Below are 72,089 nucleotides of genomic sequence, written 5' to 3' on the forward strand. Positions count from 1 at the left end.
GCGCCTCCGGCCGTCCTTGGTCTCCGGCAGCGTCCGTAGGCGGCCTGAAAAAGAAAACGAGGTCAGTCTCCGAACTCTCTCCGGGCAAGGCATGCTCAGGGAAAGGGGGGGGGGAACTTACGCAGATTTGGGTCTTCAGTATTGCCACCTTGATTCCGGGATCTTGTATTCCGGGCCCGACGGCGTTGGCCCAGAATCCTCCCTCCTCCTCTTCCGCGGGGGGCTCTGCGGGGCCGCCGCGCGGTCTCCGGGTTCCAGACCAAGCCCAAGCAAATCAAGGTCTGGTTCCAGAACCGCAGATGCCGCCCCCATCGCCGGCCCCGCGCTGGACGATTGGCCGTCCCGGCCTCCCTCCTTCTCGCCAGGCGACGACGACGACGAGGACGTCGGCGTAGGAATGAAAGTCCGGGGGCGCTTCCCTTTGTCCCCCGGCGCTATTGCCACCCCACTGCCGGCGGCGCATCCTCCATCGACCTAGCGGCTGCAGCTGCAGCAGCCCCACGGCTGGCTTGCGGCCCGCCCCCCGCGGCGCCCGGGCCACCGGTCTGCGCCGGGCCGCCTGCGGCCTCCTCGCCGCTCGTCTGTGGCCTGCTTCTGGCGCCGTCCCCACCGGGGGCACTCAGAGCGCGGCCGGTCGCCTCGTCCACCCCAGGAATCTGGATAGTCCCGGGGTTCCAGCGCCCTGGCCGGTCGACCAACCCCTGGGCGTCAAACTCCGGCAGCGTCGCTTGCAGCGCCACCCGGTTCGGGTCGGCGCAGAGCGCCAGCTCCTTCCAGGGGAGCTTCGCCTGGTCCAGGTCATCCACACCGGTCACCACCCGGAGTAGGCCCCTCAGAGCCGCCCTGTACAGGTCCCACTCCGCGCCGATCTGAGTCCTGGTGATGTCCTGGGGGCCCGTGTACACCCAGCAGGGCCGGGCCCGCTCCCGCAGAGGCGCCAGGCGACGGCGCAGATAGTCCGCCACCACCATCACCGAAGTGAGCCTGGCCTGGCGCAGGAAGTCGATGCGCTCCAGGACCGGCTCCATCCGCGCGTTCGCTTGTGGCGGCGCCTCCCAGGTCGGCCTCTGGGGCTCCGCCACCCTCTCCGGCAGTGTAAGGTGGTCGTGGGGGCTGACTTCGACGTAGAACCAGTCGCGCCGCCAGTCTTCCCATTTGCTCCGCAGCACCTAGGGAATGTACTGCTCCCCCAGGCCGTCCCGCAGCCGGAAATTGCAGCAGCCGGCGACGTCAGCGGTGGGGAAGCCCCTCTTCTTCCCGGTCGGCCGCAACATGAAGAAATGTCGGAAGAGTGACACCGACGGAGGCACCCCCATGAACATCTCGCAGAGGTGGGCGAAGACCGCCAAGATGACGACGGAGTTCGGGCTGAGATGCACCAACTGTATCCCGAACGTGTCGAGGATCTGGAGGAAGAAGGTCGAGAACGGCGGCACCAGCCCGGCCGCCACAAAGGAAGTGAAGAGGACGATGCGCTCCGGCCGGTCCGACACCGGTGGGAAGCTCGCCGGCATCACCACCGAGGCCTCCCACTGGCCTTCGGGCACCATCAGCTTCCGCACTTTGTCCGCCGCCTCCTCATTCACGAGCCGGGACTCCGGTAGCGCGCTGTCGAGTGTCTTGTCACGGCGGCTTCCTCCCGCTCTTGTCATCTTGTCAGGGTGGGGGATGATTTGGAACAATGGGGGAAGAGTGGTGCTCTGATCGCCTAAGAGAAGATGAGGGCTCAGGAGCGCAAGGAACATGAAGGCTTGTTCGCAAAGATGGCATAAAGAGGGGGGTGGTTCGCTCCCCTCCTCCTTTTATACTCCAGGGAAATTCAAACGTCGCCTGCTGCGACGCACTCGGTGAGACGGTTTCCTCGGCCAGCGCAACCGACAGGCGAATCTCCCTTGGGCCGTGCGGTTGTCAGTGGTTGCCAGGCGCACTTTTCTCGATCTGCGCGGTTGCCACGTGCGCCGCCTGCCTCGTTATCACGTGCCGCCCATCCCGTTATCACGCGCCTCGGGAGTCGGCTGGACGCGCGTCCGTTCGGCTCCCCGTTGGGCCGTACCAGAAGCCCGGACCGGAAGGGCCAGCGTCTAAGAGCGCGCCGTGTGGCGTCGGTACTGGGTTCGGCCTCGTTGACGACGAAGGGCCCATCCGCAGTCTCTAGGCCATCGCCTGCCAATGGGCCCGGGGGCTGCTGTCGGTGAATCAGGAACCAGGGGTCCCCGAATCCCGAGGTCAGGCTAGCAATCCGCCACGTGGCGCCATCCCGCGGGGTTTCCTCCGCAAGGTAAAAAAGACTAAGTCCCGGGAGAGGGCGCTCGGGGCCACAGTCAGTGGTCCCCGAGTACCCAGGGTCCCCGATGATCTGTGAAGACCAAGTATCGGGAGGGGTGTGCCCGGGGCTGCGAGCAGTAGCCCCCCGGGCACTCGAGTACCCCGAGGGCCCACTGAAGGAAGTTCCGGGAGAGAGTGCTCGGGGCTGCGTGCAGCGGCCCCCGAGCACTCGGTTCCCCGAGGATCTGTACGAGCATGCCCGGGAGAGAGTGCTCGGGGAGGTGAACAGTGACCCCCGAGCACCCAGTTCCCCGACGACCCAGGAAGCCCCCTGACGGTGGCACCCCCATGAACATCTCGCAGAGGTGGGCGAAGACCGCCAAGATGACGACGGAGTTCGGGCTGAGATGCACCAACTGTATCCCGAACGTGTCGAGGATCTGGAGGAAGAAGGTCGAGAACGGCGGCACCAGCCCGGCCGCCACAAAGGAAGTGAAGAGGACGATGCGCTCCGGCCGGTCCGACACCGGTGGGAAGCTCGCCGGCATCACCACCGAGGCCTCCCACTGGCCTTCGGGCACCATCAGCTTCCGCACTTTGTCCGCCGCCTCCTCATTCACGAGCCGGGACTCCGGTAGCGCGCTGTCGAGTGTCTTGTCACGGCGGCTTCCTCCCGCTCTTGTCATCTTGTCAGGGTGGGGGATGATTTGGAACAATGGGGGAAGAGTGGTGCTCTGATCGCCTAAGAGAAGATGAGGGCTCAGGAGCGCAAGGAACATGAAGGCTTGTTCGCAAAGATGGCATAAAGAGGGGGGTGGTTCGCTCCCCTCCTCCTTTTATACTCCAGGGAAATTCAAACGTCGCCTGCTGCGACGCACTCGGTGAGACGGTTTCCTCGGCCAGCGCAACCGACAGGCGAATCTCCCTTGGGCCGTGCGGTTGTCAGTGGTTGCCAGGCGCACTTTTCTCGATCTGCGCGGTTGCCACGTGCGCCGCCTGCCTCGTTATCACGTGCCGCCCATCCCGTTATCACGCGCCTCGGGAGTCGGCTGGACGCGCGTCCGTTCGGCTCCCCGTTGGGCCGTACCAGAAGCCCGGACCGGAAGGGCCAGCGTCTAAGAGCGCGCCGTGTGGCGTCGGTACTGGGTTCGGCCTCGTTGACGACGAAGGGCCCATCCGCAGTCTCTAGGCCATCGCCTGCCAATGGGCCCGGGGGCTGCTGTCGGTGAATCAGGAACCAGGGGTCCCCGAATCCCGAGGTCAGGCTAGCAATCCGCCACGTGGCGCCATCCCGCGGGGTTTCCTCCGCAAGGTAAAAAAGACTAAGTCCCGGGAGAGGGCGCTCGGGGCCACAGTCAGTGGTCCCCGAGTACCCAGGGTCCCCGATGATCTGTGAAGACCAAGTATCGGGAGGGGTGTGCCCGGGGCTGCGAGCAGTAGCCCCCCGGGCACTCGAGTACCCCGAGGGCCCACTGAAGGAAGTTCCGGGAGAGAGTGCTCGGGGCTGCGTGCAGCGGCCCCCGAGCACTCGGTTCCCCGAGGATCTGTACGAGCATGCCCGGGAGAGAGTGCTCGGGGAGGTGAACAGTGACCCCCGAGCACCCAGTTCCCCGACGACCCAGGAAGCCCCCTGACGGTGGCCCCCACAGGGGTCCAGCGATGATGTGTCATCCAGTCAAAGGCCCGAGACCGCATTTAAGAGCGCGCGTGGCCTGCCACCTCCAACTGCTCCCGCCACGCTCGGTGTCAGTTTCTGCCATATTCTGGCGGAAGGGCGTGGGGACATTAAATGCATAGGTCCCATCCCGTGCCGTCCGGCGCGCCTCGGGATAACGTCGCAAGGGCCGAGGCATTCCATCTGCCGCGCTGCTGTGGCAGGAGAACAAGACAGGGCGGGCACGCAGGGCCGCTCTGCGGCTGCCTGGTGGGCCCTCTCCACGGCGCCCGTTGCCAGTGCCATTATGGTAACTGATGACCGGGCGCGGGGTGCGTTTTCAACCCCCAGTCACTTCGCACAGAGGCTATGATGACGCCCTTTCCATTTATGGTGCCTTGGAACTCGTGCCCTCCTATTCGGGGCACACTACTGCCGGTGGGTATTTAAAGCAGCCGGCAGTACGGACAAAGACAGGTGAAAAAAAGTTGAAGTGGAGGCGAGACACAAGAGAAGATCGAGAAGTCCAAGAGCACCCAAAGCCAACAGATACACTGTAACATCCTGATTTTCAGATTTCTCAAATTTCTAAAATTTTCCAAGAGTATTGAATAGCTTCACTAGTAGTATAGGTTTAAAACCTATTTTCTTAATCAATCAATCAACATAGGTTATTATTTTCTGTGCATTGCATGCTGAGTTTTGTTAGGAGCCAGGTAAATGCATTAGAGTTCCTTTTATTTCTCTTTGGTGTTTTGAGTGAAAAAGATTTTGAAAAGGTTTTTACAAAACTCAGTAGTGAATAAGTTAAGGATCTTAATGGTTGGAAATCAAAATCTTTGAATTCATCATCTATTCAATTTTTGATCATACATAATCCTTCTCTAGTTAAATTCAAATCTTATTCAAATCCTTGTTTAAATCCAATCTCTTCTCTTTCTCAAATTCTACCCAAATCCAAATTCACATTCCTTATCTACTCCTATTCTTGTTCAACATTATCTTTTCGTTCCTCTCAAATTCACTCCAAACTCAATTCAAATTCAAATCCTATTCAAATTTCTCTGCAAAAGTTTCTTTTCTAAACCCTAGATATGTCTAAAGTGTCTTTGGGCTCAATCTTGCTCAAGTCCAAAGCCTTAGCCAAGTCTTCTAGATGGCCCAACAAAGGATCCACGAAATCTGTAAATTTTCGCGGACTCCTGGACAGTCTCATCTTCGCGTGACGTTTTGGAGTTCAAAACGGCCTCAAATGCAAATCTTGACAATACCAAAGTTGTAGGTCTCGTCGAGAGCTTCGATTTGAACCTATGGAAGTCACCTTTTGGACAAGGGAGCTGGGAGTTATGGCCCCCGAAATCAGTGCTGCGCAGAGAAGTCCGAGTTGAGACAGTTTATCTTGTGGCGCATTTTTGGAAATCAAGATGACGTTTTCAGAAGTTCCAATGACTACCAAAGTTGTAGATCTTTTCAAGTACTACAATTTAGAATCAAGAAACGTCCAATTTGGAGTCCGGACGACGGAGATATCATCCTCGAAATACAGAGCTGCGAAAAAGGAATCGTAACCGACTCGGACTCGAATCCGAATCGTGTTCAGTTTGGACTCTACCTCATCCAGCCGCCCCTAGCCCTATATATATGAGTTGCACGCCCTCTCCTACCTCTATTTCACGTCCCCAAGCCCTAGAAGTCGCTGCTGCTCTGTCCGTGAGTCGCCGGAGCGCCGCCGTTCGCCGGAGTCGCCGCCGCCGCCGCCCGTGATGCGCTACGTCGTCTTCTCCGCGAATTCTTCTTCCTCAACCACCAAAGCAACGTGAGGACCTCTTCTTCTCCTCCCTTACTACTGTTTTAGCATCATACTAAGTCCCTAGTAAAGCCCTAGCCCCGATCAAAGCCCGATCTATGCCGCTATGGTCGTCACCGTCGCGGACAGCAGCAAAACAGCCACGCTATAGCTGATTGGCATTGATGTTCCCGACCGACCAGAGGTCAAATCACCAAGCCCTTTCACCGGTGCATGTCCCATGATGTTCCCCACGCCCTCACCAACCGGTTTGACCATTAGATTAGCCAAACTATCGAAATCAAGGTCGACATACCTGCTGTCCGGTTTCTGGACGTGTTCAGCACGCGCACCGGTTTTGCATTCGCGTCCCCCGTCAATCCGAAAGCCGTATGGATGCACCAACCGCGTCACGGCGTGTCCCATGGAGTCTTCTACGTTACCCTAGGAGCTCATCCCCGTTTGTACAGCGACACGACCAGGACGCCATTGCCAACCACAGCATGTCGCAGCCATCACCCGTTTCATCTATGCTGATTGTTTTTCCTCTCAGTGGATGATCTACCAAAACCCATGCCATAGCATTGTGTTCCCGGGTTATATTAACATCCTTGTTCAAACGGTTCCTCAAATTTCATAGCCAATCTCCTGGAGCGCGAGCATCTTCGTTCGTGCATTTGTTCGCGGTCACCACCAAACCTAGAAGCAGTCATCATTATTTTGCCGCTATCTCGGATGACCCCTTCCAAAACCAACCATACCGTTGAGTTAGTCTTTCTGCGTTCTACGCCATACTTCCCTCGTTTCACTGAAACATCACTGAAGCCGACATTGATGTTTGTGGCCACATGCCCGATCGCCATCTCCGACAAAACCCGAACCACCACCACTACATATAGTCACCAGTAGTATCCTTAACCTAGAAGCATAACCTTCAGCCTTTTTGATCCATCATAGGTGGTCGATACTGGATCTCAGCGTATCCCTTCTTTAATCCAAGATAGTACTTGCATGGTATGCCAAGTCAGAGTCATATCATTCTCCTTAGCCTAGCCAGTGAAGTCTAGTCTGCCCTACACTTCTTGAATCTTACGCAATGACGTTGTCAAGCCTAACACAGTGATTGTGCAATAAACTCTTTTCCCATAGAAAGATAACTCCAGTAAATTAGTCTTTCTTTTCAGTCTAATCCATCTCCCGAAAGCTGTTCTCTTTTCATCTTAACTCCAATTTAGATGATTCTTGTGTCTAAATGTTCCTGAAATCATCCATATCCAACCATAGTGTTTTTTTAAAGTATTTTGATGATATTTGGTATGTTGTTCTTAGTGTTTGCTTTGTGTTGTTTGTCGGTAGTTCTCGCGATTAGTCGATAACGTTCCGAAGCAGTTCGAGGGACTTCAAGACCAAGATTTTGATAACACTGAGCAGCATTGGGAAAAAGGCAAGTGTCCTTGATCATATTGAACCTATGTTTTTAAATGTTTTGTTTATAAAATTGCATGCAATGTCTGTCAATATGATGGGTAGTCACCTATGTTAGGGTTTTCCCTAGATTTTCCCTTATCATCCCTTGGAACCTAGATGGTTTATGGTTAGGTGTCCTTTGTGGGTAGATTGCTTAGCCATGCTTTTGGGATATTGGGAAGTGTCATAATCTTGACTAAGGAACATATGCAGCAATGATGGTTAATATGGTAATGGTTTAGCAACATGGAACCTTAGGCCTTGAGCAAAGTGGTTTTGATGGTTATCATGGTTATGATGTTGGTTTAGTATTTGCTCAAGTAACCTAAGTAAGGACCGGTTCGTGGAGCGACAACCTAAGAAGTAACGTACCAACCACGAGGCTGATATGGGTAAAGTGTGACATACTGATTAGAGTCTGTCCAGTGTGCGTTGGGTCAGCACAAAAGGGGGCTTCTGGGTAGGAGCTGTTGCTTGCGTAAAGCCTGGCGGTGAAACCTAGTGGGCAGACATGCACTGGATTAGTCTCTGGTTAGTGGAAAGTGTCATACAGTGATTCTTGGCGGCACACCACTGGCGTGTGTTAAGTGTTTCGCGAACACGGCAACATGGAATTCACTGACTCGTGGGGAAAGTTGGACAACCTCTGCAGAGTGTAAAACTGTTATAACAGCCGTGCTCACGGATATGAAAGACTTGGATCCTCACATGATTAGTTGGGTTGTGGTTATGAGTTTGGTTGTGGTTATGAGTTTGGTTATGGTTATGGTTCTAGTACAGGGAGTACTAGATGGTTGTGGTTATGGTTCTGGTACATGGAGTACTAGATGGTTGTGGTTATGGTTCTGGTACAGGGAGTACTAGAAGGTTGTGGTTTTGGTTATAGTACAGGGAGTACTAGAAGGTTATGGTGTGCAAGGTGGGGAGCCTTGTATGCTGGATGCTGAACTGTTTGGGTTACATTCACTTAATAATTGCTTAATGCTTTTGAGTCCAAATGTGTTTTCATTACTCGCATTTACGCAAAAATACCATTCGTTAGCCTATCCTTGATATAAGCCTGCATATCATTATTTTTCCCCACTTGCTGAGTACTCTATGTGCTCACACTTGCTATTTTCCCTACACCATGCGATATGTATGCTGCTGCTCAGTGAGTGAAGATGTTGAAGACTATCAAGACGAGGTTGTGACGTTCTAGGCGCGTGTCTCCCGGTCAGTTGCCTGCGGTGTTGTTGGGCACCAGTGCTTCTGTTCCGCTGCAGATATCTTGATAGAAGACAATATGTGTCAATTGCTGTAAGAGTTTAACTTTTATTTAATAAAAGTATTGCTTTTGTTACTTCACCTATGACGTCCTTATGTGTGTTGAACATCCTGGGCACACATAAGCCGCATCTGGTTTTGTCCGTTAAAATCGGGTGTGACATACACATAGACCGAAGAACAAGGAGCCCCAGGCTCTAGGATAGACAAACATTCTTGTAACCAGCAACATCCTTGAGGGACATTCTCATGGTATTTATAGTATCCATACAGGAGTTGGGTCTTACGCCTCCGTGCGGCCCGAACCTGTCTAAACCCCCAGTGCATTTACTTCATTCCGCACTAGATCATTCCACCCCGCCAGCCATCGCATTCATATCCATTTATTTCTCCGGTAAACATATTCAGAATCATCCCCCCGGCCGAATCTCTAAAAAGGGGTCCCTCAGGATCCCTGCGACAGGAGTTAACCCTCCGACACCAGCCTATTATCATTGATGTGGGAGATAGGGACCGAAGGGAGTGGAGTAGAGAGATGGAATTCTTTCCAAAATTTGAGGTTAGATGGCTCAAGGAGGTGGACTGTATGGCACAAGTCGAGACATCTTGGGGTAGGGCGATGGAGGAGGGGGTGTGAGCATTTTGGAGTTACAGAAGAAAGTCTTCGGTGATCTCTGGGAGTGGGATAGGAATATTTTAGGGGAGCTAGAGAAGAGAATTGGTAAAGCAAAGAAGGATTTAGAGAAGTGTAGGCGAAGGTTGGTAACTCAAGAAAATGTAAATTGGGAACATATTCTGCATTATAAGCTTGATCGCTTAAAAGATTAATTTCATGTGTATTGGAAGAAAAAAGCTCAAACAAATGGCTGATAAAGGGGGGCTAGAATACATATTTTTTTCATTCTTTTGCCTCACATCGCAAGAGGAGGAATTTTGTTAAGAAGCTGAAAGATGATGAGGGCAATGTGGTGGAAGGGGGAAAATTTGAGGAGCTATATTGCTAACCAATATCACCAGCTATTTCAGTCCAGTGTAGGTAACCAATCCGTGGAGGTGCTGCAGGTGGTTGAGGCCCAGGTTACACATGAAACGCTACTAGAGCCTTTTACGGGTGAGGAGGTGTGGAAAGCGCTGGATAGTATAGCTGACTTGAAAGCTCCTGGTGCAGATGGGATGCTGTCAATTATTTACAAAAAATTCTAGCCTTTGATTGGTGAACGTGTGAAGGAGGAGGTGCTGACAGTTTTAAATGGGGGTCCAATACCACAAGGATGGAATGATAAAATCATTGTCCTCATTCCAAAAGTGAAATCACCGAACAAGTTAAAAGATCTCCGACCTATCAGCTTATGTAATGTTCTATACAAACTGATCTCGAAGGTACTTGAGAACAGATTGAAGAAAATCCTTTCTCATATCATCTCCCCATCACAAAGTGCTTTTGTCCTAGGTAGATTGATTACTGATAATATTTTACTTGCCTATGAGCTAACACACTGTATAAACTCTAATAGGAGAGGAACCAGGGGGTTTGGCTGCGATCAAGCTTGATATGAGCAAGGCATATGACAGGGTGGAGTGGAATTTCCTTGAGAAAATAATGAGGAAATTAGGTTTTCATGACCGATAGATCCAATTGATTATGAATTGTGTATCTTTGGTGTCTTATAGGATAAAGGTTAATAATACATATACAGTTCGGATTATTCCTCAAAGAGGGCGGCGCCAAGGAGACCCTCTTTCGCTGTATCTATTTATTTTATGTGTAGAGGGGTTGTCGGCATTGCTACAAAATGCAGATTTAGAGAGGAAAATTGAAGGAGTGAAAGTATGTAGAGCTGCACCTCGTATAAACCATTTGTTCTTCGTTGATGACTCACTTATATTGATGAAAGCACGTGAATGTGATGCCCAAGAGCTTAAACAAATCCTTGATGTTTATGAGGATGCTTCGGGACAAGTCATTAATAAGGATATATAATCCATTATATTTAGCCCGAATACTAGCCAACATATGAGCAACAAATGAGAACCAGATTACATATTGCACAAGAAGCCAAAAGTGAGAGATATTTAGGTTTGTCGGTATCAGTTGGTAAATCAAAGAAGAAAACCTTTGAATATATAAAGCAAAAGATTTGGAGCAGAATTCAATGTTGGCAAGAAAAACTCCTATCAAAAGCTGGGAAAGAGATTCTTGTGAAGGCAGTTCCGACATATGTTATGTCATGTTTCGATTTGACTAAGGGGCTTTGTGATGAAAAAGGTCAATAAAATCCATTGGCTTAGTTGGGAGAAATCTACCCATTCCAAGAAGAAGGGAGGGTTAGGATTCAACATGATAATGTTAGCACGACAAACACGTCGCCTGTTGACCAACCCAGATACTTTGTGTGGGAGGGTTTTGAAAGCAAAATATTTCCCAAACACATATATTTTACATGCTACAACTCGAGCAGGTAACTCATACACATGGAGGAGTATCTTACAAGGAACAAACCTGTTAAAAGACGGAGTCATCTGGCGGATAGGAAATGGAGCCTCTGTGAATATTTGGGCCAATGCATGGCTCCCAAGGGGTTCTACGCGCAAATTGGCAACATCGAGAGGTGCATCCCTGCTGACTAGAGTCGAAGAACTAACTGATCCAGTCAACGGTGGATGGAATGAGCAGCTAATTCAAGATGCTTTCTGGGCGTGTGATGTAGAAGAAATTCTCAAGATTTCAGTGAATGAACAAGTTGAAGATTGGCCAGCATGGCATTATGATCCAAAAGGTATCTTCTCCGTCAAATCGGCATATAAGCCAGTTGTGTCCATACGTGACTCTCGAGCATGTAGAGATGCTTCTTCTTCAGATAGTTGTGCAGATGGAAATGAGAGTTTTAAGTGGCATAAGATCTGGCAGTTGACAACACCAAATAAAGTTAAGAAGTTTTTATGGTGGCTTGTTTACAATAGTGTCCCTATTCGTCGGAATGTAGCGAGAAGGGGTGTGGCCCTAGATACGATTTGCCCAGTATGCATGAGACTTGATGAAGACTGTAATCACCTTTTCTATAAGTGTAAAAAGGTGAAAGAATATTGACGCCTGATGGATATGGAACATGTACGTATAGTTTTAGAAGATTGTCAGTCAGGCCAAGATATGATGCAAAAAATATGGGTAATGGACCGTAAAATGCAGGTGAAAGTCATTGTGTCCCTATGGAGATGGTGATTAGCAAGGAACAAAGTTAATGTAGGCGAACGAATGCAAAGTGCAGCTGAGATTAATAGCTTGGTTATATATCATCTAACTGAGTTCGAGAAACTTAATGCCAAGGAGCAGAATGAGCATTCTCGCAGACAAGACAAATAGAGTCCACCATCGGGAGAAATATACAAGATTAATGTCGATGATGCTTATCATGATGACACGAAAATTGGAGGTTGGAGATTTGTAGCATGGAACAACACATGGGAGGTGATGCCCAAAGGTTTTGGGAATATTAAATGTGCCTCTTCTGCACTACATGCAAAGGCAGAAGCATCAATGCAAAGCTTGCGCCTTGTAGCTCACTTGGGATGAAAAGAATAGTGTTAGAAACAGATGCATCAGTACTAGCCAATGCGCTGCAATCGATAGAGATGAATCGGAGCCAAAACGATGATTTGTTCAAGGAGATATGAGATTTTATGAATTATGAATTTATGTCTTGTGATATCTTGAATTGTTCTAAAAAATCTAACAAAGTGATAAATTGTTTAACTGCCTATAGTGCGTCTATAATTGCCTCTAGCTCGTATAAGCTGATGAGCCGCGTATCAGATTTTGTATCTGAACTTATATAAGATTTTGTATCTGAATTTGTATGTGGCGATTTACTTGGATCCGTTGTTTAAAGGAATTATGTGTCCTCTCAAAAAAAAAAATATATTCGGGACGAACTCCGCCACCACGGCTCCACCGCCCACCTCTCACACCTCAGCTTGCTCCGACGCTCCCCACTCCACCGTCCACACGCGCACTCCCATCACCCTCGCTCTCCATGTTCGCCACCGCCACCGCCACCGCCGCCCGCCACCTCCACCGCCGCCCGCCACCTCCACCGCCGCCCGCCTCCTCCTCCCGCCCCCGGCCACCCCCTTCCGCTCCCTCCTCTCCCGCCTCTGACTCCGCCTCCGCCGCGCTGTCCACGCCAGCGCCGTCGCCGCTGGGGAAGGAGGCGCCTCCGGCGGCGGCGGCGGCGCTGCCAGGGAGCCGCCGCGGACACTGTTCCCCGGCGGGTTCTAGCGGCCGTAGATCCAGGTGCCCGCGCTCGTCCTCCGCGTGGGCGCCGACGAGGCGCTGCGGTCCGGGGATGAGGTGGTGGCCGCCGTCGCCCGGGGCTTTGGGATCGTCGTGCTCGAGGCCAAGGAGGCGGGCAGCGGGCGCGCGTACGAGGCTGCGCGCGCTCTCAAGGCCGCGGTCGGGGACCGCGCGTACCTGCTGATCGCGGAGCGCGTCGACGGGGCGAGCGGCGTCGTGCTCGCGGACGACGGTTAGTGATTGAATTCTCGCTCCTTTGCTTCTTCCATTTTTTATTAGCTTGTTTTGAGCAGTTATTGAGAATGGGGGAGTGTAACTTTCCTTGAATTACATTTTGCAATAACCGGGCTTATGCTGATGCTGACGCGGCCCTGGGAAGATCCTATCATTCTACCAGCGACCAACTTCAGTAGAGTTCTCCTCGCTCTTTTCCCTAGTTCTGTTTTTATAGCAATGTAACTTGGGATATTTGCTTATTTGCCACCCAATTGGCATGCCCCTCTCAAACTACCACTAATTCGGTATGCAATTCATCAACACCCAGACAACGGCGAATTGATTATTTCTTTGCCATTTTCTTTTTTTTTTAATTCGTTTAACCTCATGTATCCATCGGAATATGACTGAATTGCCCTCTTAGCCAGTACATGGTCCAGTTGAACCTGGTCGCACCCTTTCTCAGCGCCTCTGGTCTTCTTCTTCCTCCTCTCTCAGTGCCTCCCTTCTCTGCTCGCAAGACCGCCGCCGCCCTTATCGGAACCAGCCGAGGTAGCCGAGCCATGTCGCAGTCAGCTTGCAGCGTGCGCAGCCGTCGCTCGTTGCCGGAGGTTCCGACCGGGTTGCCGCTGATACGGTGCCCGACATGCAAGTTGGCGACGGTGATAGAGCTCACTGCAAAGAACACACCGAACCGGGGGAGGAAATTCTTCAAGTGCCCACGCAACCAGCCATATGTGAGTATATTTAGCTCGATTTGTCGCATTTGATACATATGAAGTCCAGTTTTGTGTTTATGGTTGAAGGCAAAATTTGTCCCAATCTGAAATCTCCCAATTTGATACGTTTATGTGCTCGGTATGCAGATCCCAAATGGTTGCAATTTTTATGCTTGGTTGGAGGAGTACGAAGAAGTGGTAGCAAATGGTGGGATGCTTGTGGATTCAGCCTGGAGACCCAATGCCATTCCTGACCGCACTGAATCAACGACAGAGAAATTGGAAGAAGCATCAATGAAGAAGGAGGCGGAGAAGAAGGAAGATGTAGCATCAGTGAAGGAGATTGCAAGATGGGGAAAGGCAATACTGGTGTTGGGTCTGCTCAATTCGATGCTCATGGTGCTTTTGCTGGTTGCTGTCTTGGTCAAGTAGAGTAGGACAAGTCACTTTGGTGGTTCTGGATCAAGTAGAGTTGTTGTCTTGGTCAAGTAGAGTAGTACAAGTCTTTGCTCTGTAGTAGTCCACAGCTACTTGGTCCTGTGTAAAAGCTTGAAGCTTCTTGGTCCTGTGTAATAGCTTGAAGCTATTTGCTCTGTAAAAGGTTGAAGCTACTTGATCATGTTGCCCCTGTGTAGTTTATATGATTTAATTTGCATTGTTCAGCTCTTACAGTATCACTCCGAATTCTAGCTCAACTTGGGTCAACTTTCGGTTGTATTCCCTCTTTAAGCTTTCGGTTGTATTCTGGAAATGCAAATTGTACAGATTCTGAAATGCCCAAAGCAGAAAGACCATAGAGGTTCAGAGCCTTAACATTACACCACGAAGGTTTATAACCATCCATCGAGGTTCACAGTCCTAACATAAGTTAACCACCCATCCAGGTTCATAAACCTACCATAAGGATTACAAAAGGCGCCAAAATATCCCAAATATTACAGCACAGATGATAGTGCCAAAATATCCCAAATATTACAGCACAGATCATTTTTTCCCCTTTCTGGGAGTGAGCTTCTTCTTTGCAGTGGTCTTTGCAGGTGATTTTGTAACTCTGGAAGGGGTTGCCAGCAACTGAATTGGTCCTTCACCACTCAATGATAGTGCCAATTGCCTCCTTGTGACAGGCCCTGGACTAGAACTTGTAGCCTGAGGCATTGCAAGCTTTTGCCTTTTGGGTGTTGTGGCACTAGATTCAGCTGCACCTGTTTTTCGCCCTGGCTGCATCTTCTTGGACTGATTCTTCCTGCAAATACAAGTAGTTATATTCTGTGCTACTAGGAAATGATGACACAAATGCATATACTTGATTTACCTTTTTTTTGTTCCATTATAAGGACATTTTGGGGATGTCTTTCTATGCCCCATCCCTCCACATCTTGTGCACTTGACCTGCCATGCACCCTTCCCCCTGGATTTGCCTTTCTCCAAGCATCCTAAAATCCTTTGCTTCCTTTGTCTTCCTGCAGATCTCTTTGACAGAGGAGGCAACACCTTGAACCCAAGATCTACTATAGGCCATTGAGACTTATCTGTCATGGGCTGAATTACTCCTGCATATGCTATTTTAAAAGTCCTCACTGAATAACATGGATGCAGATAGTCTTCCATCTTAAGGTTTCTACTAGTAGTTATTAATGCCAAGGCATGTTGGCATGGCTTCCCAGAAAGTTGCCATTCTCTACATGTGCACTCATGACTATCTAGATGCACAACATGCCTAAGTAGTTCTTGCTCCACAGTCCTCTCAGTGACCTCTGCTGTATTCTTTGCACCCTTAGTAACCCTCAAGTGCCCCAAACCTCTAGTCATTGCATTCAGTTCTGTAACTAGTGCTGGAAGAATAACACCTTGTAGTCTCTCACCTATCCTTCTCCTCTTCTCAAACAGCTGCATTATCATGGACCTTAATGTGTCAGCAAGCTCACACACTGGAAGGTCCTTGATGTCCTTCACCCACTTGTTAAATGATTCAGCCAGGTTATTGGTAATGTAATCACATTTGATCTCCTCTGAGAATCTGCATCTCATCCAAAGAAGATTGTGCCACTTATCTAGGTAGTTAGCAACAGTTGGATCTGCTTCAAGTATGATGCCCATATAGTGCTCAAACCTATCAGCCTTGTAAGCTCTGGCTGCAGGGTACATGTTACCATAAACTGGCCCTTGGAACTTCTTAATAAAGTTCTGCATCAAATGTCTGAAACACTCTCTATGCTCTGCCCAAGGATACACCTTCTTCACAGCACTCTCAAGCCCCTTACAAGCATCTGAGCTGATGGCTAAATCAGGTGGATTTCCAATAGCCTTCTGCAGTTGATGCATGAACCAAGACCAGTTATCAGTGGTCTCTGCATCAAAGAATCCAAAAGCAACTGGAAACATCCAGTTGTGTCCATCAAGGGCAATAGCTGAAGCCAGATGGCCATTCCATCTCCCATTCAGGGCAGTTGAATCTACACTCAAATATGGCCTACAACCATTTAGGAAACCATCAATACATGGTTTAAAGCAGCAAAAGAATTTGTCAAAATAAATCTCATCTCCAACCTCCTTTACAGCTACCTCTACAACACTCCCAGGGCTCCTCAGCTCGACCTCTGCCTTGAACCTATACAACATCTCAAAACTGTCTTCCCATGAGCCAAAAATCTGGTCTGCAGCCTTCGGTCTACCAGCCCATACAGTATGATATGACAATATCACAGTGTACTTCTCCTCCAACTTCTCCTTCAGACCCTTTGCACCAATATTTGGGTTCTTCCTCAGAATAGGTGCTACTTTCTCTGCAATCCAAGCCTTAGAAGCCATCTTGGTCTGAATTCGACCAGTTGATGCACAAGTATGTTCAAATCTGTTCACTGAAACCTGCAAGATACAATAGTGACATATTATTACATTACAATCCACAAAACCAATAATTGGGCAAAGTTAGTAGTCAGTACCCTCACTGTCTTCTTATCATGTGTCAGCCTAGCCACAATCGCCCATGGACAACCCTCAGATTTGCAGTAACCCCTGTACCTATCAGTATCTGATTTCTCTATTCTCACCTCAAACTCACCTTTGATAGCATGCTGCCTCACAGCCAATCTAAATTCTTCCATACTAGGGTATGTGCTTCCTACAGTCATTGGTGGATCTTCCCTGTCATAACGTACTATTGGCTCACTAGGAATCAAGTCATCAACTGCTATTGCAGCCCCTTCAATGTCATCACAAGGAATAGGAGGTGCTGCTGTAGGTGGAGGAGCATTTTCAGCAGCACGCCTAGCATTCTCATCTCTCTCATCCTCAGCTCTTAGACCAAGCAAGACATACACTTCATCTTCCCCAATCACCGGCACTGCACTACCAATGTCATCTACTGGAATTGGAGCAATTTCCAGTTTGTCCCACTCAATCAAAAGAGGTGCTTCAACATCCACTCCAACATTACATGCACTACCTGGTTGGCTACTCTCTGCTACTGCTATTGTTGCAGATGATGACATATCAGTGACTTTCTGTGTGACAACATTATCCCTAACCACTTCAATCGCATCACTCTCCATTGTAACAAGTGACCTACTGAGTTGCCACTCAACTTTGTCCTCCACGGTAACATACAAAGGGAGCCTTCTTTCCTCGAACCTATCACTTATTGCAATCATCAGATCCATGTTGTTTTTCAGCCTCATTTCTTCAGCTTTGCCCTTCTGAATGGTTGACACCACTATGTCTTGCTTACTACCCCAGTTCACCCTTTCTGCCAGGTCTCTACGCAACATTCCCCAAGTGTATTTGTAGTAGTCCACAACCCATTCATCATCCATGGCTGGCATAATCACTTCTGTGCGGTCCTCGAGCTTACAAGTGAACTCAGCTATGCGAACGAAGAGTCTAAACGCAGCATCTGGGTCAATCCTACCGGCCCGAAAGAGAGAAAACGAGAACAAATCGGAAGTTAGCATTCGGTCTAAACGTTCTTCGTGCTCCCTCACCCGTTTTCGCCAAAAACGAACCCATTTCCCCCAAAACGAGCTACTGCAATAGCCAAATGAAGGGGGCAAGGTGCCGAGCTCTTACCCCGACGGGATGTCTGCGGGATCCATGGATCCCGAAGCCGACGTCGCCCCTCAGTCTTCACCGGATCCGGAGAAGCCGCGCCGCCACCACCCTCCGTCGCCAACTCCAGAAAACCTAGCCCAGGGCTGCGTCGTGCTCCAGCAGCTCTGAACTGGGGGCAAATACCTTGAAGAGAGGGGCAATATTGGCAAGTCAAGTCCCCTGGAAGGCAAAATGAATTAAAAAAAAAAGAAAATGGCAAAGAAATAATCAATTCGCCGTTGTCTGGGTGTTGATGAATTGCATATCGAATTAGTGGTAGTTTGAGAGGGGCATGCCAATTGGGTGGCAAATAAGCAAATATCCCATGTAACTTTGATTGGAAACTGAAGTTGTTCTCTAGCGTAATGTATGCTTCATTTTCTAGTCCACCCCAGGAAGTTATGCTACCATTAATTGCATTGCAACATTTATGTATTTTAGGACATTCCTTTATTTATTTTGATGCAGGTATTCCTGCTATTGTTGCAAGGAGTATGATGATGAAATCAAATGCTGACTCCATATATCTCCCTCTTGTTGCTAGAACCATTGGCTCTCCAAACTCTTCAATAAGCGCTACAAGTTCTGAGGGGGCTGATTTTCTGATTGTCCATACCTGCAGTGATGATTTTTTTAGTGCTATGTATGGTGGTGTAGATCAAGATGTGAAGGTTCCGATTTTCTTCACTTTAAACAACTTGCAAAGTGGAGTGACTTATTCTGACATCACATCCAGGTTGCTCCAATCTGGTGCATCTGGAATTGTTATGTCCTTGGCTGGTATGCAACTCCTCACGGATGATCTTATACAAAGGGGTTTTTCAAAAGTGGATGCGACTGAGGAAGTCCCACAAGCCACTTACTCTTCTGCTAGTACGTTGGAAGAAGAGAATAATGTAATGGTCCTAACTCATGAGAAGACGAAAGTTGCTGGATTTACAAAACTGGATGAAAAAGTGATGCAGCTGATAGAGACGGAAAAGCCTATTCTATGTGAAGCTGTTGCCGTTATCCGCAAGGCAGCACCAATGTTGATCACCTAATGTTACACATTTGGTAGTTGAATATGCCTTGGAATGAATTCAGTTATACTTCACATCGTCATCTCTAGAGCATATGTTTGACTTGAATATAATTGCTGATATGTGGTCACAGATGGAGGAGGTTGAGCTTCTGGTTGATGCTGCTTCTCGCCTGAGTGATCCATTTTTGTTGGTTATTGTGGTAATTTTGGGTTTACATCAAGTATTGATTCTGGGATCATCCAGTACCTACCTCACATATAGATAATCTGCCTATATACTGCCAAGACAAATGATATATTAGACATGATTCTTATGTTGTTTACATAAATCATGAAATGGCTAATGAAACGGCTCTTTCTGGTGCTATAGGACAGCCATATCAAAATATCACGCATCTCCTTCGAAAGCAATCAATAATCTTTATCTTTTTTCCCAACTAAGGAATACCAATATTTTATGAATGTTGATTTGCGCTTGTCTTTTTTTATATATGTGAACCTACAATCCTGTTAAACCAATAGTTTGAAATTTGTTTTTTTGGATATTTTACATTTCATGATCTTCCCAATTAATGTGTTCAATTTAGTGCTTCTTTCTGGTTTAAAATAAAGCCTGTTGATTTTCTAGTTAAACTGTGGCTTTGGTCCGAATCAGATTGTTAGCTAACCAGAGTAGTAGAAGCACAGGTTCTGTTCTACCGTTGTATAAGCAGACCTGTTGGTCATATATATTTTCCTCATGCAAATAGTTTGGTTTGAACTGAAAAGCAAGAGTACATTCTAATGCACATGGAAATAATTTAACTGCTTGTTTTCCATTATTCTAGGCATTCCATATTCTGCAACTAATTGTTTTTGTTCAATAATCTTTTTGGCCACTCATTCTGATCAGATCCTCCTGTAATTTATGTCAGGGTGAGTTTAACTCAGGAAAATCAACTTTTATAAATGCTCTACTTGGAAGGCCGTATCTTCAGGAAGGGGTTGTGCCTACAACAAATGAGATCACACTGCTATCATATTTCGATGTTGATTCCGAGAGCTTTGAGCGATGTGAGAGGCACCCAGATGGTCAATTCATGTGCTATTTATCTGCTCCGATTCTAAAGGAAGTAAGTACTGAATTGCTGGTGACTGTCATGTTGATATTCCTTAGATCAGAGATGTATGCATGCAATTTTGTTATTCGATGCATTGAGTTAAACAAGCTAGCCTTTTTCCATTCACTTAACTGCATTGAGTTAAATAAGCTAGCTACTTCAGTATGATGAATATAAGTTCCCTTTTCAGACTGCTTTCTGAATGATCAAATCATCAAAAGGATTAAGGATAAATTATTAGGAACAAACTTCTGTCTCCTTTGACTTGCTGTAGTTGACAAATGCCAAGAAATCGTCGACTCTTCTGCTCCACCTTATTTTCGTTAACCTTTTTGTAGTTGCATGACTACCCCAGTAACAAGGCCAACTCAGCAGTACATATCCTTTGCTTATTTACTTTGTTTTGCTTTCATAATATGCTCTATGTATACTAATGAACAGATGATTCTAGTTGATACACCTGGAACAAATGTTATTCTTCAGAGGCAGCAACGACTCACTGAAGAATACGTGCCACGAGCTGATTTAATACTCTTTGTCCTATCAGCAGATAGACCATTAACTGATAGTGAGGTAAATTGCTTTTGTTTTATTATTCCAAATGTTCACAAATTTGATATTGTGATTGCTATCACCACAAAAAGGATAAATGATTCAGTAAAAGTACTTCAATTAAGTCCAGCTAAGGATTGGGCATATTGATTCTATCTAAAAAGTAGACTATTTAGATTGTGATACACATGAGGTTTTTGGGTCGAAGTATCAATTCATACTCTGTAACATTTCACAATTGTTGACTCCCAGTCAGTTTCAAACTGGAGGCCAGAGTGGGAGTGGATTTTGGTCAAACTATTTATCAAATAAATAATAAAACGAAGGCTGCTGAGCTGGGCTAGTGGCTAAGTACCTGGGTTTGATGGGGGTAAAAAGGTTCTCTTGCCTAACTTTCTATCTTTGCCACACCTAACCACACATTCTTAGCCCAATAACCGTCAAGCAGTAGACTCAAACACACTTATGGCAGCTGATTTTTCCCATTATGAAAAATGTGGCAAGCCACTGGCGAAGTTGGCTGCCAACCAAGAGCTTAATTTTTCACTTCCAGTTTCCTTTTGATGAATTAGCATTGGATCTTGTCTTTGCATGGATTCCATTCTGAATCACATTTTTGGCAAAAAGTCTAGGGTTCTGGTTTATCTTTTGAGGATTTATTGTTTTCTATATTCAAATAGAGCTAAATGTTGTCTCTTTTAACTTATAGGTTGGATTTCTTCAGTATGCGCAGCAGTGGAAGAAGAAAGTTGTATTTGTTCCGAACAAATTGGACCTCTATCGGAACAGCAATGAGGTCTGATATGACATCATTTCTGTACCGTTCAGAATCCAGCAAATTGTTTCGTTCCTATTAGTTGTTGCAAATTCATTGTTTTGCTTCTCAATCCGATGGGTGTAGCTTGAAAAAGCTACTGCATTTTGTCAAGGAAAATGCAAGGAAATTGCTTAACACAGAAGATGCAACACTCTTTCCTGTATCTTCACGCTCTGCTCTGGAATTCAAACTTTCATATTCCAAAAACAGAACCTGCTGAGCTTAGTGATCCTAGATGGAGAAGCAGCAAATTTCGTGAGTTTGAGGATTACCTACTGAGCTTCTTAGATGGATCAACAGAAAATGGAAAGGAAAGGGTCCGGCTAAAACTTGAAACACCTAATGGAATTGCAGATCGTTTGCTAACTTCGTGCCAAAGACTTGTAAAGCTAGAATATGAAAAAGCTGTTGACGACTTAACATCCATCAGGGATCTTGTTTCTGGTGCAAACAATTATGCTGTGAAGCTTGAGGCTGACAGCAATTCTTAGCAGAAGCAGATTTCATCTCTTGTAGGTGTTTCAAAGATTACTAATTATTTGGTATCCTATTTAAGTTGCGTTGTATTATGCTCCCTCTTTTATGAAGAATATGGGACATGTTTCTCCTGCCATTACTGCAAAATATTGGCGCTAATGCAAATTAATGATGATTTTCCTGCTTTGTACTTATTTGTATTTTCTTGCCTCAACAACATTTATAACACACACAGTTAGTATTTCCCTGTCCTTTCCAGGGACATTTATGAGGATAATTTAGTCATTTTCTCCGTGCCATTCCCATTAATTGTCGACCTCCTTAGTCTGCATGTGGTTAAATATACAATCTTTGCATTCTCGTAAATGCATCTATAGCTTACCTAGCATTGACAATTGGTGAGATCCTTAGAGTGCAATATGCATAATACTTATTTTGTTCCTTGAGATTGAGAACATGCTTATATTTTTCTTTTCTTCTTGCAGATTGAGAGAGCAAAAGGTCATGCAGTAACACTCATGGAATCGACACTTCAGCTGTCAAATATTGACCTTACTTTTACATACACAGTTCCAGGAAAAAACAGGCACTTCTGCCAGAGTCACATCATTTGTTCATAATGATATTCTGAGTCCAGCCCTTTATGATGCTGTGGTATGTATAATACTGAACTTACTCCCAGTCTTATCATATTCTGATGAGTTAATTTCACAAAACTACAACTAGTTGCACCTAATTATCACAAAACTACAACTAATGGGACCAGTTTCATAAAGCTACAACTATTTGTGCATCTAGTAACACAAAACTATAATTTTTACACAAAATTATAACTATTTTTCTCTATTTTTCACCATACAAAGTTGTAGTTTTGTGTTACTAGGAGCACAAATAGTTATAGTTCTATGAAACTGATCCCAAAAGTTGTAGTTTTGTGATAGTTAGGTGCAAATAGTTGCAGTTTTGTGAAATTAACTCTATTCTGATCCACATATGCTTGCAATTATATGGTTCATGCCTGAATTTTCCTAAATGCTGCAATCTACAAATAAAAAAATAAAAAAACATTGAGTGACAAGCATATTTTACTTGTGGATCAAATTTTCTTTTCATAATTTTGACTATCGCATTACAGTATTATCACTAACTACATGCTGGAAATTGGTACAGCATGACTATTATTGACAAACTGTGTTTGCAATATCTATGCTGATACTTTGTTGATGTAATTATATCAAATAAGTTGAGATGTAAAAGGAAAGGTACTATAAATTCCTCTACAAATCTTGCTCCTTAAAAAAAAACTACACTACAGTTTGGAAAGGTGGATGGTCAGCTTCCCTTCACCAGCTTTGTATTTCACAGTCAGTTACTGGTGGTAACCAGCGCTCGGTAACCAAAAAGTCGCGGTTACCATGGTAACCGGTCGAAAATTCAAAAAAAATTGGATAAAATTCATTTGACAAAATTTAAAATTTAGGGGAAAAAATCGCGATTTTAGCTGCTTGGTAACCGGTCGGTTTGGACCGGTTACCGAGCGGTTTTTGCGATTTATCGAGCGATTTTCTTGAATTTTCCGCATTGTCGGTAACCGTTCGGTTTTCTCGGTAATCGCTCGGTTTTCTCGATTTATCGAGCGGTTTTCTCGATTTTCAGTGAAGTTCAACAAAAAAACTCAAAAATTATCTCAATCTTGTAAAATCAATAACTAATTCATCTAAGCTTCAAATCAAGTGAAATAAATTTTGTTGGTTTCCTTGTAACATGATCTACATGATAAAAGTATTTATATCATAAAAAAGTTCAAAAAATTCTATGAGAAAATGTATTTGTTAAACCAAGTTAAATGCATAGTTTACTCTTTGCTAATCCAAAAATCATGAATCTAATTTTGTTAGTCTTCTTACATGATCTTATATCTTTTAAAAATACATGAACTCATGAATTAGTTATTGTAACATGCAGAATTATGTAAATGTGTTGCGACTAGATTAATTCATAACTGATCCATCACACCTCAAAAATTAATGAAATCACTTTTATTAGTTTATTTATACTATGATTTACGTAGGAAAAATAAGAGTAGATATGAAAAAGTTTATTATAGTGTTGTTTCTTTACATATTCACTTTATGCTTATGAACTTTGTAAAAATCATAGAGAAATTAATAAAACTCTAAATAAAGTGAAATCAATTTTAAAGATCCTCTTAAGATACGTTTTACACAAGAAAAATATGTGTTTGTATGTTAAACTTTTCCTTAACATGAGTTAATAACTGAGCCGTACGTTTCAATTTTTTTCATTTTTTTAAAACTTCCTCCCAATAGAATATGATGCAAGCGACATTATTTTGAATTTTTTTTTTCACAGAAGGTCTTAGAATTGTGTCTAGTTTTTTTAAAGATTTTTTGGAATTTTTTTAATTTTTTAATTTTTTCGAATTTTTAGAATTCAAATTCGGTTACTGTTCAGTTTCTGAAACCGAACCGGACCGAGATGGTCGGTTATCATGATTTTTGCTCGATTACCGTTGGTTTTTTAACCCTAGTAGTAACAGGCTTAGTAAATATTTCGAATTGTATAAAGATGCACGAATGTATGGAACTTGTACTGTTACTAGCCATAAATACTGGAGGGGTTGTGTCACGTCCCAAATCTTTAATCACGTAATTAAGCATAATTATATTTTTTAAGTATTATGTTTAATTTTACGTAATTGTAATTGAGAATACTAATGCTCTTTGTTAAAAGTCAATTAGATGAGAGAAAGGAAATTCAGGAGAGAAAAGAGTTAAATTCGCAGTTAAAACGGACTTCTTTCTCTAACATGTGGGTCCCACACCTCACCCACTCCCTCTCTCAAGTGGGCAGCACCCCACTTGCCCTCTCTCTCCTCCTCTCACTCCCCACGTCCCCACCCGAGCAGCAGCAGTAGCTCCCTCTCTCATTCTCCCACTCAAACTCACTCTCTCTTTTCTCCTAAAAATTCGAGCTCAAGTGGAGGATTCAAGGTATGCATATGGTACCATTGCATTCTCTAGTTCATGAGCTACTCATCTATCTAATCCGTTTTCGTTTTCGTTTTCGTGAAAGAATCGAGTAGTTCTTCAAGTTCTTGGCGTTTTTGAGCCTTTTTGAGAAAAATAGAGTTTTGGTCGAAAATGAGCTCTAGAGTCGTGTTGCTAGTTGATGAGTAAGTTCTAGGACCATTGGACTATCCATAACATGTTCCCTTTAGGCTTGGAAAAGATCGCAACTCGAATCAATCAAAAATCCACTTAAGAACAGTTTTTTTGGGCTGACCCGGATATTCTGGACTCACCCGGAAACTCCGGGTTCAGCAGAAATAGTCCGTTGAATTGTGTTCAAATTTGGTTAGGGTTTAGGGTGCGAGATTGGTTTAGAATCTTTTAGATGGGACATATGCACGTTTGTGTAGCACAGATTTGTAAAATGAGTCAAATCATCCGAGGGAAAAGTCGTGAAGAACCCAAGTCTATACACTCGGATAATCCGGTCAAACCCAGAGACTCCGGGTAGTTACGTTATCGAGTAGCCGAGAGCTTCGTTCGGAGCCTCACTTGGAGTGTCCAGCACATCCCGGATAGTCCAGATCAACCCGGAGGTTCCGGGTTAAGTTAGAATATTGGCTAACCGAGAGCCTTCATCGGAGAATGGCCCGGATACTCCGGAACCCGGATATTCCGCATTCATCGGGATACTCCGAGCCAGTCAAATAAAAAGCAGCAATCGAGCGCCTCTTCCGGAAGTTCACCTGGAGAGTCCGAACCCGAATACTCCGAATCAATCCGGATACCTCGGATGGCTGTTATTTTTCGGATTTTGTTTGGATCATTTAGTAATGCGTTGATTCGCATATCTTATACTTCTAGCATGTTGTTAAGTTTTGTGGCATACCTTTTTGCACTTCATTCATACTCATTGCATTGCACGTGTTGATCCTTTTTAGAGAACGTCGATCCGTCGATCCCGGAGGCCCAGGGCGATCCCGGCGCGCCCCACCTATTTGAGCTAGTGCATCCAGGCAAGCAACTAAGCATATTGATCCTTCTTGTGTAATTGAATAAGTCTAAAATTGATGAAATATACTTATGTATGTATGTATGTTTAGTGAGTTAGTGTTGGGTACCAATAGGTAGAACCTTTGCCAATTGCATTCTTCCACTTTGAATACTTGTGCATTTACATTCCTTATAGTCTTGAGATGTTGTCAATGTCTAAGTATGAGTTCGACTTATATGCTTAGCAATGCTTAGGTCATTCGGTAGAAGTCGAACGACGATGCATCCCATTGTTCGCGAGCATAGGACCTTCTTATGATTACATACACTTATTGAGTTTGAGGTGGTTGTATGAGTGGTGAGTATGAGACAAGGTGTGGACGGTGTTAGGAGGTATTTTGTCCTGCTCGGATGTGAAGTTCCCTTGGGTAGTTCGTATGTGGGAGATGGTGATATTGGTACTTGTTACTTATTGATATACATGTTGTTTACAGTTACACTTGTTCAGTTGTTAGTTGCAGGGTAGTTTTCATATGTTTTGGTTAAGTTTTAGTCGCTCACATATATGTCTAAGATGTTTAGTGCATATGTTTTATCTAACCCGTGGCTCATCCTTGCTAATGATCAATGCATAATCTTTGGAGTTGAGCTATGTATATATGCTCTATATAGTTATATAGTTTAAGTCTTGTGAGTACTTTTATACTTATGCTTGCGCTTTCAGTTACTGCTGCTGCTGGGAAAAATGCTGTTTTTGACTACTTCATGCCTGTCGATCTTGGTGGCGGGTAAGAGTAGTGCATCCTACTCTGAAGGTGGCGTGTTGAGATGGTGCCTAAGGGCATGTGGCGCCGTTTTTTTGGGGTTAGAAGTTGAGGGGTTTTGTCTCCTCCTAGCTTGTTTTTGTTGTAAATTGTTTGAAATCAGTTGCATGCTTAATACTTGTAATATAAATGTTTATTAATATCCCTTTATTAAGCTATGTTGTGATGTACATGTTGGAAGGCATGTATTCTGATCCTTGGCATAAAACACATGTTGGGACTACCGGGATGATATTCTGGTTAATCATCGAGATTGTGATTATGAATAATGATATTTCTGGTCACTTATTTTCTGCTTTTGGTAATTAATGGGAGACATATTAAACTTCTTCATAAATATTGAACCTTGTAAAACTTGATTGTTGTGCAAACGAAGGATAGCTCACTAGGATTATGTTCACCGCTTTCCTGTGCTGACTTGTTTGATCAGTTCTGCAATTTGTTGGTTAATTCCAGCAACACCATATGTTCTGAAAGGATCATCATCCAGGCAGTCTGCAGACTACCCAATTTCACTTTCAAGTTTTTTTTTCTAGTCTCTAATACAGAACTGCTGATGTACTATCTGAATGCACGCACAAACGCATGCCACTCACACCCACATTCACACCAACTCGCACTATCCTGCGTGTACGCTAGACTTACATACTGTGCACATACCTTGCTGAGGAGATTCACAGACACCCATGGGCAGGTCTTACTGTGCACATACCCGGATAACGATCGGGGATTGAACCTAGGGGGCACTGGGTGAACCTCGGCTTGTCCTCACTTTCATCTTCTAGATGTTCCTTCAGTAGAACTGGACTTTGCAGGTGCGTGAAATAAGCAATCACATGGCCACCATACATACAACTGTACTTTGTAGGTGCTGGAATAAACAATCACATGGCCGCTACACATCAAACCTAAAATGTGTAGTCAAACAATGCAACATGTGCCAATTTCATTTCATTTCATTTACTCATTTTGCAGCATTATTAATTTTACTGATCCATTTAATAATAAAAGGAGATGACCCTCCCGCGGCGCCTATAAAAAAGAAAAAAAGCACTGAAATTCTCAGGAAAAAAAACATAGCTGTTATGGTAGCGTAGCAAGGTGCGGCGATCTGCTACCTTCGCAACTTTACAGCGCTTATGGCGTGCGGCATGGCGACGTCATACACACGTCGGCGTGGTGAATACACAAATTTCAATATTTTTTCCTAATACACATTATCTCTCAAAGTATATATAAAAAGGAAAGAAAAAAAAAGAAAAAAAAGGAGAATACACAAATTTGACCCATGTAAGCCAGCCCAACCCACTAATTTAGCCCATGTAAGCCAGCCGAACACCCTTCTACTTACCCTAGCCCCTCCGCTGCTCCCTCCCCGCGCCGCCTGCTCTCACCGGATTTGCACCGAGCACAGATGGAGATCCAGACGAGAGGCGGACGCCGGACGGAGTTGACCTCGATTATACAGGTACCCTCTCTCTCGCCCGCCACAACACCTAAAAGTCGTGGCGTCCCTGTGGCAAGACACCATTCTCCGCCACGCCGATATATCGGCGTTATGGTGCGATATCCCGACGCCATGAGAGCTATGAAAAAAAGCAAAACATCCCGCCCTTAATATGGTGGACCTCAATTAAGATTAACAATATGTAACCGTTAGATTTTATGTCTATCCAAATTCCACAAAATTACATTAGATTGTAGTCTATCAACCACCCCATATGACCTCTCTCGATATCCGAGGAAGTCCTCTGCGCCAGCCGCCGGTGGAGCTACTCTGCATGCCTCGTCGATCTTCCCAATCTGCATGGACAACAACTTCGCGGGAAGCAGCAGAACAAGATGATCATGCTGGCCTGGGACAGAAACAGAATCGATCTATTCTTCTCATGAGGCAGCGAGGCGCCGAGGCGAGTCAGCAATTGAGACACCTGTTGCCTGCATCCTCGCGGCTCCCCAGATTGTTCAATATAAGCAGAGCACAACACCTAGAAGGAACTCCCCCTCCTTCCCTCTACTGGCCTGGCATTGATTGGAGATGCATACGAACTTTGATCGGTTTCCCTTTTTTCTTGTAAGAAAGCCCTAGAGTACTTTTATGTATTGTTCTGTGACTGCTTTCTTTTTCCTGCGGTATCTTAGTTATGATAGCAATCGCCCCCAAATCTTCCTTGCTGGTATCACTACTAACATATGCACCGAATGAATCTATGATGGAAGCAAAAACAGATGCATATGTGTATTCAGTACTTAAGTAAACTGCAACAAACTAGATGAATTGGTCATTGGGCTCAGTAGTATTAACCAAAACTTCACTTGGGTGACCACTTGTTTTGGACATCTTGCTTTTTAATCTTTTGCTTCAGTTCAGAGAAAGTTTTAAAGGATCAATCTATTTAAATCGGAAAGATCAAAGGAAAAAGCTATTAATTTCTAACTATATATAGCTAATTATATTGGGTAATAGTGACAACAAGGAAAAAATCAACATTCTTCTGAAAAACAAAGAACTCCACGTCACTAATTATAGTGTGGCCAAATTGTGACCGCTAAGATTGTCACCCTTCATAATGACACAGCTACATGTTTTTTTTTTAGATGTATGCATTAGAGCACATAGAAAATAATTCCCTCTTTCAAACTAGCCGCGCAATCGAGCGGGCTATTAGGCTAGTTCTCAGAATGACGCTACCCCCTTCTTTTGGTATATTGTTATTGCTATTGTTATTCTTGTTTTATTTGCATATTTTAATTATTTTATTTACCATGTTTATTTATTCATATTATCAGCAGAAATCCTTCTTTCTTTTGTTAGAATTTACTAGGTGAATGTTCGACATGGTTGAGTTCTAGCAATACCCGTGAAGCAAATTTATACTTGGAGTGTTTCTGCGAAAGATGGGATGCACTGGTTGCTCAGGAAGAAAGGGTTCTGTTAGATCCAAATGGACTTGTTAATGAAGGGGAGAAACTCACCATAAAGGCATGGATGGCTTCAATGCGAGTGCTACTGCTAAGGTTTTTGAAGAAGAGATCCGAGAAGTAGTATGTCCATTAAGGCCTTGATTTTCCTTATGCCACTAAACAAAGTGTTGTACCTCTAGTTACAAGAAGTACAGCGCACCTCTTAGTTTTTTGGGGAAATAACGCATGTGGAAGTTTCAGCACAGATATTCTAGGATTATAGACCAAACTATTTAAATGCCCTACTAAAATCTGCTGTTTCTTGTAGCATGTATTTATAACAAAATCTCAATCTGTCACATGAATTTTCACAAGGGCAATCTGGAAAAGAATGCACAGGTCTCGTGAAGTGGAACAGAAGAATACCTCCAACATTTAAGGTTTCGCAGTATTCTAGGTTTAACTGAATCCCTCAAACTCTGAAGTTTTGTACTTAAATGCATGCCGGGCTTCAAACTGCAGACTGCTTCATTATCCGTTTGTTGTTCGTCCTTATTTTTCTGTTGTTTTTTTTTTCTGACCTTAGCTTTTGCATGTGAAGGCTTTTGGAACATTTGGAGGCTAGGCATTGCTGGGTTGTCAGCTTCTCTTGACATCTGTTTTGTCAACTACACTTGAAGATCTTCTTGCTCTTGCTCTTTGCTCAGCTGGCGGGTAATCCTTAATTGATAACTGCAAATCACTCGTTAACAAATTATTTTACAATGACATGGGATGGACTGATGTGTAACATATGTATATTAACAGTAGTACTTCTGCAGGTTTTTTGTAATATCAAATTTCCCTAGTTGACGAAAGCTTGTGATAGAGAAGGTTAGCAAGGCTGCTGATAAACTGTCTTGTAAAGTTGATGAAGCTATCCAGAAGGATATCTCACAGAGTGCTAATAAACTGGTCAATTTTGTTGAGGTTATCATCAAGCCGTACCAGGAAGCATGTCAGCGAAAAATAGATTGGTTGCAGGGCGCTCAGGGTGAGTTGTCTGCTGTTGAGCGTAAGCTCCAAACTTTGAAAGTTGAAATCCAAAATCTTCATGGATTATGAGGTTTCACTTCTGCTCATACCTTCGTCTATTTGCACTTAGTTCTTTGGATGAACACACTAATGCCAAAAATCTGAAGGGCAACAGGAGTCGGCGCTTGCGGCTGGCATTTAGCCGATTAACACGAGTCGGACACAGGAGTCGAACGGGTCATGGGAGTCACCGAGTCGTGCGGGTCACGGCTGTTGGTCTGTTGCCTACGCCGTAGGTCGAGAAAATTGAGAATTACCGTCAAAAAATTCGAGCCCAAAACGGAAAAATTAAAAACAATTAGAAGTGGTTTAAATCATTTTTGTTATCATTTTTATATAGTTTTATCGTTTATATTTTTATTTTTTCAAAATATCATTTCCGAATTCTACAATCAGAAAAGTTCGAAAACAATATCTTGAATTCGGAGTTTTCCTTCTTTTTTTTCATCCCTACTCTCGTAGCATTGCTTTTAACTTTTTGGAACCCCCCCCCCCCACCTCAAGTCTGCGTGATGTAAGCTGTGCTGTTAACAATTCTTTCCAACACAACCGGGATTAAACTACTTTGATATGGCTGATTTTAGGTTGATTTTGTGATCTTAAAAAATTATTCCTACAACTTAAAAAATTCTACTTAAATGCAATTTGATGAATGCTTTTCATAAAATAAAATTTAGCCACCCTTTATACGACTGCATTCGCTAATAACCGCATCTTTTATTGATACAAGAGGGCATTGGAGGAAGGTACTCTTCCAGATGCATATCCCCCAAATGTATTCTCTGAAGTCCAGTTGGTATTCCGCACCAACCTTTTCGCACGCAGAAACTTCTTAGGGTACAAAGACGGAGTACGACTATTTGTTCACAACTGCTTCTGCTCTAAGTTAACCAGTTTCTTGCATCTGAGCATCTAGCCTTTCGGTTAGTGCGTTTGCTGCTGGGTACAAGCAGATAGCATAGTCAAATCCATGCAAATTCTCGCAAAACTCTCCTCCATTGGAAGCCTGATTACAATAGTGCAGTGCTTTTTGACACTGTTTATTCTTCCTATCACTACCAAGTTTCAGGTAGATGAATTTCAAAAAAGGAAAAAAAGTCTCAGGTAGATGTACAGATAGATACCTGGGCATGTATGGTGGATGATGAATGAAATAAAATGGTAAGCAGATGCCAAGCTGAACTTATTCTCTATCTAGGATTGTAAAAGGCTGAATTCATGCATTCCAGTGACAAATTGGTTTTCCAGGACTTCTTAAATTTCTAGCACTATCTAATTAACAAACATTTGATTTTTCAAGGTACCAAAACTAGTACATAGTGGGGGAAAACTAGCCCAAATGTTTGGGCATCTATGGCAGATGAATGAATTTTTTTCATATATATTATTATAAAATTTCTAGATTCCAGAAATATGCCAGTGCTCCCCTACGTTCGACTGCTTTTTGAAATATGGTGGATGAATGAATGAGGGGTTATTTGATTTTTTTCACTCTGTCATTTGGTAGAATGACAACTCAATCCACGGTTTATAGACTCCTGAGTCCTATTTATTAGTCTTAATGGAGAATTGTCACTCTAGAAATGTAACAAAAAATTAAATATTCCATGAATGAGTGGCACGTAAATGGACGTCTATGCTACAGTACCATTTCAGGGCTCTAGGATTTAATAATTTCTTGTGTCATATAAGAAAATTTCCCTTAAACTTACGGCTAATAAATGGGGATCGAGTTGGAATATTTATTAAAAAAATCATTTACGAACTTATTCTCTATCTAGGATTGGAAAAAGGTTTCCTTAAGTTCATACATGCATTCCATTTAGCAATGAACTGGTGATCGAAGATTTTTTTCTTTCTCTATCACAATCTATTTAATAAGCATTTGGTTTTTCAAGGGTACCAAAACTTGTACCTAGTGGGGTGCCTAATTGCCTGTCCTTGTTTACAAATATTTTTGCCAAAGCATGTCTCCAGGCCCCTTTTGCTTTCGTCAGCCGAGCATCAACCTTTTCCTATTCTAAGGGTACAAATCCATGAGCTGACGATCAGCTGCGAGTGGCACCGTAGGATCCTCGCCTTTGCGGCGGTGGATTCGGCCCAACGCTCGTCGGACACATGCGAGGCACAGGCGCGAAAGGTTAGCGCGATTGTTTGTTTGCTGGCCGCGTTGCTTAAAAGGTGATTAGGTTGACATCATTTGCTCGTAAAGATGTGTAAAAGTAAAGCTGGTTGGGATTATTTATGTTTAAGCATGATGCTACAGACGAAAGCATCGTCGTTGCAAACAGTAGCTGACATGCCACATGATGCAACCCGTCACTGACATATGGGTCCGCCATACATGGGCCACCTGTCGGGCAATGAAGTTTGTTTTGTTGTTTTCAACTTTTTATGGATGCTGAACTTGTAGTGTTCAAGGGGTAGAGGGTGACTAGGCTTCACTTTTGTTTAGGGGACAAAAGGGCTACCTAACTAAGTAAAATACTCTTCATGGTTTTTTTTTAAACCTCAATACAACACGTAAACTCACACATACTCATACCACTACATGTATATACTCGCAAAACGTTTACTGAAAATTGGAGATACGGATCTTAGAGATTTGATGAAGTCATTATAAACGTATCGTTATCGATAAGGACGTCGTTTATCACTAAAATTTTTCACCTTGATTAGATATATAAAGAGCAAACTTGAGATTTGATCTATGGTAGGTAGGGAAACACGCTGTTAGGGGAGATGATTGTGGCCTGCTCGTGCCAGACCATGGTGTGGCTGTCCAATTTCACTAGGGTTGTCGACCTGTCTCTCAGATCTGTTTGAGCTCTGAATCAGTGATCAACTGCATGCTTTTCAGCATGCGTGCATGCTCGATCATGCAGCACTTGGTTAATTTTCTAGATTGAAGGCAAAAGCTAAGGCAAGTCCATGTGAGATGAACCTATGGTAATCTATGTTGAGGGGGGCATCTGGGATCGTTGGATGGCCATTTGAGATTCATCTGAATTTCTGCATATCAGTAGCCTCTGTCAAGACCAAAACTATTTTCTTCCAACCAGATGTCAGATGGTAGTTACAAATCTCGTATTCTGTTCTAAATCCAGTTTGTGACATCGTCGTGTCACTAAGCCGTCCATATAATCGATGTTATTTTCTAGTTTAAGCATTTTTGTAGTGCTAGTGAGTAACAATTAATGTGACAATGCATCCTGAAAAGCCAAAGGTTGCCTAGTAAGAAGTGATATATCGTAATCACTTTCTTTGATTCACGGTGACCAAAACCCAACATTGTATCTACAACTTTATCTTTGCCTACCAACTTCTCCAAAACCCAACACTACATATATCTCTAGCACAAAATATTAAGATACGGGGTGCGCGTGTCGAAACGGAGACGAGCATCACAACGCTAGATGTGAAATCTACCATGCTCCAGATCGGCAGTTCCAAATGTAGCTAGGTATGGCATGATGAGACTGTGATCTGCAATTCTGCATAACGCCAAAACGTACTAGCTAGTATTGTCACACTCGCACAACGAAAATCTAGGATTTATTTGATGGTTCACGTCTGGAGCGGAGATGATCATGAGAGGCATAAATGCTGAAGTAGTCCCAAAAGGGGTATACTGAAAGCAAAAGCATCTTTTATTTTTAATGGAACCGGTAAGAGAGTTGCCCGTTATATTAATACGAAGAAGACTCCAAGGGCTAAAAGTTTTTACAACCCGGAACAAAACAGGACTGGAGAGTTTAGGGATCCCTGGCCCATCCCAAAAGACTATTCTCGCACTATAAGGCGTCCCAAATGGCGCGCTCCCGCGAAAGCCCAGAGGGAGGCTTCATCCTGAATCAACCGGAAGATCTAGTTCAAAGATTGTTCTCTATGGTCAAAAGTGTGCCGATTCTGCTTGTTCCAAATTTCCCAGGAGATCAGCAGAAGGAGGAACCTGAACCCTTTTCATGGAGTGCGAGATGTGGTCGCCATTGCCGACCACCAGTTGTGCATCGAATCCGATGGCAACCAATTTGAGAGGTCAATGGACGGCTGGGCAATCCAGGACGTGACAAGGCCCCATATGTGTCGGGTGAAGCGGCAATCGACCAGAAGGTGGCGGGAGGTCTCTGGAAACCGCCGACACAAGGTGCAAACAGAGTTGGAAGGCCAGCCTCTCTTTGACAGATGATCTGCAGCCCATAGACTGTTCCGGACGGCCAACCAAGCAAAGAATTTGTACTTCAGCGCCACCCATGCTTTCCAAAAGATGGTAATATAGTCTGTGTCGATGCAAGCCTAGAAGTGCATCTGGTAGGCCGGTGATGTGGAGTACTCCAAATCAGTGTTCATTCGCCAAACGATGTCATCCGTAGTGTCAAGTCGCAAGATGATCTCACATGAGACCATCCACAAGAGGATGCCCTAGCTCATGTGATGATGAGTCATTTGGGAAAGGTCAAGGTCCCCTACCCATGAGTTGTTGTGCAGGGCCTAGGATAGATTTTTCCATTTAGCCTTACACACAGTGACAAGCAGTGGAGCAAAATCTATAGGTCACTTCCCACAAGCCCTTGCTGAAAGCCAGAAAGAGGTAGACTCCCCATTTCCCATCACAATCTTAGTGGCAGCCGTGAAAAGGAGCTGTTCAGTTTTATCGCACGAGATCTCAGTGCTAGCCCACAGCTTATGTGGGTTCTTCCACTCATGCCAGAGCGCCCAAAAGCATCCAGGCGGAGGATGCCCAGGCCACCCTTGCTTTTAGGTTGGCAAACACGATCCTAGTTACTTGCAGCTCCCGCCCGTGATCCTCTAGCATCCCGACCAGAGGTACTATCATCGAGCCACATCAATTTCTTTGAGTGTTGTTGGTGGGGCTTTCATGAGGAAATAGATTGGTTGCGAGGAGAGGACTGATTTGACCAAGGTCAGCCTGCCGCTATGATTGATGTACTTTCCCTGCCAAGAGGCCATTTTTGCAATTGCTCTATCCACCAGCGATTGCAAGTCTACCCTTCTAAGTTGCCTCGTGGAGAGCGGAAGGCCAAGGTATGTGATTGAGAATTCGTCCCGAAGAACAAGGAGGTCTGCAAGCACTTCATCTAGAACTACCCTTGAACACCATATCTTTGTCACCGTTGTTTTGGTGAGATTTGTTTTAAGGCTCGCATCACCGAAGGAGTTCAAGATGGAAGCGAGGGTAGAGACATCCCTCGCCTAGGGGGAAACACAAATCACTGCGTCATCCGCATACATCAAAATCCGTAAATCAGGTTGTTAGCCCTGTAGGCTTGACAAGTGGCCTTGCTCTATAGGTCGAGAGAGATACACTGCATCGAGTCGATGGTCAAGACGAACAGCAACAGAGAGAGAGGATCTCCTTACCTGAGGCCTTGACCATGCCTGATGGGGGGGGGGGGTTAGTAAGGTTGTTTAGGAGAACCCTGGATGAAGACGTGGCTAGTGTAGCGAAGATCCAAGCACACCACTATCGAGGGGAACCCAGATGTGAGAGAAGGTCCAAGAGGTACTCCTAGCGAATGAAGTCGAAGGCCTTCGCATTGTCCAATTAGAAAAGAAGGGCCATACTTCTTGATCTAAGGAGTTGTCTGACAGTGTTTTGCACTATCATGTAGTTTTCATGAATGGACCTCCCTTTAATGAAGGCACTCTGACATCCGGAAACAATGGAGTGCATATATAGGGCTAGACGATGCACTAAGATTTTGGAGACGATCTTAACTCCCTAGTGGATGAGACTAATAGGCTTGAAATATGTGATCTTCTCCACCCCCACCCTTTTTCGGAATGAGCACAATATTCGCCGAGTTGAGGAGGTAGAACCCCCCTGCTTGCACCGTCCTTGAAAAATGCATGTATAGCCCGGATGATGTCCTCTTTGATGATAGGCCAGCATATACAGAAGAAGAGACCAGTGAAGTCATCTAGGCCTGGGGTTTTGTCTACCAGGGTACTGCAAATTACGTCAAAAATCTCCTTGTTAGAGATGGGTCCAACCAAACCACCTAGTTCGTGAGTCTCAATGCCTAGTGAGTCAAGGTTTAATTGTAGGGATCTTGGTGGCGGCCATGCCATGACATTGTGGAAGTGTTGTTGGACAATCATAGATTTATCCTCATGGTTGACCACCCAACCCGAACCGTTTTGGAGCCTCACGATTCTGTTCTTCCTTCGTCTGCCATTTATCTTGAGGTGTAAGAACCTCGTGTTAGCATCATCTTCTCTAAGGTTGGAAACTCTGGAGGCCGGCCGCTTCCTAGATCTTTCTAGGACCGCTAGGCTTAGGATGAACTTTTTTAGGTTGGCCAACCGAAGCTCCCGCTTGGAGAGCAATATGCTCTCTTGTGCAATGTTCAACCGGAGGATGACATCTAAGGCCATAAGGAGTTGCAACTTGAAATTTGAAAAGAGAGTTTGACTCCAGGTCTTGAGGGCCGTGGTTGTGCTGCGTAGCTTTGAATCTAGGGCACGAATGGGGTTGTAGAGGTTTAGGTTACAGTGCCATGCAGTCATGACCACTTCCATGAAACCTGGAATCCGGAACTAGAAGTTCTTGAACTTCCGCAAAAGCATCTTGATGTCATCTCTCCTGGAGCAATGATGTCCAGCCATTTCTTCAGCCCCTGTAGGAGAACCCAAGTAAGAACATGGATGCTTTTCACTTAAGAAGGCAAAAGGCAAGCAATAGGATATTGAGATAGTTATATGTCAACCATGCTTTCTTCTTAAGAAGGCAAAAGGCAGGAACTAATATGGACACCGACATATAGGTCGGTACCAATAAACCAACCCTAGAAGATACCCCAGCCAAATTCATGCACAAGGTGGAACCTATAGGGTATAGGTCATCTAGCTAGGGTTATAGGCCTATGTTATGCAAATTAAGCATGCAAAACCTCAATCGTCCAAATTACTTATAAATGTAATTACTTATTTATGTTCTTAGTGGTTGAGCTAAGGGCCACTCAAAATTAAATCCCATTATTTATATATGTATCAGAAATATATAGTTGTCGACAGGCAGCTAGCCTAGATCAATTTCTATTTTATAAGTTGAAAGTTCAATTTTCTTGGTTGATATTTGTCAAGTTTGAGTTTAAAGCTCTTAGGAAAGTTTGAGTTGAAATTTTTTTATTCAAGTTGATAGTTTCAATTTTTGAGTAGGAAATTTAGGATATTCTGAATAAAAGTGAAATTGAGTTGGAAAATCCTAACTAACTTGAATTTGAGTTCAATAAGGAGCAGAGAGTGCACCAGGACATCAAATCTGCACTTTGGATTGGAATTGTCGAATTCATTTCTTCTCTCAAATAAATATATGCTTTGAGAAAATTGATTTGTCTTTAGAAAAGATCATATCGTCTATGAAAAAAAAAAGGAAGAGGGCTCCCTCTCCAGTGAAGAAATTAACTTCTAATAAATTCCAATCTTATCTTGATACTCACTATTATATTATTATTTGAGTGATAAAAGGAGCTACTATGTTTACTCTCAAGATCATAAAATTACCATGTTAATCTCGAAAAAGAAAAAAAGATTTGCACCATTGATTGTTATGACAATCTAACGGTCTAGATTAAACCGAATAGTCCATACCAATTACGATTAATAAATAGCTAAATTCGGAATTAAAAATTATGAAAAAATTAGCCATTTGATTTTCATACGATTTGGGAAGCAGAATATATATATAAAGTCCAAATAAAATAAAATTAATAATAATTAAAATTGGGGTTAGAATAGAAAAAAGAAGGATCCATATCAAATATAAACTTAGAAAAAAGTCAAATTATTATAAAAGTCAAATACCTAAATAAAAATCCATGTAAAATACAATTAATCAATATCTAAAATTCATAATAAAAATAATAAAAACTTTTTAAATTCTTACTATGATAATAAATTAAGAAGCACTGTGTAGCTTAAGGTCATCGTATCAAGCAATCAATAGGCAAGGCACAACATGCATGCAAGACAAATCTATTCTGATTTTGGTTATGATACCTACATCCGACGCACGATTTTAGCAATTGATCAAAACGTATACGAATCAAATCAATCCGTGTATACGATTCGGGTATAAGTTTGGAGTATAAATAATTTTCTCTTCCAATAACATATTTTTATATGTTATTCTAATGTTATGTACTTTGTAACTAAATAACGCTAATCTCATAAAAAAGCTAAAGAAACTTATTTTTAATCAAAGGTTATCGTGATAAAATATTGCAGCGAGGTTAGACACACTATTAGCGTAACTGTTGACCATCAACATTCGGCACAAAAGCAAATCATTCTAAGTATACAACACTCTTTCAAGTACTTTTGATGAAAAATCTGATAATATTAATTTCACTTTACTTTTCAATATATTTTAACAATTGTTACTGCCCAAAGTCGGAACAGCAAGGTTTAAGAAGAACAAAGAGATCCAATATCAAACATTTGATGCCATCAAATAACCATCCGATTGCCCAAAAGATTTTCAACTTGTAGATTTATTCTCTACGATCTAGCTCCACTAAAAACCAATTGCTCCTATAATTTTCTCGACCACAGCCTAGGATTCACGATGAACTTTCTCCAAACGTATTACCAATTCTAACTCTAGTAATGATATCTCCATCGTAGACTAGTTAATCATGCTTTTCATTCTAGGTTGTGCCATACAGTCCAGTCGATCGGCAGATCCAACGGCAGATCCATCTTTTTTCTGGTATGGAAGAAAAAGAAGAATAGAAGAGGAGGAGGAGGAGGAGAAGAAGAAGAGAAAAAAGAAGAGAGAAAGACCGAAAAAACATTGAGCATTCTAATTTGAATTCTGTACAGTCCAAAAAAAAGATTGGAGCTACTCATTTATTGTATCTTAGCTAAGAGACGAGAGCCGACTGAGATTCAGGCATTGTACTTGACCTAACTAGACGATGATGTAAGATTGCCGTCGATTTGTAGCTAGTTTAAAGGCCTATGTATGGGCTTTGGAAACTTTACTAGCCTCCTACGGATTTCTAGCTCCGCCACTAGTTAGTAAATAGCTACTTATCGTTTCAAATTGCAAAGACTAGGATTAACAAGGTAATTGCTTGCAGTCACTAACAGCACCATAAGCACCCAAAAAAGCATTACCAATTGACGAGTCCAATTACATGGGCGATCTAGCTTTACAGGCTGCGGCAGACGCAAATGCATCCCTCCCAATGGTGTTGCTCCTTTTGTTCTTCTTCTACCCTGATGGAATCGGAGTCAGAGAGCCATTAGGACCCAATAAGCAAGCATTTTCCAGGGACTAAATAACAAACCAAAAAAAGAATTTGCCACCTTGCCCTTGTCCTCCCTGCAGCCTTCGGGTTCTGGCCCTATATAAACGAGTGGCACGGACTCTGCTCTTCCCCACACGGCACAGCCCGCGTAGTGTCCTACGACACCACACACCGGTGCAGCTTGCCTTGTTCCCACTGCTCCAATCTTGTGGCCGGAGCGTCTCCCTCCCGTCGCCGCAACATCCTCTGCTCGCCGATCACATCCCCTGGCCGCCTCGGCTTCCCTCCAAACCTTTATATACACCACCGGCCTTCTCCTCGAATCTTGTGGTGCCCGGTGTGTCTGACCTGTGCGCTTGAGTTCACCATGCCGTCGCTGCTTGACTCGCCGCAGCAGTTTCCGGCCACCGGCGCCTGGGCCTCGCTGTACGCTGTCCAAGAGCACGTGAAGCCTCGTCACGTGCTGGTCCCCGCGGCTGCCACAGCCAAGAAGCCGGCGTACGGTGGCAGGAAGAAGAACCTGGAGACGTGCACCGAGGCGCTCGGGTGCGAGACCGGCGCCGTCGACGCCGGTAACGTCTCGGACGTCGGGGATGCCGGCGTGGAGGCTGAGTGCGTGGAGAGGAAGCAGCGCACCAGGGAGGAGGAGGAGATGGTGACAGAGGAGGGGAGGACGCGCCAGCTGGGGCGTCGCGTCCGCGAGGGGCCGCTGCCCCCGCCGCTGACGACGCTGGCGCGCGGCGCCAGCCGCGTGCGGATGGTCCACGAGCGGCGCGACGGCCGACTGGCGGTGTACGCGGTGCGGACGCCCGGGATAGTGGAGGCCGAGCGGAGCGTCGGGCGCCTCCGCATGCGCCTTCTCCCCCTGCCATGCGGCACCGGTACCGGCAATGCCGCCGCCGCGTGCCGCCGACAAGAATCGCGAGCAGCAGAGTCCGTGGAGACGAAGGAGGCAAGAGAGGCCGAGGAGGAGGCGGAGGACTACGGCGTTGCCAAGTACGTGCGCGGCGGGCGCTGCGTGGAGCCGGAAGGTGGCGCAAGCACAACGGCGGCGAGGCGCGGCAAGCAGTGGGAGCCGGAGACGGCCGCCGCGTTCTGGGTGGCCACCTCCTGAACGGAACCAATGGATCAGTCGGCTACTGATTTATTTCTTAGCGAGTAAAGCAAGCTTTGTCGATCGATGCATTTCTACCTAGGAGATGGTGGTGATCGAGTACTCTTTTCTTTTTCTTTGATTTCTTGTTTGCGCCTTCGATCTATTGGTTCTTGCCACCTTGATCGATCAAGAACTCTGACGGTTGCTGGTGACTGAGGTGGCAGAGTGGCACACGGTGTCTGTAGTAGCAGTAACTAATCCTGGTTGGCTTTTGCATATGTACATGCGGTGGCGAAGGTACATGGAACAGAGGGGTTGCGGATGCACCCACACAAAAAAATAAAAAATTAATATTAACCCTCAGAATTTTATTCGTAACTTACCCTCATAACCCAAACTTCTACACCTACAGTAGACCGCACAAGCTAATGTCGAGCGTAGAGCTGTGCGTTGATAAGATTTTGCACCCTCTCTATTTTGCTCTAGCTTCGCCACTGTATACATACGGCTTCAGGCTTCTCCTTTGTTTACCATGTGATTATTTTCATCATATTTGTGGTTTAAAAATAAATTTTCTTGCGATGGAGACAAGAGACAAGATCTTGATACTCGATCAAGGGCAGTGCTACAATCTTCCAGCACCAAGTGTTGTATATAAATGAAATTTGCTATTTATTTGTTGATAGATTTCTTGCTTCTAAATCTGTCTAATTTGTGACTCTTTGATGTGCTTTGAAATTTGTGTAAGCTTGATTGAAGTCTGATGGAATTTTTGCGTTATCTGAGTTTGGATTGTTGCTGCAACCCGTTGGAAAGTATGGAGACTTGTTAATAGGGACAACAAACTAGCGCCCCTCTCTCTCTTCCCCTCTCTGTAACCGGTGCATCTCTCTCCCACTCAGCAGCTATCTTGCTCCCCTAGTGTTTCCTCATCTCCACCACTTTAGGTGATGCACTTCTTAATCCCCTTCCCCCCTCGCCGTGCCCCGTGCCCCTACTACAAATTGGTGATTTGAAGGTTCGATTTGATAAATTTGTGCCTTTTATCCCCCGATCTATTCAATTTTCCCATTGTTCCCGTGGCATTAGGGTTTGTTTGTAGGTCATTTTCGTGTTTTTAGGGTTGGATCATGTTGGAGCAAGGGATCCCTGTGGAGGAATTGAATAGCTCACCTATTCAAGTGAGTAACGTTTCTATATTCATAAAGGTTTGTGCCAAATCCCCTTTTTGTCTTTTTTTTGTTATTGTTCCTGTTTTTTCTATAGGATTTTTGGTAGTACGGTGAGCTGTTTTTGCAGATCAGTTGCATTAGAGAGTGCATTTCCCACTGAATAGTGATATGTTCTTTCCATGTTGTTTAGGTTCTTCATTATATATATATATATATATATATATATATATATATATATATATATATATATATATATATATATATATATATATATGTATATATGTGTGTGTGTGTGTGTGCGCGCGCGCGCGCGCGCGTGTGTGTGCGCGCGTGTGTGTGTGTGTTTGATTGCCCGTGGGGGGGATGGGGATGGGGTGCTGGTTAGGGTGTTTCTAATCCCCTTTATAAACTTGCTTGTTGCTATTTTTTTATTGTTTCGCTGAGTCTTTCTTTCAGTTTCATGAGAGCGGAGTGACTATTTTAAGGTAGTCTTTGATGCTGTATATTATCTACAAATATTTTTACTAATTCACCTAGAGGCATGTTTCTAAGTTGAGGAACGCTAGTTTGTGTGTGTCCAGCTTTTACATTAGGGCATTGATCTTTTTATTCTTAGGATGTTTAAACATAGAGATGAGCGGTTACTAATTTGAAGATATTCTTCATCCAAAATCATTGATTAATTTTATACATTCTATTGACCGCTTGATCAAAATCTGTGACAAGTCCCCTTAAATGATTTCGATGGCCACTCTAGAACCTTTCTTCTTTTCAACCCAAGGCTTGTAAAAGAAGAGCCGAGATGGATGTATATCTATGCTTTCCATCGAGGTTGTGCGGTCTTGTTCGGCTAGTATTTTTTATCCTTTCCCCTCTAATAAGCAATACATGGTCTCGGTTATTTAAAATATCTATAAATATTCTATGTTCACATGTATACATTATGTAATTTTTGGCATTGATGAGCTATATCATTCTATAAATATTCTACATTTGGTTATTGTTTCTCTTTTTCTCTGTCTATGTTTCTCTCTTTTTATCTATGTATCTTTCTTCTTCTGTCCCTCTCTCGTTTTGTCTACCTCTCTTTACCTATGTCTCTAACTCTCTATTTATGTGTAGCTCTTTACATATACCCCTCTCTCTCTCTATCTTTCTCTGTGTATCTCTCTCCCTCTCTCTATGTGTTTATGTCTCTCTCTATATCTTTCTCTCTTTCTTTATGCGTATCTCTCTCTCTACTTCTCTATCTCTCCTCCTATACATTTCTCTCTCTCTATCTATTTCTCACTTATTCGCTATCTCTCTTTTTGTGTCACCCCCTCTCTCTCATTCACTCTTTCTTTCTACCCCTCTCTTTCTGTTTACCTCTCTCTATTTAATTTATTTCTCTATATGTATCTATGTTTACCTCTCTCTATCTCTCTATCTATATCTTCCTATCTATTTTTTCAATCTTTGTCTCTATATATTTCTATCCCTCTCTCTTTCTATATTAGTCTCTATATCCCTCTCATTGTCTCTAATTTATCTCTCTATTTATGTTTCTCTATCTATTTCTCTTTATTTATGTTTATCTATCTTTTTCTCTCTCTTTTATAGCTATATTTATTGGTTTGTCTCCTAAAATTTATAAACTATGAATATAGATGACACGTTTCAGGCATGCATGGGATGGCCTTATATGTGCTAATTTTTCACAGGTTCAAGATTGGTTATCCATATGAAAGAAAACAATGTGTAAGTTCATTGAATTGTGGTTATTACTATGTTTCTATCATCTCTTTATTCTCATGATTTTTGTTTATGCAATGTTGATTACAATATTTTTTAATCAACTACATGGAATTGTGGAATGTCGTGTTAAGTTGGTGGATGAGTGATCTCAAAATGACATTAAGAACATTCGAGTTCAAATTGTCAATGATTTGTTGTTCAGTGACAATGTTGCAAATATAAGGCAACTAAGAATTACTATTTTTAATTCACACGTTGATATGTTGTGATTTGCTCCACCATAGTGCTTGCAAAAATAGTACTTTTGGTTCTTTTTTTATCTGATCTGATTCACAGTTGGCACCAATTTTCTTGTTTGATGTTGGTGGTCTTCCTTTTGTAATTACCATATCTAGATGTATCAATTACACCATTGAATGTGAGTCTGCATACATGTTCCCTATTTGTTTGTATATTTGCTTTTCCTTCAATGTGATTGTACACTGTTGTATATGAGTCTAGATACATGTTCCCTATTTGTTTTTCCTTCAATGTGATTGTTTGATCTTGCTCACCATACAATTATAATTTTGTGATTACCATGTTCGGATCTTCTTTTTGTTGGGACTACACGTTCGTTATATTTTAGGCTCTAATGGTGGAACCGGTTGTACGGTTGCTTTTGGTGTTCTGATCACAACAAGGAGAGTTCAAGAGATTTGTGCGGCAGCATTTATCCAAGTTGTTTGCTGAACACTTTTATTTATGTTGTTATATCTTCTATATCATTTTATTATTGACTCTGTATTTTCATGATCTTTTTTAGATCACTATTATGAATGATTATTATTGAGTTACCTGATGTTTTCTGTATGTTCTTTCATTCAATTTGGACCATATTCTAACAGACTACTTTTGTACCTGTTATGCCTCTTTTTTTTTTTGGCGTTTGACAAATCTGATAGATTTTTATCTATCCTATCTATCAGTTTTTCATTTCTGATGTGGCAGCATCTTATTAATTCAAGTTCTGGTAGAATTTTTGTCATACAATCTATCATCAAACAACTAGACAGACCCAACCAACCAACCAAAGCTACACTGCCATCGGATACGTCAGGTCAACTCATGAGCTACCCTATTTCGTTCTCCGAAAAGGCCTGTAGGTCTCTTTGAATTTCTTGTTTCTATGCCCAGAATAAGAAAAGAGATGACCTTCCTTCCATGCTACTCCGAAGAACAAAAGCAAAACCTGGGGCAGTACAGTGACGTCGCCGGGCCAAACGAGAATCTTTCGTTGTGGCCACGAATGTGATCTTGGTGCGATCACTTGGGGCCTCGAGCTCGATCCAGGGTTCTGGCCTAACCAACGTGACCCATGCAAACCTTGGTCCAATCTGAGGTGGCCCAAATGTCCGATGTGTATCCTACGCACGCGGATAAGTTTGGACGGTATGCAAACCTATGGGAACCAAGAGAAGTTACTTTAGGGTGACCAATGCAGACAGAGCAATACGAGAGACAAGGAAATCAATATGCATTACTGGCTTAGCCTGTTGCATCTCAGCTTTACAAGTATAAAGTTGCACACTGAATAGCTCGTGAGTACGATGCTACAGTGCAGAGCATACATCGTTGTGGTATTAGATAATATTCCTCGAAAATACGTATAGACTTCTAATCGGATACGCGAACAGAGTCTATAAATATAGTTCAACTCATATATTTATACACTAAACCATCGTAATACAAATCGTGCCTCTCGCGTCTATTAATTCCAACCAGTGGTCTTCGTGTGTGGATTATTATTGTTATTGAGATGTGGTCTCGTGTGGATTACAGGAAAACAGATTTGCCAACAGCTTGCACCTTTCGCATCCTACTGATTTAGACACACACACACACACCTCATAGCGTTGTCGCATGCTTTTGTTCAATGTGAAACATCATGGATGTATGCTTTGAACAAATGAGCACGATATATGCATGCCTGCAGGCTGCAGGGCCATATTGTTTTCAGAGTCACCTTCCTAGTCTACTGATCGATGGCTATCAAATGTCTGTCTGTCCAGCCATCCGTTCTGCCTTCCCTCCTCACCGCAGAAAAGGCCTGCAGACGAGGCTACCCTCATCGACTTTGCATGGCGTAGGGCACAGGCGCCACCAACGAGCAACAAAAGAGACACGCCGGCGACAAGCCGACGACGATCGAGCAAGCGGATGCTGAGTTTCCATGCCACCATCTTTTGGGCAAAGTATGTTCGGCTGCACGTCACGTCGTTGCCGGCACCATGTCCAAGTCCAACCAAGCCTTGCGATCGGTGGTTCGTTCTTCCCCTGTCTGTCCCCCATGGCCCCGAGCCAACCAACTCCGCCACTCTCCGCCTGTGCTCGGGCGTGGAGCGGGATCGCGCGGCGATCTGGCGTGTCAGGCGCGCGCGCGCCCCGCTCTGCTCGGTGTGGCTGGATCGATAGAGTTTGCGGTCCGGCGGCGTGGGTGGGCTAGAGAACGAACGGTCGGGCAGGCAGCGCACGACAGGATACGGCCGGCTAGATTGTGTCAAATCTTAGGCGGTCTCCCCGTGCGATCTCCCGCCCGCGGCTGCTCAGCTCGATCGGAGCGGCTTTGCCGAGTGGGTGCTGGACAAGACACAAGGGGGCGTGCTCCTGCTTGGCTGCTTGTCTCCTCTCCTTCAAAGTATAACAGGTCAAACCTTGCTCGCAACATTAGATATTTCATCACGATTCATTTCTTTCCAAATAAAGTGCATGCGTTGCACTGTCCGCGACTAAGTCATTAGGCTAGCAGATTTGAAGAGCACCCCAGCTACAGTAATCACTGTTCAGTTCTCTTCTTTCACTGAGCTTAATTTGGACGGCTAGACTTAGGAGCTGTTTGTTTTTTTATTGTGATTTTGAAAATCCGAATATGTATTGTCGATTCTAGAAAGTTGGATTATAAAAACTAGATTAAAAAAGTTAAATAATGTTTGGTAGTCTTGGATTCTGTATGTCTTAGATGGTTACTTTTTGTGTATTATATCTATAATACTCCTAGCTATTAGATTGAATTTTAGAATATAGTTGGGCCCCAAATCTAGTTTCAGCTCATATATGATGTAGAATACCATAAGATGTGATTGTTGACTATTGTAATTACAACCGATCGGTGGTGGGGGTCGTCGCCGGTGGGGAGCTAGTCGCCACCATGCGTGTGAAGGTCGGTCGTCGTGCTCTTGCAGTTCCTTGTGATGGTGCGTGCATGTATGTGCTCCTCGGTGAGGTGCGGTGTATATCAGGGGCGAAGCTAGGATAGTGGATGGTGCCACCATCAACTCTTAACAAGGATCACAACTTCTAGTAAACTAATAATACATAGGTAAAGTACATTAAATCAATGGTCAGTAACAAAGTTAAGGAGACTGACCAGTTTGGGTGAACCAGCATATTAATGCATACATCCAATAATTATGCAATGTAGAGAAAATTAGATAATTATAATTACAAAGCTACAAAACTGACATCAGAGATGAAATAAGTAACAAAAAAAAGATAAATACAACTTACTATAATAATTCATATTTAATGATAGAACTAAATTTTAGAAATATTCTTTGCACCGGTGCTTACCTCTCATAGAATCATTTTGCGATTACGACCTTCCATCTTCTGAAAGCGATCTATTACAATATTATTTGGGATTGTAACTAGAAAGGCTGGCTCGACAATGTAAATGGTGCAATCATTAATAAACTGATTACCAATATGATTACGTAGTATCATCTTCACAATTTTTATTGCCGAAAAGCACCTCTCCACTGATGCGGTGGCAACAAGAAAAACAAGTATTAGCTTTAAAGGTTTATAGACCAAAGGAAAAGCAAGATGCTTCTTTGTATCCACCATTAGTTTAGCAAGTTCTGTAATAGTATTCAAGTTGGAAAATCTTTCATCAGCTTATACATTGTCAATGTAAATCTGAAGCTGTGAACAAGGTTCTTCAATTGAACTGAACTAAAATCATCAGGATAGAGCTTAGCTAATTCTATTAAGCTCTACAATTTGAAATCAGCAAAAGAATCCTTAGGGTTGAAAGTAGCCATGTAAGTAAGCAACTTAGAATTTGTCTCACTAGAGCGATCATTGAACTCAATAAGTAGCAAATCAACAACATGGTTTAAGCAATCCCATCGATAATGTTAGTAATTAGTGTGGTTTGTCTTTTTCCTTGGTTCATGATGATAAACATACTCTTCTTGCATCTCTTAAGAATTTTATGCTCATGGCAAAAGGAAATATACTTTTTTCAATAAAGATTCCCAACCATCATCTCTAATCTCCTAAATTTTTTTCTTGGTTGACTTCACCTCTAACATGGCCCCTAATATATCCTGATCTTTACTTTGTAAACAAAGTGATATAGCATTTGCATATCCAAATATCATAAGCATCAAGTGCAAATGAAACACAAAATCAAAATCCTGAAGATAATCTATGAGTCCACGGGCTTGACGTCTCTTCTTATCATTTAGGCCATCTTTTTCCACATATTGGAGCACCTCAATAATAGATGGGAACAAGTTGTTAAGGTTATTAAGGGTCTTATAATGAGAACACCACCGAGTTTCTCTGGGTCTTTGAAGTGATTGCTACTGGTTCAACCCTGTTCCGGTACTAATATATCCACTACCAATTGCTTTCTTTACTCTCTCTTGTTGACTTTCCCGTATCATGTCTTTTCGTTTGCAAGAAGCTCTAGCCACATTAAGAAGAAGAGATATCATGTCAAAGAAGTCACTAATACCATCATTCTTTTTAGCTACTGCCACTATGACTAACTGAATCTGATGAGCAAATAGTGGACATAGTATGCTGACCTATTCTCTCTCAAACCATTAAACTAACCTCTCATGTTGCTCGCTCCATCGTAACCTTGGCCTCCGACTTGTTTCCAGCTCAATCTATACTTCGTAAATATTTGATCAATATTAGATTTAAGATATAAAGTTATTGTCTCACTGACATGAACAACACTGATAAGTCTTTCTTTGAGCAATCCACATTTGTCGACGCATCGCAAAACCACAGTCATTTGTTCCTTGTCTAAAACATCAGCAGACTCATCAATCAACAAGCAAAACACTTCAACGCCAATCTCTTTGATAATAGAATCCACTATGATATGAACATAACACATTATTGATCACTCTTTAGAGTTGATACATCATTCGTAAAATAAAATAAAAATGAACCACTTTACCTCTGCAAAGCATTGAGCAATGTCCTTCTGAATTTCTGGAGTCACCATTTGATGATTTCTAGAGCATTTCTTAGCACAACCTTCTTAATGTTTTTTATTTTACTCTGCCAAAATCTTCACCAACTGTAGAAAATTCCCCATGTTCTTAGACTCTTCTGACTCGTCATGACCACAAAAAGCTAAGCCTTCATGCAATAAGAACCTTGTAGCATTTATGGAAGTACTTAGACAAGTAAAATACTCCTCTTTTGCAACATCACTCTGCTTGTTGAGACCAATAACAATGGACTGGCTTGGCTTCAACAAATTGTTACATCTTTTCACAGTTGCATTATGAAAACTAGTTAACCCGCCTGCATGAGTGTCTAGTCTTTTTTTCCTTGTTCCAGGAAGACAAACCTTTTGTTACAAATGCATCATTTCCAGCTTGGTCTTCGATACAATCTCTAAACAAGTAGCAGTATAGGCAAAAAAAAAAACTTTATCTACCTCCTCAAGCTACTCTAGCCAATCATATTCTTAAAACCATTTAGGATTAAACTGTCGTGGCTTGTCTACTATGAATGTTTGCGGATACTTGAAACCAGGTTGTGGTTGGTAAAGACCTCTGATCAAATATCTTCTCCTAATATGATCTTATAGCTTAAGGCCAGGATATTTTGTTATTCTGTTTCTATCAATCGGATCATAAGGTAGTTCATCTAAATTTACATCTTTTGGTGACAGTATTAAAGAAGGACGAGTAGTAACTTTGATGTCTGATGCACCTCTACTAGTACGTGTACGAGAAGTCCCTTCATCACTAGCCGGGGGTAATTTTCTTTTCAAGAATCGTTCCATCATATTCATACTACTTGTCCAATTAGTGAAATTAAATTGTAAAAAACTAAACTAAAGTTACTAGATACACATATAGTAAGTAGCAGCAACACTAATTTTCGTACCTGAACCTGGCATCGTGGAAGAAGATTAGAACTTAGAAGCCCTAGTGGTCGAGCCTGCTACACGCCAATGAAGAACAGCCCTCAAAGGCTCAAAATCTCCAGAAACCAGAAGCCTCAACTTAAGCCCCAACAAATCAGGTGCCTGCTCAGTGGCTACACGAGGTCAAAATCAAGTCATCAGATTGGATGGGGAATTGGGGATTTATGGTTAGGGAAAATAGAGCCTCACCTAATCGCTGATGTCACACATCATTTTTCTCATTGCCATCGTGTTGCGTCTCTTCATAGGCAGGTCATACAGAAAAGAAAAGCTAGAGGAGAGAGGCAACGAGCTATGAGTTTTGGGCTGGAAACCTGCTATCTACATGGGCCAATTGATGGAGATTCATGTATATTTGAAGCACAACACGGGCTGAGCAAGTAATGGGCCAATAAAGGCTACTTTCACAGGAGCATTGGGGTCACTTGGCAGGCATGGCTAGTGTCATCAACTCATATGAGGGGAGTACTTGGGCCAGGTAGAAAGCCATTGGTGTCACAGGACACCAGAGCTTCAATGTGGCTCCACTCCTGGTGTATATCAAGATGAGCTAATGGGATCAGGCTATAAATTACTCATTCTTGGGACTGTTACAGTGGCGTGTCATAGTTGATTGGCTTCTTTTAGTCGGATAAGAGCTTTTTTTGATAAGAAACAGGGGAGAATCAATCGAGAAATAATGGAATTGGCATGAGTGTTGAGGCTTGCAATAACCGAGGGAAAAAAGGAAGGTAATCACACACCAAATGAAGATAACACGATTGATATGATTGTACTTTTGTCCTTAGAACATATCCTCTAATGGACATCAAGAATATTAACAATCTACTCTCTTGTAGAAAAGAGAGTGTTAGCAAGATTATCATGAAAGATATTCATGACTCCTAATCCATTACCACCACCTCTTTGAGATGAAGATAATTGACTCTCACTTGTGATATTGTGAGGACCCGTCCAAACAGTATTTGAACTAATCATCAGGCGGATCATTAACATAATCACAACCCATGACGATTAATCAAAATACCACTCCGGCAGTCTCGGCACATGTTTCGTGCCCAAGGATCGGAACACATGCCTTCCAATATGTACATCACAACATAGCTTAATAAAGAGTGAGTAATAAACATTTATATTACAAGTATTAAGCATGCAACTGATTTTAACAGTTTACAACAAAAGCGAGCTAGGAGGGGACAAAACCCCTCAACTCCTAACCAACAAAACATCTACGCAGCGGAAGAAAATAAACTATACAATAAAAGGATATGGAGCCACATGCCCTTAGGCTCCATACCAAGAGCACCAAGTTCAGAGTAGAATGTGCTACTCCTGCTTGCCACCCTGATCGGCAGGCACAAAGTAGCCAAACAGCGTCTCTTCCTCGCCAACCTGTGAACCTACAACAACTTAAGGGCAGCACCCTGAGTACGAAGGTACTCGCAAGTCTTACACAGTATGGGTATATATATTCCCGACTCCAAGGATCATAGACATTAAGCTGGTAGCAAGAATTAACATGGTTAAGTTTAATTAAGCGGTAAGCAGCCTAGACGTAGGTGTGAGCAACTAGCTTAACCAACATATATCAAAAAATCCCGCACCACCAACTGAACATATATAAACATAACCAACAAGTGTATCAAAGTATAACCGGTGCCAACTCGATCACCATGCCCAAACCACCACACTGTATCCGAACCACATCCACATACCCGAACCATAACCACCCCAAACCATATCATATCCGAACCAACACCACTATCACTCCAACATAACCGATCCACAAACACGTAGCCGAACCATCGCCCACAACCGAGACTCTACGACCGGTGCAGATAAGCGATAGACATGCTCATAACCAAGAGCGCGGCAGTTCGAACTGTTTTACACCTTGCAGGGGATACTCCTGAACCCACACGACACGAGGACCATTTGGCTTGTGCCACCGGCCAAAGTGCACACAGGGGGTACTCGTGACAACCTTTCCCAACCAGCCCCAACCATGTGGGGCATGCAACGCGTACTCCTTGAGCAAACTAGTACCGCTTACAAGCCCGTCCTCTCACACCATCGTTGTTCACGCCCACAAAGCCACAGCTGCGAAGGTATTCGGCTTGCCTACCATTATATCAGCGTGTGGTGAGTAAGGTAGGTGCTAAAGCCGACTACACCGACGATCGGTGCTTAATCGGTGCAAACAGTCTATGGTGCCCGGTTTTCCTCTACCGTCCTACCCAGGGGAACTTCACATCCGGGCAGGCTAAACACCCTCCTAGCACCACTCACACCTCACCTCATACTCACCACTCACCAACCATACCATCACCAACAACATGTAATTGTAAACAGTAGTAGATCCTATTCTCGCGAACAACGGAGAACGCCGTCGTTCGACTTCTACCGAAATACCTAAGCATTGCTAAGCATAGCGAAGACCTTTAAACATCGACATCACCTCTAGGCTTCAAGGAACATACATGAACTCGTGACCAAGATAGAAGAATGCAACGGCATAGGTTCTACCCAAAGGTACCCGACACATGCATACATACATAAGCATAGATAACACTTTAGACTTTCAAGTTAACACGGTGTAATATGATAGATGATTTCCTTGCTGCCCTGAATCAGAAAGATACGGCGCGACGGGATCGCCTTCGGCCTCCGGGATCGACGTTCTCTAAAAAGGATCAACGCGTGCAATGCAATGAGTATGAATAAAGTGCAAATATATGCCACAATATGCATATAATAGATGAAAATATTTTTCCTATATAGAAAAAGTCATAAGGAAACTAGCAAAATTGGATTCATCAATTTTGGACTTATGATGAATTAACGGTGATTTAATGAAGCCTTAACCTAATTAATTAATATCAGAAATTTAATTCATTATTTTATGGCTGGGAATATTTTTAATAGGTAGAGTAGGTTATTATGAAACCAACAAAATTTATTTCATAATTTTTGGAGCTACAGAGAATTTATTATGAATTTTACAAGTTTCAGCAAGCAGTAACTGTGCTGTCTGGGTATACAGCTGTCAGGTCCCCGGACCCGGGATCCCCTGTGCCTCCTGTATCAGTCCCTGGATCAAGTAGCTGATACGCACAGTATAACAGTCATAATATCACAGTCAAACTTTGTGCATAAATAATATGGTTTAGAGTACAAAAGGTTACAACCCATACTGTATATTACAAATCTGGCCTAGCGGCCATCAAAGCACACAGCGGAACAAAAGCCCAAGCCACAAGCAACGAGGGTGCGAACGCGACTTTAGATACTATTCTTCATTTCTGGCTTCTCCTCCGGCGAAGTCGGCATCGGCTTCTTCATCTGAATGACAGCAAGAGTGAGTACGAAAGGTACTCAACAAGTCCTATACTACTTCAAAGGGGTTGATAGATGCATAATGGATATTTGAAGGATAAGGCTTTATAGTGTTAAGCGTAAGGCAGGTTTTATGCAGGTATCTAGTTATATTCTCCACTGTTAACCATTTGAAATAAATGTAACAAAGCTTTCGAAATAGTTTTAAAACCAAAACCAGGGTAACAAGTTGTATCTGGGGGTTTTTAGTCCTGGGAGGGGCTATACCTCACTCCGCAGTCCCTTTTATCATATCTGGTGTACCTCTAGTACCACACAGCTTCTGGCGGATCGAGCCAGGAACCACATCACACGGACATCTAGTCCACACACTCACTCATCAAGACACACGCACCAGGAGTCTATTCAAGTGAGGTCAATGCTTTGCATGTCCATGACCGTGGACACGGCTATTCGAATAGGTTTACACTCTGCAGAGGTTGTACAGCTTTACCCATACGATATGCTCAGCCTCCAACCGTTGCAAGCGGAGGAGCGAATCATACCGAGACTCTCCAAACACCTTTCCTGCCGGGCTTTTCCACGAGACACGCCAAGTTCCAGAGCTGCATGTTCCGAAGGTCAGCCTCCATTTTTAAGCCTAAGCCGGTCCCTGAACCTCCAAACAGCGGGACAGATAGACCCCTGGCTGCTCGTTGCTCTCAGCCTCCTGGTATGATGCCCAACTCAGTCCAGTGAAGGAAAATCAAGTCCTGCCCATACAGGACGCATGGTTGCACGGGGTGTCTAAGCATGACGGCGCAAGACTCGGTCCTTAAGCGGCCGGGCTAGGCATCTTCACGGGCAATGAATACCATCATGTAACTCAAGCCCCCAAGAGCATCCTCCCCGGAGGACTACTCTACCTGCCCGCGCCAAAACAGTTTTCACCCATTTTTACACATCACCTTCCATGTCCCACACGACATCAAGGATTTCACCACAATCACAAAATTCACAACCATCAAGGAATCATGGTATATGAGTTATCATTGATAACAGCAAATTGATCTCCGAAGAGAAGTGTTTTAAAAGCAATATCTCCGAGGAGACGTATTTTAAAAGCGACATCTCCAAGGAGATGTATTCAATCCTAAGCATGCTAGATATCAAGGTGTCGTCTACTGTTAATATATATAACAACAGGTATTCCTAGGGTGATATGTATTCTGGATGATGACATGTATGGCATGGCAGTGTTGATAGGGTTAACTACTACAAGTAGTTTGAAAGAAAATGCAATATATAGCACATGCGATAATAAGTCCAATTTTAGTTGATCATATATATTATTCGAAAACGTAGGTTCAATATGATCAAGGAAATAGGACTTGCCTTCTCCGGAGTTTTCTTCAAAATCTTGGTTGTAATCAGGATCTTCTTCGCTTCTGATGCTTCCCGCGCAGCACTCACAGAATTCTGGCAGATCTGCAATTGCGACTACGACCATTAACGAGCTATACTAGGGAGGAACCAATCACACCAAATGGAAAATCAATGAGCCTTAACAAACATCATAATGCAACAGATAACTAGATCTTGATTTTAGATGAACTTTGGCGAAAGAATCGCCGAAATCGGAGCAAGAACGGAGTAGTTACGGCTCCCGGAAGATTTAATATAAAATTAAATCGGAAAATTATGAAATGACACTATTCATAGGTGCGACCCACATGAATAGTACCCAGTGGGCCTAATGGGCTCAGATTGGGCCGAATTTGGGCCTAGATGGGCCTGGGCCGGGCTTGGACTGCACAGTAATAACTACACAATACTGGCCCATTCGGGTCTGGGCTGGCTAGCTAACGGGCCAGAGGAGCTGGGCCGGCCCACGATGCACGGCCTGCTGGCCAGGCCGGTTAGCCAGCCACTGGGCCGAGCCAGGCCGGCTGGCCAGGCCGAGACATGGCCCAGTTGGCTTGCGCGAACGCGCCAGCGCGCGAACGCGCCCGAGCGGCGGAGCGGAGGGGAAACAAGCCGGCGGCGAGGAATCACGGCGGCGCAGCACTGGAAAGCTCGCCGGGATCGAGTTTTCGCCGGAGTTTCACGACTATGAGTTAACGCCGGGCTTCTAAGCGACATGGCGGACTCGGCAAGGATCATCTCGACGGCGACCGGCGGAGAGAACGATGCCAGATCACCGCCGGAGAGGAGATGGCGGCGTGGCGCAACTGGACAGCACCTCCCCCGCACGGAGAGGGGCCAATCCTGCAAGGAAAAGAGGCCTAACGCCTCTAGAGCATATGGCACGATGGCCGGATCACAGCACAGGGCAGAATCATGCCGGCGGCGAGCGCAACTGCGGCGGAGGAAACCAAAACACGGCGGCGCACGGTGAAAAGCTAAGGGAGAGCGCGAGGACACCTACACGCTATCTAGGAGGGGGGTGCTAGGGCTTGGGGTGCTCACCGAGCGCAGGAATGACGACGGGCGGGGTGGCGGTCGGCGATTCGTCGGAGAGATGGCGGCAGCGCAGCTCGGCTATTGGCACGGACGAGCTCCAGTCGAGCTTCCGGTGAACAAGCAGCGGCACAGAGACGGCGGTAGTGTCCTGAAACTCCTTGACGGCACGTGGACGGTGAAGGGGTGACGGCGAGGTTGCAGCGGCGGAAATGGCGGTGGTGGTGGTACGGTGGCGCGGCGAAGTGGAGAAAAGGAGGTAGAGAGAAGCACAGGCTGCTCTACTTATAGACGGGAGGGAAGGCACAGGGAGGCGGTTCACGTGTTGGCATCACAGGGACGTCGGTGGCGAGGTGGCGGCCGGCGCCCACCATTTTCCCCGGAGCATGGGCACTCTGCGCCGGCCAGCGCGTGGGCCGCGGAAATCACGGCGCAGAGGCATGGGTAGCAGGGAGAGAGAGAGAGAGAGAGAGAGAGAGAGAGAGAGAGAGAGAGAGCGGAGGGTGAGCGGGGACTGCGGAGAGTGGTCGGGCGTGCGCGAGATATTTCCCGGAGAGACGGCGACCGAGGATGTCGTCATCGCGCTGGAGGGGAGAAGGAAGGAGAGGCGCGCGGACGCGTGCGGGCGGATCAGCAACGCGTGGCTCAGCGGACCGTTGAGGGCGTATGAGTGCGCGCGCGTGAGTGGGCCGATACGACGCAGCGAGCTGGGCCGGGTGCAGCGCGTGGGAGAGAGGAGGCCGAGCTGGCCAGCTGGGCCAAGAAGGGAGAGGGAAGGGGAAAGCCGGCCCAGGGAGAAAAAGAAAAATGGAAGGAGGAAAAAGAAGGAGAGAAAGAAAAGGTTTTGGAATAATTCAAATTTGGAGAATTTGAATTTGGTTTTGACTTTGGATTCAACAACTCTATTTTGAATATTTGAACTTGGATCTCGAGATTTTCAAGACGATTTGAACCAAAGGATCCAACTAAATTTTTGGATTTGCGCTGAATAGAATCTAAAAGTATATTTTGAATTTGATCCTAGTGCACTTCGAATACTGCTGCAACTTAGCATAACTCACAATTACGAAAGTATACATATACTTGTATATATACATCCACACTCCTATTTTCTTAACCTTAATCAGCCTAATTTACCCTAAAAAGTTTCAATTTGGAGTGAGATTTGCACTAATTGGCAGGCTTAAACTCAGGATGTTACAACAGCGGTCAGACCGCCAAGAGTCGCGGTCAGACTGCTGGAATGCGGTCAGACCGCCCCCATGCAGAGAGTTTTGGTCCCTGACGGTCTGACCGACCTTGGGGTGGCGGTCAGACCGCTGAGAGTCGTCGGAGGCACTTTGGGAGCTCACCGGCGATGATTCCGGCAACATTTGGAGTGGGGACTTGGATCTAGAGCATCACATTGACTTCCTCTACCGCATAGGACAATATGCATACGCCGAAATCGACCAAAACTCGACTATTGCTTCTAATTCATCAAGAACTCATGAACTTCAAACCCGTAGCTCAAAATTCGAAATCCAACCATCCAAAAGGTGGATTCTTGTCATGGGAGTTTAGGGGACTCACCCAAAGGCCTTTACCAAGGTTGTGGACCGTCGATTGAAGGAGAAAACGGAGGGAAAAGCTCGGGAGGCGAAGAAATCTGGTGTTCTTCACATTTCCACCCTAAACACCAAAAGACACCAAATCCGGCTCAAATCCTTCGGGAAAACGAAAATGAATTGGAGGGATGGATAGCTCATGAGCTTGTGATCGCGTGAGTACCACATGCATACCTTAATTCCTCTTCTTGAGCTCGGATTTGAGGGAGGAAGAGAGAGTTTGAGAGAGAGGGGGTGAGAGGGGGCTACTCCCTTGCTTTAGCTGGTTGGGAGAGGAGAGGGGAGCACGTGGGGGAGTGAGGGAGCAGGTGGGGCTGCTGCCCAAGTGGAGGGAGAGATGGTGGGGCCGGCCGGTGGGCCCACATACAAAAGAGAGAAGTCCGTTTGACTGCGAATTCAATTCTTTTCTCTCCCAAATTTCTTTCTCTCATCCGATTGATTTCAAACTAAGTGATCTTGTGCACCAAAATAATTTACCTCAAAATTAATTATGATGCTAATGATACATGATTAAGCTTAATCATGCGATTATGAAATTTGGGACGTGACAGATATAGTTTACGTTTTGATCACATCTCTCAAAGTCTTCATCTATTAAAGAGCTTTCTCGAATGAAGTTGTGAAGAGCCATGCATGCAATAATTCATTGGCACCTTTCCTATTGATGTTGCTTTCACCATGGCCTTCATCATCATCTAATTGTTCTTTGTTGGCCTCTTTACTAGTATCTTCTCCCACTCCTTCACCCGAAACACATGAAGAAAAACCATCAATATGACTATTCTCAAACATCCTTTCAAGTTCTGTAAGATTTTTAGGTGGTCCATTCCGAAGTTTTTTCCATTTTGCATGTCCCTGAAAACCATAGAGTATTATGCATTTCAAACTTAGCTACAATACAAAGAAATTTAACAAAGGATATGAAAAAGTGTTTACTCTGGTGTGCTCTTTCCACCAACTGTCACTTGCTACCACCGTTCCTTTAGAATTATCCCATCCAAGTCACGTTGCTTTATTAATGGTTAACTAAAAGCTGTATAAACCTCTCAGTCCATCCCATCGATTTTTAAATTGCAGCTTGTATGTCTCTTTCTTGTTCTAGAAAAGAACTTATCATACAAATTCTTATATCATCTGATATTCAGATTTTCAAGAGGCCTATTCCCAACATCTATTTTCTCCACATAAATATCACAAAACACCCTACTGTAAAAGGTGCCCCAATTTGCTTTATCTGGAATAAATTTCCCAGCACATTCAATGAGCATCTTGTATTTCATAGAAACTGTTTCCTCTATCTATTTTTTCCAAAAATAATTATGCAACTAGTAAAAAATAAAAATCATAACACTAGTATGCTATGTAAATAAGCATGCTTCTATTTGGTTTTCATGTTCCAACACCAGCTACCATGTGTATTAGCCGAAGGAGGCGGAGAAGAATAACCTCACTACTGAAAACCAAGCAACTACAAACTTCAAATGTAAATAAAACAAACTCACAAAGGTGCCCTTCTTTATATGCGATGATTGAGATGTCTTTGTACTATGTTGTCATATTCCTACTTGTACCTCATGGTATGGACAGGTAAATTGTATTCATGCTGGCAGATGGAAAGGAAAGTTCAAAGTCAAACTATATCATGAACATTTAAGGACCTCTTGTCAAATTTAACTATAAGATACTGCCAAATGGATCATCTTTCATCATGGGAACACGTTGCATTGGGTACGTCACTTTGAAAACATGTACTTTTTAAGTGAAATTAGTTTCATATATTGTATAGCTAGCCTAATGAAACTTCTCACTTTGAAAATGGTTGAAACATAATTTTAGACATGTTACAGAGAAACATCAAACAGAAGAAAGAAAGCATATGGAGCATATCTTCATAAGTAACATGTTACCAAGGTAGCGATTTCACTAGCTTTTACAGCATATAACTGAAAGTAAAAAAATCAAGTCAGAAGGCAGAACAAATAGATTTTTGAAAAAACAAATCAATATCAATTCTAGTCAAATGCAATTCTGTCAAAACCCAAGTCTTGCCAGTTTTTTGAATTATCCCAGATTCTTGTCACAATCATAAGTCAAATGGAAATATACAATTGATAGATTTAAACTGGGTTTACTTTTCTGATAGCACGGACAAAATCAAGTCTTAAAATTCCATCTTCCAATATTTGTTGTTTTATGACAGACAATTCATTTAAGTTGCTAATTGGCAAGCAAAATTGTATAATTGCAAAATTACATTTTGATCCTAGCACAGGGTGTACAGATATTCACTAGAGCAGAATTCAACAAATGAAGAGTAGCATCTGGGATTTTCATCAACTGATGTGTAACTGTTTCAGTAATGGAACTCTTTTTAATGCAAATAAATGTAGATGCGTTCTCGTCACCAAACTTAGAACTTGAAATTTCAGTAAACCAAAATTGTAATGCTGAACAATTGAACCATGGAAAGCATATTTTCAGAACCAATGAACATCATTTGCCTATGTGAATGTCCAATGCATAACATGTGTTGTCAAAAGATCATAACAGTTCAAATCATAACACATCGATGTGCACTATTCCAACACGGAGGATCTGGGCCATCTAAGCTACAAAGATGAAAAATACCAGTTAAGCTTGCATGCAAGATCTTGCCTCTATAACTGTCAGCATGCAGCTTATAAAGATTTGCGGTGTTCATAGTCACATATAGGTTAGCCAGATGTTGTATCAAAGGGATTGAGGTTACTGCAATCATACTCGGACTCTCGTAGCACTATCTGAGAACACAAGGATCGATCTGACATGCTTCCTGTCTCCTCAGACCCAGAGTATAGACACACAATCGACACCAAAGGAGCCTGCTCACTGCACCATGAACTATCTCCCAGACCATATCACTAGCTGTCTCCACACAAATTTCAAGTAAACAAGGGCTAGGAGGCTTGAAGGACAGTCGATGCAGAGCCTGGACGGTGCGAGGATGTTTTGCTGGCGACGGGAATGAATTGGTAGAGGCGATGGCCTACCGGTGGGGAAGGCTTGCTAGTAGAGAGCCTACTGTGTGGGATGGATTGCCAGTGGCGACGGCTTCTAGGCGGACAAGGCTTCACGAAACGCGCGGGGACGATAGGGGAAAAACGTGCCAGTGGCGATGCTTGTCGGCCTGGACGGCTGGACGGCGATGGGAAGGATGGCTGGTGGCAACGGACCCTAGATAGCGCACACGCCTACGACGGGAATTGACCCAGAGCGAGTCGGATAGAGGGGGCGTGGGGGTTCGGGAGTGAGGTGAGGGTGTGGGGTATAATCAATGGTATTTGTGAGTAATTTTGTTATAATTATATGCTCACTCTCATATCTCTAGCTCTCACAATCCAAAAAATCATATTTTCTCTTGATGATGAATTTTGCCATAATCTTAATTGTGATTGTGAATCGTGAAATTTTTTGTTTTTTATTATAGCTTTTAAAAGCTATAATCCACAATCACAATAAAAACACAAACATGTACTTAGAAAAGCCCAACTTCGCTGGGTAGGTAAAGGACAGAAAGCCCAACACTGCCACAAACTTCATATTTACTTTCCCTAATTTTTTATTTTAATGTTTTTAAAATCCGAAAATTGCAAGTATAGATTTGCTAAATTTCAAAATAGATGCATATATTTTAATTTTTAGATTTTAAAAAATAAAAATAAAAAATCTTTACTTTCTCCTTGTCGCCTCGCCTTCCTTCTCTGGTTGGGATCTGAAGCCCAAGCCCTCTTCTCTCGTTTCCTGTCTATTCGCCTCTTCGGCCTCCTCGCTCTTTCCCCCACCCAACGATCTGCCCTTCTGCCCTCGGCGCCTCACCCCCCATGAGCCTCGCCGAGTCGCCGTCGCCGTCCCCGTCCCCGTCCCCGTCGTCGTCGAGCGGCAGCGACGACTTCGCCGCGCTCCTCGACTCGGAGCTCGAGCTCGCCTCCGCCGCGGACTCCGCCTCCCCCGGCAACCCCTCCGCTTCGCCCACCACCGACGATGAGGACGGAGAGGAGGATTCGGAGGGGGAGGATGAGTTCGAGGAGGATGTCAAAGCTGAAGTCCTCGAACAGAACGGGTGCGTGCCGCCTATCCGCTCCAACCTCCTCTCACTCGACACCAGACGGCCCGTTGGGTTCGGCAGCTTCGGCTACGCGATCAGAAGCTTGTATTTCACGCGCATTTAGAGTTGGATATTAGGTTTCGATGTAGGAGTAGGGATGAGCAGGTTTGCCTCAATTTGAGCTTATTCAGGGTTCCGTGGCTGCTTGGGTAAAGCATGTGCTCAAGGAGTTTTGCCTCCTTTTTACTTGCATCATGGTCTAGGCGGATCCTAATTGGAACAGATTGGATGCTAAAAGATTTGTTCCCCCTCTAGGTTTACTGGAGTTCATACTTCTGTATTGAGCACACCACTTTAATCATATTAACTCATGAGTTGATTATTCGATGATGTGAAATGTTGAATTTGAAATTCATGGAGACAATAAATTCGATAACATTGCTCTCTGTCTTGAATCGCATGTAAAGTAAGCCATCCATTCTTCCGTGTATGTTTGTTTGATGCATTAGTTAAGGGTTTCTTTGTCCTGATTTCATCTTCAGTTTATTGGATGACAAGCTGAAACTAGGATAAGAAATGCTACCATTAGTCATGGCTTATCATAAACTAAAGTCCTTCCACCAGAAACCCTCCAAATAATCATAAGCTGGGCTTTTTTTTGGGGGTGTGGTGGGGTTGTTAGCGGAAGTCTTCATAATCTATTATCTTAATATTTGAGGGGGAAAAGAAGCCACCGCGTTCACTCTCAAGGTCATGAAACTACCACGTTAATCGGGAAAAAAAGAAAAGATCTAGACCAACTTATTGCTATGAACATCTACCAGTCTAGATTAAACCAAAGAGTTCATATCAAATATGATTAATAAATAGCTGAATTCGGAATTAACAATTATGGAAAATTAGCAGTTCGATTTCCACACGGTTTGGGAAGCAAACTATCTAAATAAAGAGTCCAAATAAAATAAAATAAAATAAACATAATTGAAATTGGGCTTAGAATAAAAAAAAGAAGGATCCATATCAAATATAGTCTTAGAAAAAATCAAATTATTATAAAAATCAAATATCTAAATAAAGAGTCCATGTAAAATACATTTAATCAAATGTTATCGTGACAAAATATTGCAGCAAGGCTAGCCACACTATTAGCGTGGACCACCTTGTTAGTTTCATTTATTGGAGAAACTTCAGCCTTTACAAAAAACTCAGATGCTTAGTGGATTTTGTTCTATTTGGTGGAAATAAAGTCATCCTCTCTGTTGAAATATGTAATAGAATTCTCATGGGCTTTTTTCTTCTTAAAGGTCTATTTAATCTCCTATTCAGGAGCCAATAAAAGAAGACAGTCCCAACAGGAAATGTGAATCCTAGCCAATGTGAATTCCAGTGTCAAACAAGCCTTCCATTGTTCTTAGCAACTGTCTGTTCCATCTTTTCCTTAAAGTTCAATTCGGTGACTCCTTTCCTTGCATTTGCTTTGGGGCCTATTAGTTGTAATTTTGGCATGTGCTAGAGTAGTAGGAAACCTGCTTGCTCCCTCTCTCAAAAAAAAAAAAAAAAAAAAGAAGTAGGAAACCTGCTTGCTGGATTAGGATTTAGTTTAATAATCTAAATCCTAATACAGCCCTTCTCATCCAAGCAGGCCCACGTGGAATCGTTGAATTCAGGTTGGTTTTCTAAAGCGCTAGGCGGGCAGCTAATGCCTGATTGGAGCCAGGTGGAAATTGGTTGCTAGGTGGGAGGGTGGTGCCTACTGTGTAGGCAGGCTAGGTGGCTACCTTTTGCACTTAGGGTGTTCAATCGCTTAAAAATGTGTTAGATCATTGATTCACATGAAATTTCGTATTTGTCATGTTGAGGCAAATGTTTTATCATGGATTGTGAGTGGGTAGGTACAAGACCATGGAGGTACTTAATGGTATAAAAAAGCACGCATCTGTAAAAAATGCTGCATCAGATGGTTTAGATGCAATGCAACTTGTATCAAGTGGGGTATCCTTTCACATTAGGTAGTAAGAGTATTTAGTTATCATTGAAGGATACATGTATCTTTACTTTCCAGCATTTACTTTCCTGTTAAACACTGTAAGCTTTCTGTTTCAATTAATGTAGAGGGGAAACTGTCCCGGTTCCCAAAAAAATCTAAAAAGGTTATCGTTGAAGGATAATGATGGGAAGAACATCCTTATATTGGGGGCAAATGGAAGGAAAGAACATGGGATGGAGTCGTGTTGAGAAAGAACTCATCATGGGTTGTTTTGTTGATTTGTACTATGAATCTGACAGCCGTCAACTACATGCTAAATGCAGTGTCAAAAGGCGTCGAGTGGAGGAACAACACCAAGATCAAGGACCATCAGTTAGGCCTGAGAAAATTGCCACTGGTATGCTTGTTAGTCTCATTTTGCAAATCTGTTAATAACTTTTAGCAGCTCAAAGGGACATGATTGTGCATGTGCTTCAAATGGTGGTGTTTCAGAATATATTTTTCATCTGTAGTCTGCATTATGTTGCACTGTTGACTGTTGAAGTTCTCGTCATGATTAATACTATTTTCCCTTGGTTGTAAAGAGAAGATGAGCATAGCTATCTGTTTTCAAAGTTCAGTTTGTCTCTCCTCGTTCATAGAACAATGGCTTTCCTTTCATCTTTTGATTCAGAGTAGTAGAGTACAACCATTATCTGTGCCATTTACATTTCTAAATTGTCTTACAACAAATTATTCAGCTGTCTCTGGGCCTATTATATTTTCTTGTTAAAATATTCCCCAAAAGCTCATGAAACTTAATTTCTTCCATTGCAGTTGTCTTCACTTTAGTTCAGCATTTTTTGAGCATTGAATATCCAATTGCCCATTAGTGTAATAGATGATATGTTAAATTATTGTATATATATTGTAGCAGGTTCATCTAAAAATGTTCCAGTTGGGGTATGTCCACATCCTGGATATTTTGGTGGACTTTGCTTTAGATGTGGGAAGCCACAAGATGAAGAAGATGTTTCAGGAGTTGCTTTTGGTTACATCCACAAGGTACTCTTGAACTGGATATAGCAGATAATTTTAGGGCTATTTTAATATAGACATCAAGGGTGTGGTGTTTCCTTAAATCCTTATTGCACTTACCTTGCTCATATAACACTCCTTCTTGGATTAATGCTAGCATTGTATCTCTAATACATTCTCAGGCTTTCCAATTTATTTTTCATTTCCTGTTGTCCTCGCATAGCGCCTTATATCCGAAGGACTTTACAAATTTAGGAGAATTTTATAACTGCAGGGATTGAGGCTAGGTACTTCCGAAATCGACAGACTACGTGGCACTGATTTGAAGAATCTGCTGCGGGAAAGAAAACTAGTGCTTATTTTAGACTTGGATCATACACTGATTAACTCAACCAAACTCCATGATATTTCTGCTGCTGAAAATGACTTGGGTATTCAAGCTGCTGCATCAAAAGGTAATATTATCATTGTATTTTAAGTTTCTAGAACTTGTAACTATTCTTTGCAAAATGAGACATTTTATGACCATAAGCATAAGGTGCCACCCCCGGTCCAAAATTGATGCAAGTATGTGACTATGATATGTATGGTCAACTCTTTTCAATTTTGACCACCTAATATATTTGAAAGTATTAAAACTCCACAGGACAAAGACTTTTTTGTGTCGAATATGCAGGAGAGATGCGGGTCATTTCATTAAAGAGAAAGAAGTAAAAAAACACGTCGTCCATTCTTAAGAAAACAACGCACCACAAACAAAAAAAAAGCAAAAAAAAAAAAAGACCAACAAAACAACAAGTACAAGGCACAAACTAACTAGCTAACAAACTCCGGAGGCCCTTAGCTCCGACAGCACACCAGATAGCTCCCTCGTTTGCCACCATTCTCACCACTGTATTGACACTTGGAGTTGCATAGTTGAATATACAGTCATTACGGTGTTTCCATAATTCCAAGCCAGAGTTAACAAGGGAATTAAATCCTTTCCTCTGCTACTTGTCGACCGTCTTGTTCGTGACGCACCACCAACCCAAGAACACACCCATATTTGGCTGGGGCGCCACAGCCCGAAGACCAAGGTTCTGAAGGATGATGAACCACACCTGTCTAGCAAGCACAGGTGATCAAGATGTGATGGATGGTTTCAGCATCTTGATCGCAAAGAGGACATGAAGCTGGATGAGGCAACCCTCATCTAGCCAACCGATCTGCTGTCCAACATCTGTTGAGCCTAGCAAGCCAAAGAAAGAACTTGCACCAAAGAGGAGCCTAGGACTTCCAGACGAGTTTCCAAAGGTGCGAAACTAGTGGAACCAATGAAGAAAGTGTTGTATGCCGATTTACTTGAATACATACCCATCCTAGAGAGCTTCCAAAGATGTTGATCACTCACACCTTGCTGTAAATTGGTTTCTTCCAGAAAATCCAAGAGCTGAAGGTATTCCTCCAATGTGCCGACTGAGAGAGCGCTGATGATGTCCGACACCAACCGGCGATGGATGAGTGCCCGACTCATAGTTCTCTGATTAATCACTCACCGAGGGACAATGGAGAAGATATTTGGAGCCAAATCTGAGATAGACGTACCCTGCAACCACTTATCCGTCCAAAACACCGTGGTTGCACCATCTCCAACACTCGTCTCAGTGGCTATATCAAATAAGGCCTTCGCACCTGCACCTTCAATCCAACCCATACTGAGAAGGCTCGGTCTTGTGCAGCCACATCCCTCTAATCCAAAGCGCCCAACCAAGAGTAGCCAAGTCAAGAATTCCCAAGCCTCCAAATTGGGTCGGCCGACACACTCGTTGCCAAGATACCAAACAATTACCGCCATTGGCTTGTCCTTATCCCTTCCATAAAAAGCCCCTTCTTCTTTTATCAATTTCTTTGGGAATCCATTGGGGAAGATCCAATGCGATCATGTGATAGATGGGCACTGTAGAAAGGACCACACAAACCATAATCAATCTTCCTGCCCGGTTCATCAAAGAAGCCTTCCAACCTGGTTGATGATCTGCCACCTTGTCAATCAAAGGTTGTAACTCAGCTTTGGAAGGCTTCCTGACCGAAAGAGGAAGACCCAGATAAGTGCACGTGAAGTTTTTAACTTCACATGATAGCTGGTCCCTTATGACTAGCATCATCCTGACGTCAAATAGGAGTCACAGAACACTTAAGAATATTTGTTTTCAGACCTGAAGCATCCAACAACTGCTTGACTAAGACCAGATCATTAACAGTAGGGTGAAGAAATAAAACCACATCATCAGCGTATAGGGAAACACGATGATGCAATCCCTGTACTGCAAGCGGCTGCAAGGGACATTCTAGGCAAGCCCTGCCAATCAGCAAGTTCAACATGCCCATTATCAGAATAAACAACATAGAAGAGAGGGGATCTCCTTGCCTAAGGCCGTGACGGTGAATAACCTCACCCGGTTCTTCATTCAGCAACACCCGAGTGGAGAAAGTGGACATCAAACAACACAAAAGATTGCATCAATGATGGCCGAAACCCAAACTCCGAAGCACCTCCAACAAAAAAGGCCAAGAAACAGAATCAAATGCCTTGAATATGTCCAGTTTGAGAAGAATGTGCATCTCCTTCCACTTATGCAAACACCTCGTTGTTTGTTGAACAAGCAAGAAATTGTCCTGAATGCAACGACCACGGACAAAGGCGCTTTGATTCAAGGAGACCATGGAAGATAATCTTTGCGACCAGCTTGCAAAACTATGAATAAGGCTTATAGGACGATAATCTTTCACCTGTATAGCATCTGATTTCTTTGGCAAGAGAGTGAGAAAAGTTGTGTTCAAAAGTTTAAATTTTGAGTAATGCCCCTGCTGCACCGCCAACAAAGCCATCATCACATCGCTCTTAATAATCTTCTAACAAGCTTTATAAAAACGACCTGTAAAACCATTCGGACCGGGAGCCTTATCTTGACGTAACTCTTTTATTGTCGCCCACACTTCTTCAGTGAAAAGATCATCCAAGGAACCCAAATCATGTTGTTGCAAGTGGAAAGATGAAAGATTCAGAGTTGTTCTTCATTGCTCGACACCACCCAATAGACTGGAATAGAAATCAAAGACCGCCGATTGTTTCTACTCCCGATTAGTGACAATTTGATCATCCACTTGAAGTTTAGCTATAAAATTTATCCTTTTTTAGAACCTGGCCTACTGGTGGAAGAAAGTAGTGTTTGCGTCCCCTTCCTTAAGGTAGAGAATGCAGGAGCGCAGACGAGCAAAGGTGACAAGAATACGTAGCAATCTCAAGATGATGGATGATCTCCTTAGCCATAGCGAGTTGAATCTTAATGTTGCCAATTTTCTTTTGGCTCCAACTCTAAAGCCCCTTGCTGAGACGTTGCAGCTTGATAAACATCCTCTCCACAGGGCAAACTTTTGAAACAGGAGCATCCCAACAACTCTGCACCTCCTCCAGGAAACCCTGAAAATTCGGCCAAAAACTTTCAAAAATAAAACATTGTTTGCCACATGTATTGACCTTAAGACCAATCAACAACTGGCAATGATCCAAGACCACTGACGCCGAGCTTTGCAGAATAGAATCTGGAAAGATCTCCCAATCCACTGAACAAAAAACACGATCAAGCCTAACAAGGGTAGGAAGGACCCATTCATTCGACCAAGTATACTTGCGGCCCAAAAGAGGGATCTCCTTGATTTCCGTATCATCAATCAAACGATGAAAACGACCCATCATGGCATGGTTCATGTTTGCATTATTCTTGTTAGCCGCTTGGTAAATTAGATTGAAATCCCCGACCACAAGCCAATGACCGACACATAATGCACGAACATCTCACAACTCTTGCATAAAAGCTAGCTTCACAGCCTCATCTTGAGGGCCATAAACCCTAGTAAACCACCAATTGCGGTCATCTTGCTCAGCGAATTGAATCGACACAGAGACAGTGTCAACATGAGTACAAAAGGCTTGGCAAATAGCACCTTTCCACGCAATCATAATAACCCCCCCCCCCCCCCTCGAACCATCAACTGGTAGGGTCACATATTGATCAAAGTTGACACTGATTGTCGCAAGCAAAATACCGCGAGACATCGATGCAACCTTAGTTTCTTGAAGGCACACAATGTCAGCCTTGGAAGTGAGCACTACATCACATATGGAATTGCGCCTAACAGCCTTGTTAAGACCCTAAGCATTCCAAATTAAAACGATAGACGGATTCATTTGAAAACAAACCACAAGTGACCAATACAAGACACAACCAACAAGCTTATTTCAAATCCAATAGATCGACGGTTGAACGAACCTGGTCCTCATCAACTCTCTAGCCAAAAATGGCTACCAGTGCAGAAAGATGAGCAACGGCAATGTCTTGTCAAAGAGCTTGCAATACGCATCCTGAGCCTGCCGGTCTACATGCACATTGTTGGGAATTAGACCGAGACTTCTCATTACTCTCCTTTAGGCATGCATAACCGCGAGGCCTAAAGAACAAGGAGCCACTCCCGCCACCCCTCTACTGTGCCTAGGCATCGAGCCCAAAGGAATCCCTTTTTGCCTTCTCTTGTGGAGGACAAGCTGAGGCATGAGGCAATCCACCAGTTTGGAAATCCTTGAGATTAAAGGATGCGTGCACAACTCAGCAGGAGTACATGGCGAGGGAGGGGAAGCGAGAGCCCCTAGGGATCCATGCTGAACAGCTTGGCACCGACGCCTTAAATAGACCGGCAACGGCTTAGCACTAACTAGAATAGCAGCCAGGTTCGACTGAAGATACAGGAAACACTGAAGCAGTGTCACAAGATTTGGTGCGTCAAAGGCTACCAAGACAAGATCCAAAACCTCCTCAGATAGCCCAGGAGCAACAGGTACAAGAGATTGCCCATCATGACGAAGCTCACCTTCCAGGTTGAGCCCAACGGGAGAAATGGGCCCAACCGAGGGGAGCCCATTACCAAATCCCACAAAACGAAGCTAGATCGCAGGGCGCCGGCAAGGGGACAAGGGGAGAAACAAGATGTTCCTCAGACTTCTCGCGCAAAGGAACCCCAACGACGGCAGAGGGAGACACAATCTCCAATGGAGGCGCGTTGATCAAGCTGTTATCAATGAGGACATCACTTTCCAAAGCAGCCGCCGCGATGCATGGGACATAACCCATCGTCAACCGGGCGGCCTGGGACTCTGAACGACGCATCGGTTCTCAAGCCGGTAACTTTGCCTCCATGTGGACAACACAGAGACACGAGTAATGGCACCGCCACCTGAGTTGTTGGTGGCAGGAGAGCCATTGCACGACGAGGGGCCCGACGACGACTCGGAAAGACGACGCCGACGCCGATCACCACCACTGCCATCACCATCCGAAGGAGAACCTGGCAAGTCCGGATCAAATACGACGATGTCCTTCACGAAGATGTCAATGTGGGTAGACTAAGGCCCTCTTCACCAGCGGACCATCCTCAACCATAGGTACATGTGGCTCGACAATGACTAGGTCTATGGTCAGTGGAAAGGACTCCGACCTGGAGCACCAAGCCGAGAAACAAAATGAAGAACAATCTGAACGAGCCACCGTAGATGGAAGAAGACACTGAATCCAACAAAAGGGGCTAAGGAGCTACTCTGCCATTGCCAATTCTCAGGCGTGTGCCGGAGTGCCACGAAGCTCCAATTCGACCAAGAAACATAGAGACATGCCAGATGAATGAGCCTGCTGACACCACCGCTTGATGATCAGCCTGAAGAACGGCATGCGGACTGGCTACCCACCGTTAAGAATCCTCTCAACCGACGACTCATGCGGGAGGAAGAGTAGAAAATTTTCTGGCTTTGAACGATGAAGGGATAGAGATTCAGCATCAAGGTTGAACTTGTTCGCAATTTCCACTACCACCTCCTGAGGCGAAACGTCCAGCCTGTTGTTGACCACCGAAACAAACACCGCATGACGAAGATCCTCCTCAGCACGCGCTATACTCCCATAACGATCCATGACGCAAAGATTCCTAGAGGAGAGGGCCTCATACGTCGCAGCAGAAACCGTAGACGTGAGGCGCGCCAGAGAAGGATCACAAGAGCAGTGACCATCAACAGCAGAGCGGAGAGGCGAGACCGGAGCTCCAACACCTGAGGAGGAGTGCCACCTGCGACAGCGCGAGCTCCCATCGCTAGAAGAACATGGCGCCGAAGAACCCCCACCAGCAGCAGAAACACGATCACCCGGGGAAGCCACCATAAGCGCCAAGACCGGGGACACTAAAGGAGATAGACGATGCCAAACCGAACGCCACGACACGACCTCTCGATGAGGACCCCCCCCCCCCCGGAACACTAGCACCAAAGCGGACCCCAAGTCAAAGCGTCAATACAGACAATCGTAAGAACGATGACCCACCGCGAGGGAATAGAAGCACAGGGGTCCCTCTGACACTGGATAGCGCAATGAGACGTCGAAAAACAGTTGAAGCACTTTCCCCTGAGGTCAGCAGGAAGTGAACCACGCGGCCGGCATGATGGCCGATGTGGCAGTTGAAGACACCTCCTCCGGGCCCTTCGACCCTTTGCCACCTGCCAACCGTCAGCGTCTGGACCGAGCCTCAACTTGGAAGGCCAGTGTATTTCAGAGCGCACGGCAGGGCGAGACACAGGTGGCTGAGAAGTCCAACATAGGCGACAATGGCACGAGTCGATGAAGACGCCAGGCAGACCCGTGGGAGGCACAACGACTAGGACAGTCGGTGCCACAGCCAATGAAGCTGAAGAAATCACAACATCGCGATAAGCGGGCGAGCCAGGAACATGCATACACGGGCTGCAGGACCTGGGAGAAGAAGGGCTCGAATCTTGCCATCGTAGAACCTTGGACCTGCTCGTCGGGATGAAAGGCTGGACCAACGGTGACAACAAAGACGAAGGAACTGGCGCCTGAGAAGGGAGAGGAATCGGCTCCAGGGGGAGTACGGACTGGGCAGTGGCCGCCGGGGCTGGAGCAGCTGTCAGCGTGGGGCTAGGAAGGGGAGAGGCGTCGGGAAGGCAAGGGAGTGGAAAGGAAGTGGAAAGGGCACCGGGAGGGCAGGGAACGGAGCGGGAGTGGAAAGGTCCATCCTATCAAATGGATTCTCCTACAACAAAGACATTTACATGAGTAAATCTATACAACGCTAACACTACAATGTGGTTTTGCAATTTGCAACGTTTACTAAATATGTTCGAAATTAGTGGTCAATGTTCCTTCTTGGTTCTTGCAGACAATGCAAAGTTTAGTGACATGTACGTTTGAATTTTGGACTGGAGTGACTACAATTTCTGGAGAAAAAGAGTAGAGCCAACATTTATGTAATCAGCTAGCTTGTCACGATGAAAACTAGAAATTAACGTACATAATCATGGCAATTCCATCTGCTTTTCTGCCTGTTTTCTGCATAATGTGGTCTCAGTTAGAGATTGACATTATCCAGGACTTAAGTTCATGGTACCTCTATAATTTGCTATTAGACAAAAAATTTCTACGGATCAGTGCAGTTAGCATTAGTTGGTATTACCAATACTTCAAGTCT

The 72,089-nt window shown here is 44.1% G+C and overlaps 4 protein-coding genes and 1 pseudogene across 5 annotated transcripts in view; 4 read left to right on the plus strand and 1 right to left on the minus strand.

Moving 5' to 3' along the window:
- The first annotated feature begins 10,910 nt into the window (after positions 1-10,910).
- LOC133884056 (probable transmembrane GTPase FZO-like, chloroplastic) lies at positions 10,911-26,413 on the plus strand (annotated as a pseudogene).
- On the plus strand, positions 13,198-14,329 carry LOC133885451 (uncharacterized). The gene is made up of 2 exons (XM_062325170.1): positions 13,198-13,682; positions 13,812-14,329. The coding sequence occupies exons 1-2, from the start codon at positions 13,377-13,379 to the stop codon at positions 14,094-14,096; spliced, it is 591 nt and encodes a 196-aa protein (XP_062181154.1). The 5' UTR covers positions 13,198-13,376; the 3' UTR covers positions 14,097-14,329.
- LOC133885450 (uncharacterized) lies at positions 14,575-17,184 on the minus strand. The gene is made up of 2 exons (XM_062325169.1): positions 14,977-17,184; positions 14,575-14,907 (listed from the first exon to the last, which is right to left on the minus strand). The coding sequence occupies exons 1-2, from the start codon at positions 16,470-16,472 to the stop codon at positions 14,649-14,651; spliced, it is 1,755 nt and encodes a 584-aa protein (XP_062181153.1). The 5' UTR covers positions 16,473-17,184; the 3' UTR covers positions 14,575-14,648.
- Positions 26,414-40,192: 13,779 nt separating the features above from the next.
- Positions 40,193-40,939, plus strand: LOC133884058 (protein FANTASTIC FOUR 2-like). The gene has a single exon (XM_062323450.1). The coding sequence runs from the start codon at positions 40,193-40,195 to the stop codon at positions 40,937-40,939; it is 747 nt and encodes a 248-aa protein (XP_062179434.1).
- Positions 40,940-61,190: 20,251 nt separating this feature from the next.
- The window catches only part of LOC133884836 (RNA polymerase II C-terminal domain phosphatase-like 4), a 13,359-nt gene continuing 2,460 nt past the window's right edge, over positions 61,191-72,089 (plus strand). The window contains exons 1-4 of one of the 2 annotated variants that reach the window (XM_062324404.1): positions 61,191-61,534; positions 63,830-63,903; positions 64,420-64,550; positions 64,798-64,978. In XM_062324404.1, the coding sequence (XP_062180388.1) occupies positions 61,296-61,534; positions 63,830-63,903; positions 64,420-64,550; positions 64,798-64,978 (625 nt within the window). In that variant the 5' untranslated portion in view covers positions 61,191-61,295. The remainder of the gene's footprint in view (positions 61,535-63,829; positions 63,904-64,419; positions 64,551-64,797; positions 64,979-72,089) is intronic. The other variant, XM_062324405.1, reaches the window with a different exon arrangement.

This window comes from Phragmites australis, chromosome 11 (genome assembly GCF_958298935.1).
Source record: "Phragmites australis chromosome 11, lpPhrAust1.1, whole genome shotgun sequence".
NCBI classification, from domain to species: domain Eukaryota; kingdom Viridiplantae; phylum Streptophyta; class Magnoliopsida; order Poales; family Poaceae; genus Phragmites; species Phragmites australis.

Excerpts from the sequence above, each read along its gene's own strand:
- LOC133885451 (XM_062325170.1), top strand. The coding sequence starts at position 13,377 with ATGGTCCAGTTGAACCTGGTCGCACCCTTTCTCAGCGCCTCTGGTCTT. Across the intron at positions 13,683-13,811 it reads GCCCACGCAACCAGCCATAT|ATCCCAAATGGTTGCAATTT; the intron begins GTGAGTATATTT and ends CTCGGTATGCAG.
- LOC133885450 (XM_062325169.1), bottom strand. The coding sequence starts at position 16,472 with ATGGCTTCTAAGGCTTGGATTGCAGAGAAAGTAGCACCTATTCTGAGG. Across the intron at positions 14,908-14,976 it reads TATAATGGAACAAAAAAAAG|GAAGAATCAGTCCAAGAAGA; the intron begins GTAAATCAAGTA and ends TTGTATTTGCAG.
- LOC133884058 (XM_062323450.1), top strand. The coding sequence starts at position 40,193 with ATGCCGTCGCTGCTTGACTCGCCGCAGCAGTTTCCGGCCACCGGCGCC.